Raw genomic sequence first — 72089 nt, 5'->3', positions numbered from 1 at the left:
GAGGAAGGGAAGGGAAGGGAAGGGAAGGAAAGAAAAGGGAAGGGAAGGGAAGGGAAGGGAAGGGAAGGGAAGGGAAGGAAAGGAAAGGAAAGGAAAGGAAAGGAAAGGAAAGGAAAGGAAAGGAAAGGAAAGGAAAGGAAAGGAAGAGAACAACACCCCCCCAATCACTCTTCATGAACCAATGCCACCCTGCCTGCTCTCCAAACCTATGTTGCAGCCCCACAAGCCTTCCCCAATCCATGCCACTTTCCCAATTGCCTTCCCCAACCCAGTCTGCACCTCTTGCAAAGCGCGACAAACACTCCTTAATTTGCGCCATCCATCTGCATACTGTCTCTGACCTCCACAGCACCTCTTGCATACTCCTGTGGAAAGGGAACTTCACAAAGACAGTAGTGTCACAAAAACAGGAAAAGCCCAAGGGGAACATCAGGTCAGCCATAAAACAAACTTACATAGGAAAAGGAATCAAATAAAAAAGGTATTAAAGAATCCCTATAGACAAAAGCCTAAGTAATTAAGAAAACTAGACAAATAAGAAAAGGAAACAAAAAGATAATTTAGAAAATCCTTACAAACACAGGACATACCAAATAAGCAAAACAAACAGACAAAAGACACAAAATATAAATTACAAAAGGGACAGACAGGAGATTGCCACAGAACAAATATGAAAAACTATCTTAAAGCTAAAAGAGATTAGAGAAAACCAATAATACAATCTAGCCACCCTGAGGAGTTTGCCTTCTGCACCCCGCGGAGTTTGCCCTTCGGTGGGAATAAAGACAAACTCAAACAGAATTTGAAACATTAAGCACAAATACAAACATTCACACAAAATCAACTTACAAAGGGAGAAAAGGGTATAAAAAATCAGGGACTTGCCATAAGAAGCTAGCTAGCCCAGGAACGCAGACTTCTCGCTGTCCCCTGCCTTCCTGAAAAATAAAAAGATCCAGCTTTCAAGCAGTTGTCCATATCCTTGAGCCAGAGCTCTCCCAGCAGGAAAATCGAATCCTCGAAAGAAAGGCATTTTGACACCTTTCAACACTCCCATGCACTCTTCTTAACCATGATGGAATGGGGATCTAGAGAAAGAGTTTGGGAGAATCTCGGTAGCACTGTGGTTTCTCAGGGAGGAGGCAGTACATTCCAGAGAGAAAGCTAAATTAAGAGGTGGATGAGGGAGGGAAGAAGAGGTTCAGAATAGCCACATGCTCGAATCTCCTAGGATGTACTTAGTACCTTAGAAGGTTATAGTTTTAGTCTGGCAAGATTCTGTCCCTTGGTGCAAGCAAATAAAGGATTGGACACCCTTCCTGATCTGCACTGACCACCCACCACCCCACATATACACACCAGATGTGAGCTGCCTGATCTGTCTTACCTATTTCCAAGCACACTTCCCAACCCACACCACCACATCCTAAGATAAGATAAATTTTATTGTCATTGTACTCAGAAACCTGAGAACAACGAAATAAGGTGCTCTTTTACAACATACAACTGAACAACACCAAAAGACATATACAAATAACAATATAAAACAAATTAAAACAAATAACAGTTAAAAACTGTACAACCAGGATATATATATGTTAAGACCACCCGATTCATAACTCTGCATTTAACCTGATCACAGCACTTGGGTAAAAGCTATGTTTAAATCTACCTGTCCTGGCTTTCAGCACTCTATATCTTCTTCCTGATGGTAGGATCTCAAACAACGAGTGGCCTGGATGAGAAGGGTCTCTCAAGATCTTTTGTATCTCCCTTCTACATCCCATGTTATACAACTCCTCCAATGAGGGAAGAGGACATCCGCTGATCTTTTGTGCCCTTTTTATCACTCTTTGGAGTGCCCTATGCACCATCACCAGCCAGCACCGTATTGCTCACACACCCCACAACCCCCATGCATTTTTTATCTGAGCCAATACCCGTGTGCCCTACTTGACCAGCACGGCACCTCTTAAACACTGCCCTGTGACTCATGCATATCCTACTTGATTTGGGCCATTCCCATGTGCCCTTCCCAACCACACAGAGCCTCTCATACACCCCCAAATACTCTCCCTGACTCACACAGTGTCCCTGATTCCCCCACCCACATACTCTTCCCAACACATGCAGCATCTCTCACATTTCCCCAAATATCACTCCTGACCCACAACCCCATGCACACTCTCACCCCTCCCCACCTAGCAGCAGTCACTTATCTCCCACTCCCACTGGGGCGTTTTTTTTTTTTTTGCTCACCTGTGGTCAATCTGTTTCCCTATTTAAGTAATGGAGTATCTCTGAAACAGTGATCCAAACAGGGCATGATTTGCCGAGTGACTCGCTATTCTCATCAGTTACAAACTCTGATTACAATTCATGTAAAAATTAAGATGCACAGACATCAGTAGACATTATACCATGAAAGCAACTATTTAATTATAAGCCAATTGTGGTTGATTATTTTTATTTTTATACAGTAAATTAAATTATTCTGTTTCATGAAACGCTTGATTATATATATTTGCCTCAGCATGCAAAAATGTCACTGTCTTTCTGAAATATAAAAATGGTATTTTGAGTGATACCAATGTACCAGGTCCAGAGTGTGTTATTATTCCGAATTGTAAATCTGTACTGCAAGCTTTAAAACTTATTACCAATATAATCAACTGAATATTTTATGCACATTGAACTGAGGAATTATGAATCCATCAATTTTTCGTTATTTCCAGCATAAAGCAACATAAAGCAGTACGGATTTCAGTCATTCCAAAAATAACAACACAAACCTTACAATAGAGATTAAAAATCAGCTTGATTAACATTAGGATATATATACATACAAAATTTCTGATTCAAATTAATTCTACAACAAAAGAGTAAGATACAAATATAGGACACAAAATAAAATCTACAAAAATTAAGCAATAATAATAATACAAGTACACAAAACAGAGGAATAAATGTCAATGATTAGATTTAAGGGCATAGACATAGCGTTTACATGTAATTCAAGCAGTTCACCATGACGAATTCCTTGTGTGTCCCACCAATAAGGAATTCTATTCTATTCTATTCTATTCTATTCTATTCCACCATCATGGAATATCGTAAAATGGTTAAATGTGGATACGCCCTCTGCCTCTTCACAATAAAAAAAAATACAAACTGTCTCTTTTCAACAGCAGTCATTCTGAGCATTACTTTTTTTGTTCATACAATATAACTCAATATAATGAGACACAATTGGCCTAGTGGTTAAGACACCAGGCTAGAAATCAGGAGACTGTGAGTTCTAATTCCGCCTTAGCCACGCAAGCCAGCTGAGTGAATTTGGGCCAGTCATTCTCTCTAAGCCCAACCCATCTCACAGTGTTGTTGTGGAAAAAACAGGAGGGGGAAGGAATATTAGGTATTTATAAAAGTACAATTGAGTTACTTATAAAAAAATAAAGGTGACATAAAAAATAAAGGTGAGACTAAAGGCTAAAACACATGAAGAATGTTTGCTGGAGGTGGCTTTGTCTAGTTTAATGAAAAGAAGGACTAGGGGTGACATGATAGCAGTGTTCCAATATCTCAGGGGCTGCCACAAAGAAGAGGGAGTCAAGCCATTCTCCAAGGCACCTGAGGGTAGGACGACAAGCAATGGATGGAAATTAATCAAGGAGAAAAGCAACCTAGAACTAAGGAAAAAATTCCTGACAGTTAGAATCAGTGGAACAACTTGCCTCCAGAAGTTGTGAATGCTCTGGACAACCATTTGTCTGAAATGGAATAGGGTTTCCTGCCTGAGCAAGAAGTTGGACTAGATGATCACCAAGGTCCCTTCCAACCCTGTTATTCTGAAAATAAGTAAATAAATAAAAATAAAAATTTCTTCACTCCTATTTGCTTTCCAAAGAAGATGGGGCTTTTGATATCAGTGGTCATGTGAACTTAAGGATCAATTTTATTCAAGAACACTATATATATAGGTAATTAAAGTAATTTACTCATTTAAATCATGATTAAATTACTTGTCTGCCCATATTCAGGATCTGAATTCTGAATTTCCCCTGCCCTGTCCAAACACTTGTAGAAGAGTCATTAAAGTTTTCCTCGTCCTAATGTTCCCCAGATGGTTTCAACACCATTCTCAGTGTGGTCCAAGTCCATGAGTACCACATTAATATACAATTGTAATAGACATGAGGGGGGAAGGGGGGGCGGACATTGTGAGGTGAGGCGTCCCTTGACGTGAATGATGTTGAGTTGGCCATGCCCACCCAGTCACATGCCTACCCTGCGGGACATTAAGGCAAAGAACCAGTTGTTAAATTATTTGAATCCCACCACTGGAGGGAGCTGTTGGAACTTCAAATCTGGGTCAAGGTACCTCCCAGGTAGATCCTTGGGAATTTTGCTCTCTAAGCGATTGGCTGTAAGTGAAAACTTACCCATACTAGCTTTCATAAATTGGGTTTCCTAGTCTGATCTACTTACCTTGAATTAGAAAGGCTAAAATTAACAGAAGCTGTTTCAGTGCTGCTGATGCTAAAAGCAGCAGTAATTGTTGTTTTCAATGTGAACTTAAAATGTGTTTTGCTTCTTTTTCTGGGGAGAGAAATGGTCTTATAAATTGAGACTATTATGAATGGGCATTCATTTATCCAATTAGTAAAGCATAATACAAAAATAAATTGTAGACTTGTAGAAATATGATTCTCTAAAAGTCTTGCTTCCCCATTTTGCTTCCACCCTCCAAAAGTGAATCTTAGTATAGATCTGAAATCCTGAAGAAGTGATACACACATGTCAGCTTCAGGGATCTGTTCACTATCATCCTTGAGAGGCAAAAGGAAAATAAGGATATCTTTGTGCTATATGTATGTGATTGTTACAATATCCTGTTTCTGTCAATAAATCTCTTCAGTGTTTCCCCGTTAGTGTGCTCATTGTCTTTGAATCTGACCCAGGTCTATAGCATTGTTATGGACATGCGCTTTCTCTCATCTTTGTTCATTTTAAAACAAAAAAACATTTTTACATTTTTGGAGAAACTCTGCAAAGTTGGCCACTTTCTACTTTTAAAACTGCAAAGCAATAAAATTCCCCCCGCCCCCCCACCTTTCTCTACATTTCTGCTGAATCTCTCCTGAATGAAATTCAGTCTTCTCTGTTAAAAAGAAAAAAGAAAAATCAGTTTATAAGCATCTCTACATTGTGAATTCCTCCAGCGTCCTCTTCCACAAAAATATCTCAGCACAGACAATAGAGCCTAGCTATGAATTCACACCTTCTAACAATGGGCATTTCTTTTTGCTCTGTTACCTTGCATGTTATTTGGCAGCCAATCAAGTTTACTTTCACAAATCTTGTGCTCAAATGTTAATACAATTGTTATGATTGAATGCCAAACCTCAGCTCTCAAAGGTATACGGTTTCTTCTTGATGACTTGGTCTTGCTTTTTGTTCTTTAGGACAAATAATGGAAATGCTTGTCAGCTGGAAAAAAAGATGAAAAACTAAAATAGTTCTAATTAATCATCCTGGTGACCTAATCTGCCTTTTCTGTCCTTGCAGAAAAGCAACATTTCTGCTTGGTTCTAAATTTGGTGCTTGTTATTATGGAGCAGTATCCCTAACCCCCTTCTCTCAAAATGTGTGTGAAGGATTTTTTGGTTATTTGAAATAGGTGCCAGGTAGAAAACTCTTATCAACTTGAACAGTTGATAAGAAGCCAAGCAAGGAAACCAAGCATTAATCCATGGGCAAAAATGGTTAAAAAAATTTTTTTTGGCAAAAATGGAAATAATGTAGAAGAATCAGTTGCAGATAACATTTATCGCGTTGAGTTATCCCTTGTAGATTGTCCCATGGCAAATTGTCTTGCGGTGAATTGGCCACCATGAGTGGAGGTATGTGTGGCAAGATGGCCAGGGCAAGATGGCTACAGCGAGTTGTCCTAGACCTGTATTGGGTGCTCTTCTCACCAAGTGGCTTGGAATTATCATTTGAAGTTCACATTATACCCTTATTGGAATATCACTTTATTTATTTAGTGGGAAAGCTGCATGGCAATCTTTAGCAATATAACGTATTAATATGATATAATTGCCTTCCACTGAAGACCTGTATATTGCACGAAGCAGAAAGAGAGCTGAGAAAGTATCTGCAGACCCTTCACATCTTGGACATAAACTGTTTCAATTCCTCCCCTCAGGACACCGCTATAGGGCATTGCATGCCAAAACAATCAGACATAAAGGTAGTTTTTTTCCGTGCCACCACTCTGCTGAACACTTAATTCCCACAGCACTGTCTCATTTCTCATCATTTCTCATCTTCTCCTTTTTCCTACTATCTTTCCCCATTGGTTTCTTATGATTTATTAATTGTTGTTTGTAACTTATGATTAATTATTGTAATTATGATTTATGACCTATGAGCTTTTTACTCGCAGTTTTCTATTCTGTTCTGTTCTATTCTCTGTTTTAGGATATATATGTTCAAGAGTATAAGAAGATTTCTTGTAAATGTTGAAGCCCTGCTGATAGCCAGTTTCTGATTAAGTCTCTTAATCAGTCTCTTAAGTATTCCTACTGGTGAGCTAAGATATAAATTCTTCGTGCAGGCCCCCAAATCATCATCATCATCATCATCATCATCATCATCATCGTTTCAAATCTTGCAAGCCAATTGCCCCAAATTTCATCAACATTAGACAGTTTGGTGATGGATTTTACCCCCTTAAAATGAAATTTCAGTTTATTTGGGGATAACATCTGAGAGTTGACTGTGTCATGGTGCCTGAAAATATTATGTAGCTGACCTTGGTTAGAATGGTGATTTGCCATTACCTCGGTCATGGCTCACAAAAATACAAAGGCTGGGAACTGCTGTTGTAGGCAATGCAGGGGTTATGTACCTGAAAAAAAAGTACAGTATGCAGAAGAATGACATCCAATGGTGGGATTCATCCAGTTCGCACCACTTCGGGAGAACCGGTTGTTAAAATTCTGAGCAGTTTGGTGAACTGGTTGTTGGAAGAAACCATTAGGGCAGGGAACTGGTTGTTAAATTATTTGAATCCCACCACTGGTGACATCCCGTTCCCTTCCATTTCTCTCTTTTTGCTTCCAGAGCATTAAGAATGCTTTAATTTCAGTGCCGCTCCAGTCAGCATACTTTGCCAATGCGAAAACATCCAACTTTGCTTTCTTAGCTGAATTCCTTTTAGCGTAACTTAAGAATTGAAACTGAAAATAGTCTTTTACTGCAGAAAAAAATTATTGACTGCTATTGATCATTATGGTATTATGGGAAACAAGAAGGCGGGTCATATAAATTTGTTGTGATCAAGAATTGCTGTTTGTAGTTTACAGGATGTCCTTGACTTACAATGACAATAGAGCCCGGAATTGCTGCGGTTGTAAGTTGAATCACTATATGATCAGACTTGATTTTACAACTATTTTTACTATGGTTGCTAAACAAGCCATTGGCATCATTAAGACAAATTGTGTGGTCATAAGCCTGAATCCAGCTTATCTTATGGACATCCAATTTTCACCAGAAAACAGCAAAAAGCATTACAAACCATGATCATATGACTGCAGGACACTGCAACTAGTTGTAAATGTGGGCCAATTGCCAAGGGCCCAAAATGCAATCAGGTGATTGTGAGAGTGGTAGGGCAGTTGTAACCTTGAGGTTGGGTTATCAGTACGTATCACTTGAGATTTTCAAGAAGAGATTGGACTGCCATTTTTCAGAAATGGTGTAGGGCCTCTTGGTTGGGCAGGGGGCTTGGGCCAGATGACCTATAAGGTCCCTTCCAACTGTGATTATCTGTTATCTGACCATGTATTACATTTTTGAGTCTGTTATAACTTTGAAAGGTCCTTAAGCAACCAGTCATAAATTGAAGGTTACCTGTATATTGTACTATGTTGTATGGACCTGAATGATCAAGCAGAGTTTATAATAGTTCTACCCAGAATATGTTGTATTGAACTACTCTCCAATTATAAAATACCTATTCTCTTTTGATTAGGGTTCTCAGATATGGGCTGCAAAATGTGAATGGCAGCAAAGAGACACAGAAAACTCTCACGGCTACCACTTAATGAGTAATAAGATTGTTGAAAGTCAGATCTGCTAGTTCCACAGGTTTGGGACGAACACAGGTAGTCATCAACTTCCAGCAGTTCATTTTATGACCGTTCAAAGTTATACCACCATTGAAAAACAGTGATTTACGATCGTTTTTCACATGTATGAGGGTTGCAGCATCCCCATGGTCACATGATCAAAATTTAGCCACTTGGCAACTGACTCATATTTATGACGGCTGCAGTGATCAGGTATCATTTGATCCCCTTTTGCGATCTTCTGACAAGCAAAGTCAATGGGGAAACCAGATACACTGAATGACCATGTTACTAACTGAACAACGGCAACAATCACTTAACAACTATGGCAGGAAAAGTCATAAAATGGGGCAAAAATCATTTAACAACTGTCTCACTTAGTAACAGAAATTTTGGGCTCAATTGTGGTCCTAAGTTGAGGACTACTTTTATATTTTTATTTTATTTGTCAAGCAATTATAAGATAATATATATAAGTATAAACATAGTTATGAGTACATGAAATGGATACAGATAACAAAAATAAAAAGAAACAATAGGACAGGAATGGTAGGCACATTGGTGCACTTATGCACGCTCCCTACAGACCTCTTAGGAAAGGAGTGAGGTCAATAGTAGACAGTCTAAGGTTAAAGTTTTGGGGGTTTGGGGAAGAAACCACAGAGTCAGGTAGAGTATTCCAGACATTGACCACTCTGTTGCTGAAGTCGTATTTCCTGCACTCAAGTTTGGTGCGATTAATCTTGAGTTCGTATCTATTGTGTGCTCTTGTATTGTTATGATTAAAGCTGAAATATTCATTTGCAGGTAGGACATTGCAGTGTATGATTTAATATACTATACTTACATCGGACCGAAGGTGGCGTAGTTCTAGTGTTTTCTAGGTCTAGAATTTCAGGTCTGGTGGCATAAGGTATTCTGCAATGAGTAGAGGAGTGGAGAACTCTTTTTGTGAAATATTTCTGGACTTTCTCAACTGTGTTAATATCAGATATGTAATGTGGGTTCCAGACTGATGAGCTGTATTCAAATATTGATCTAGCAAATGTTTGGATGCTCTCGTTAGTAGTGTGATATTACCAGAGAAAAAGCTACACAGGATTAGGTTAACAACTCTTAATGCCTTTTTGGCTATGTAGTTACAGTGGGCTGTAGCACTTAGATCATTAGAGATGAGTACTCCAAGGTCCTTGACAGAGTTTAGATCCTCAACAAGGTCTTGACTATTCAGCTTGTATTTTATTTTCTGATTTTTTTTGCCAATATGTAAGACAGAGCATTTATTTGTTGAGATTTGAAGTTACTTACTTGTAACCATGTAAAAAACCCATTTCCACTAAAAGTCACTTCTTTTTTTTCAAGCTAAAGTGACAAACTTTACAATGTCATAATCATTAGCATCTACAGAGCCATGACTTGATAAACAATAGATGTTTAAGAAGCTATGAAAGAGGAAGCAACTAATTATAAGCAACTTTGAAAGCAATTCCTTTGAAATGGGTGGTTATATATGCATAGGGCTTTTATTGCATCTATAACCAGAAACCAGCAATGTTCTCTTGTTGCAAAGCTTTAAATCAATGCATAAATATGTTCTGTATACCAAAGAGGAAGATTAGAAGGCTATCAGATCACCTGTACATTAAACTCTATTATATATCTGCCTAGAAAGAAAAGAAACCATGTGAAATATATAGACTTTTGAAACCCGGTTCAACCATCTCCCTCTATTATATGGAAAGATGAATATTTAAAATATTGGCAGGCAGAAGATAAGTCCCAACATGTAAAAACCAACATTCAAAATCTTATCCATTATGAAAGAGTGCAAATGCATAGATTGAAAAAAATAGGATAGAGATTGTCTTCCAAATAGCTTTCTGAGAGAAGGGACACATCTAGTTTTGTTATTCGAATACTTCTGTGAAATAGTTCTTAAAAAATAAAGTAGTAAGGATAATTCATACTACAAATGTGACAAATGGTTAAACCATCCGGTTAGATGCTTAACTGTATATCCCAAACAGATGCAGCTTTGGTTTGAAGTTAGATACGAAGCTGAGCTGTCAAAGGCTGGATAAAGAAGGCTTGATATTTGCTACCTGTGGTTGAAACAATGCATAGCACTTTTTATTTAAAGGCATTAGAATTTAATTAATTAGTTAAATGCATATGGTCACCCAATTCTGTAATGACTCGGAGCACAGTACAATAAAAACATTACAAAAACACAAGTAAAATACAATTGGAAGCCTCCAAACAGCCAGAAAAGACAACTATTATAACCAAAAGAGTAAAAGGTAACCAGACTGTCAAAGCACAGGGTAGCTCGATACCGTTAATGCTGACACCAGGCCTAGTATAGTAAAACTCAAAGAAGTATTGCAAAATTGGAAGACGTAGAGAGACCTGGCCCACAGAATCACCAAAAGTCAGACTCGACTGAATGGATATCATCATCATCATCATCATCATCAAAAGAATGATAGAGAACCATTATTCATTCAACTCAGAGGAGCTGAGGTTTTTTTAAGGGTCTCTTAAACAGCCAAGGTGGGGCCCAGACAAAACTCAGGGGCATGGTGTGATGTCTCCTTTGGACGATTCCTCTGATGCTTCCTCAGAGGCCAGCTCAAGGGGGAATGAGATCATTCCTGGCACATCAGGAATTACTGACCCTGAACTGCTGGCAGAACTGGCTTCAGCTGGAGACAGCTTGCAGGCCAGTGAAGAGGAGGGGGAGGAGCTGCCTGCCATTATAGATCTCAGGTCACACAGGGCAGAGAAACGGAGTTCTGCCAGATTGCTCGGGAAAATGCCCCCCCCCCTTGATGGGCTGCATAACTGCAACAACTGGGAGCTATTTTGCATAGCAGGTAGAGGGAGGTGTTGCTAGAAGCAACGTGTGCGCATTGTGGCTGTGTGTTTGTTCGTGTATCCTGGGACTCTGAATTTTTATAACCCGTGGCTAATATGGATGTACTTTAAGTTTTGCTTGGTGGCTTTATGTTCATTTATTGGACTTACTGTTTGAGCAGCTTTCTGTTTGTGTTACGGAGCAATTGGCCATTGCCTGGGGAATTAATCTGGACTTGCCCGTGGCTGGCTTCAGTTGGGACAGTTCTAAAGCTGGGCGAAGAAAACTGCTGAGGGGAAGACAAATAAAACCCTCCATAAACCACAGTGACGTGTGAGTGTGAATGGGTGGGCAGTACACATCAGAAAAGAATCTTATTGGAAAGCCTCAGTAATGTAGCTCTGACCCCTGAGCAAATTGTCACCATTTCAGGCTACATCTGCCTGCTGCAGATGTATATATTTAATATATCCCAATTCTCTCCAGTTCCTAGAGGAGTCCCACTTCTCAGGAACTCCAAACTGTGCAACAATTTATCATCAGGAAGTGTTCTCCCTCTTGCTGTGGGAAACCCCATCTGGCTTTGCATTAGGTTAATCCTCTCCGTATGAAGATGTTAACAATTGTCTTGCACGGTTCCCGTGATCCATTTGAGTGCCCCTTCTAAGTCATAATGAAAATGCATTCAACCCTTCACCTTTCCTTCTTGGTCCTGGACAACCCTCTGAATGAACTTCTTCATCACCATCGTTTCCCCAACGTGAGGGGGGGGGGGAGAAGAATTTGAAGTGGAATAGCAATTAGGTTCTCACCACCGGAAGTCTCAGGCTCAAATATCTGGGAACAAGCAAGTAACATTTCCACACCTGTTCTTCGGGATTTGCAGGATTCCCATAACCCCAAGACCAGAGATTATGCCAGCACTCCTGCTTCAGTACTAGCAGGCAGCCTTTACTCAATGGAGGATATGAACTGGTTAAAAGGGAGAAAAATGGTTAGCCTCTGAAAGGGGTCTGTGATAATTCGACTCAGCCAATTTGCCATGGCCAACTTACCACAGCCAACTCATGGGGGGAATAAAAGTTACACTACTATCAGAGAAATGGTGAAACAGAATCATTAAAGAAAGGATGCAAAAGGAGGGACAGAATGAAATGTGAACGACAAAAATTAAAATATTTTTAAATTATTTTAAATAATTACATTAAATTGTTAAATTGTCCCACAGTGAGTTGGCCATGGTAGGTTGACCCATTCCATTTGAAAGTGATTGTGTTGTCCACTGTGGAGAAGGAAAACACTGAAAGAGGAAGAGGAAACTCTGGAGCCAAGGGGAAGGGTTACATTCCTGCCGGTGGAGAATATCCTCCTAACCAAAAAAGAAATGAAAATCCAACATCATCCCTCTCCCATCAGCCTTCTGAAGACATAAATCTCCACTGGGAAACAGAACCTCTATAACTGCAATAGTAAGCATGATAAACTTTCCTTTTTCCTCAAGTTCCCTCCCTTGAATTCCTATGAGAATACTAAGATGCTGGAGTCTGGGGAAAACTTAGAAGACCAAGGTTGAACAGAGTTAGTTCGAAGCATTTATCATTTACATATGAAATTTTTAAAAAGTGAAAAATGGCTCCAAATTATCATTACACTACAAATTTCATGTGTGAACATCAGTGGAGCTCACTAGGAAGAAAAGACAAGAAAGAGAGTGACCAAATAAATAACGTTCTGATGGATTTTATGCTGAGCTGTAAGGGAAGAAAAAGTTACTTCTTGAATGATTCCTGAATAGTTGCTGATTGTAAGAGTGTGTCCTTAAAGCTGCTGATTGCCAATTGTGGATGATTAAGCAGAGGCTGAAGGAATATAAAGCAACCAGTTGTCAGGGAGCAAATCTGAATCTATTAACAGAAAAAAGCAACTAGTTTGACAGTGAGGTTTCAGAAGAAAATTCCTAACAAAGTTTCTCTCGAAGCGATTCATGTGTATTTGGCTAACCTGAGAGCCTGAGGGGAAAGATAAATAAAAGGGGACTAGAGGCTAAATAAAAGGGGACTAGAGGCTAAAAAGAACGGTTACTGGAATTTGGTATGTCTATTTCAATGAAAAGAAGTTACACAATGGCAGCCACAAAGGACAGAAAATCAATCTATTTTCCAAAGCACCTGAAGACAAGACAAGAAGCATGGATGGAAACAATCAAACCTAGAACAAGGAGAAATTTCCTGACAGAACAATTGATCAGTGGAATGACTTACCTCCAAAAACTGTAGATGTTACAACACTGGAAGTTTTTAAGAAGGGATTGTCTGAGATGATATAGGGTTTTATTCCTGAGCAGGGAGCTGGACTAAAAAACTTCCAAGTTCCCTTCCAACTCTTTTCTTAAAGATATTCTACTGATATGTCCTAGGCAGTGGTGGGATTCAAATTTTTTTACAACCAGTTCTATGGTCGTGGCTTGGTGGTCGTGGCAGGGGAAGGATACCGTAAAATCTCCAGTCAGAGGTGGTGTTTGCCGGTTCTCCAAACAACTCAAAATTTCCGCTACTGTTTCTCCAGAACTGGTCAGAACCTGCTGAATATCACAATTGGTCCTGAATAGCAGAGGCAGTATTCAGAAGATTCTGATTAGTTCTGGAGAACCGGTAGCGGAAATTTTGAGTAGTTCGGTAACCTTCCCCCAGAGTGGGGTGGGAATGGAGATTTTACAGTATCCTTCCCCTGCCACGCCCATCAAGCCACATCACGCCCACCAAGTCACACCACATGCACCAAGCTGCACCCACTGATGAATAGACATGCCTTTGCAGTCATATGACCTCCAAATCTTGTGCTATGTTTGTATTCCTGCCCAAGAATAACCCTGCAGAGATCTGCAGCAGATATTTTGTGTCTCAGTGTGAAGAAACAAAGAATTGGAGCATCGAGTGACCAGTTTTAGTCAGTAAGAGAAAACAACAGTTTATCACCTCAAAAACACCACAATGGGAATAAGAGAGGAAGCAATTCTATATAAGGTAGACGGTCAAATAAAGAAGCAAGCCCAGTGGAGCCGAAGAATGATCAGAAACAAGTGATAGAAAATTGAAGCGAAGGAACAGAACCTCACAGGAAAAATGGGTTCTGAGCCTCTAAGGCAGGGGTTCCCAACCTTGGCTACTTTAAGACAGGTGGACTTCAACTCCCAGAATTCCCCAGTCAGTATGGTTGGCTAGGAAATTCTGGGAGTTGAAATCCAGACATCTTAAAGTTGCCAAGATTCGAAACCGCCGCTCTAAGGAAGGAACAAGTCTTTGGTGTAATCAAGAGTGAAAAGACTGGCGTTCTAAGGTCAAGAGGGATGTGGCTATGTTGCTGTGAAGTAACCTACTCTGCTACTATTGGAAAATGAGCAAGAATATCGTTTTGTAAAACTCACGGCCTTTCTTGTTTAGACAGGTAGTCCTCAACTTACAACAGTTCATTTAGTGACCGTTTGAAGTTACAATGGCTTTGAAAAAAGCGACTTATGACCATTTTCCACACTTATGGCCGCTGCACCATCTCCATAGTCATGTGATTTACATTTGGATGCTTTGACAACTGACTTACATTTATGACTATTGCAGTGTCCCAGGGTCTTGTGATCCCCTTTGGTGACCTTCTGACAAACAAAGTCAATGGGAAAGCCAGATTCACTTAACAACCGGATTATTCATTTAACAACTGCAGCAATTCACTTAACAAATGCGGCAAGAAAAATGGAGCAAAAAACTCACGTAACCAATTTCTGACTTAGCAACATACATTTTGGGCTCAATTGTGGTGGTAAGTTGAGAACTACCCATATACTAATGGTCTAAGCATGAGAAATGAAAAATAAGCTTGAATTCTTAGTACCTGAAGATAAGCATGACATAAAAGGGAAACCAAGCCCCCTTGTAATTAGAGAATCCAAAGACCCTGTTGGAGATTTCAGGGGTCTAGATACGTTGCAGCAGGGGTGGGATTCAAATTTTTTAACAACTGTTTCTGTGAGTGTGGCTAGGTGGGCGTGGCTAGGTGGGCGTGGCCATATGACTGGGTGGGCATGGCTTCTTTTTTACAGCAAAACCCCCCCCATTTTTTTGCCTCCTGGGCCTGAGGAAGCTTCCTAGAGGGGCATTTTTGCTTCCAGGAAGCTTCCCTGAGGCCCAGAAAGGCAAAAACTGACGCGCAGGGGGAGCATGCAGCATAGACACCCCGTGCTCCATTTCTGGGCCTCCTGGGCCTCAGGGAAGCATTCCGGGGGGACATTTGTTCCCAGAAGGTTTCTCTGAGACCGAGGAAGGCAAAAAAATAGAGCGTGGGGGGAGGCATGCAGCTGATCATTGAAACAGATGATCATCAGGAGGTGGGGGGAGAAATACTTTAAGGAGTGACTGGATGGGGGAGAACACAGTCAGTTATGTCGGGCATGCACGCGATGTCGCACATGTGTGATAAGGACTGACTGGGCAGGGAGGGGAGGGGTGGGCAGAGAGGGGCAGGGCCAGCCAGGGGCATGATTTGCTGGTTCTCCAAACCAGGGGTCCCCAACCACCGGTCCCCGGACCAGTAGCGGTCCATGGATCATTTTTTACCGGGCCGCAAAGCTTGGGCGCCGCCATCTTGTTTCGATGGCGCTTCTGGGTTTTTGGTTGCTTCCGGGTTTTCGGTTGGAAAGCGGCGTTTGGGTGCTTGCGCCTTAGTTTCGTTGAAGGGGGGCGGCTTCGACGAAGAGTTGTCCTGATGGTGGTGGAGTCTCGCATTACTCAGGTACCGGTCCGTGGAAGAATAAATAATCGTGAAACCGGTCCCTGGTTCAAAAAAGGTTGGGGGGCCACTGCTCCAAACTGCACAGAATCATAACAACCGGTTCTATAGAACCGGTCCAAACCAATAGAATCCCACCCCTGCGTTGCAGACATTTTATAAGTTGGATCTACAAATCATGAATGGCACCACCGTTACTGGTTACCTGACAGAGTTTTCACAATGGGCTGGCCCAAGACCCTCTTTGACTAATTAAAGTGTTGTATCAAGAAATCTATGCTCCTTGATCCTTCAATTCTATAATGACAACCACCATAAGAGTGATCACTGTCCCAATGTTCTGCTTTGAAGCCCTTTAATTTCCCTTTTGGAAAATCATCCTGCTCCATCTAAAGATATCCCAAGGGACAAACACGAACAAAATAGGTCAGATGAAAGTCAAATTAATCCAGAGGCTCTCTACCAAAGAGGTACCTCAACTACATACAGCTATTCTATATGACAGATACCTTGATTGAATTTTGCTGTCTATTTATATTCAATTAATTTACCTTCTTCAGCCAATTCTCTGTATTCGTCCATCTGCTGTTAACAAGAATCAGTGTTCTTTTAACCAACCTTGGTTTGACAGTTGAATGCCATGCAGCCAAGAAATAAGGAACATTAATTTCCTGCTTTAAAAAAGATACTTTTTTTCCCTAATTCATCCCAGAATCTATTGTTCTTCATTTCAGTGGAGGCCATTCAAAACAATTTTGATTGGTGGGTACGCATTTTGGCTTCCCTGTTCACATATTCACCTATATTGATATCCATGCAAAGGTCCCTGATGATTGGGGCCTAATTTTGGTGATTCCAATCTACAAAATAGAAGGTAGAGATTTACCTGCCAAATACCAGCCTATTAGACTTCTCAGTTTGGTTAGTATATTATATACTGGATACTTATACAGCAAGCTACTGAACTGGATTATAACTGAGAACATCTTAACAGATGAGTAGGCAGGCTTTAGAGCCGTGATGGCGAACCTATGGAACGTGTGCCACAGGTGGCACGCAGAGCCATTGTGCGGGCATGCGAGCCCCAGGCACCTGCCCCACCTATCTCACTGCACATGCGCATACCAGAAGTGATGAAACGGGCCTATTTTTCGGTCTGCAAAGGCTCAGAAGCTTCCCTCAAGCCTCTGGCAGGCCGAAAAAGGCCTCAAATGCACCAAAAATCAGCTGGGAGGCGCAATGCAGGAAAGGGCGTGAGGGCAGGGGGGATCGTGCAATGCCTTCTGGGTGCTGCCACGCGAGTGCAAGTGTGCACACAATTTTTGGCACAGGAGCCCAAAAAGGTTAGCCACCACTGCTTTAGAGGAAGCCGTTCAATTATTGACCATGCATTAACTCTTCAACATCTAGTTGAGAAATACTTCTCCAGGGCTTGCTCATCACTCTGTGCAACGCTTATTGATTTTAGATAGGCTTTTAATCTCACCGCTACATCCAAACTTTGGGAGAAATTGAATTGCTCTTCAACTGATACAAGATTAGATGTCCTTATATACAGGCTTCACCTGGATGTAATGCACAAGGTCACTGCACCAAGAAAATTCCTGTCAAGAGGGGAATGAGAAAGGCCATATTCTGCTCCCCTTCCTTTTAATATATACATTAACACTTTTATAGACAAACTGAAAAGTCCATTTCTTCATCCATCAAAATGGACAAACAGACACATTTTTATATGCAGGTGATGCCATGCTGCTTTCTCTGACATAGATTGGTCTAAAACTGGTATTTTATACTATATACGTGCTGAACACTGTCAAGGAGAAACTAATTATTGCAAAACCAAGATCATACCCAAAGGCATATGACTAAGGCATATGAATAATCATTCAGTAGTGCAAGTCAAAGAGTTTTAAACAACTTGAGGATGCTTTTCCATGCTACAGGCAATCAAAAATCTCACACCAATTATGTTACTTTAAACGCACACACACAAAAAAGCATTGGTTTTACAATCACTCTTGTTCTCCAAAGGAGCTCAGCCAATATCTGCAGCAATTAAAGACTTTCCAGCTGAGATCCAACTCCAGCTCCTTTGGGGAGTTCAGAGACGAAAGAGTTCAATCCAAGTTATTGAGATCAATTCTTCAAGCACCTGACTGCATTCTGAACGTGGTGCCTTGCCATAAAGCCAGTCTATTACAATAGAATATAACAATATAGATTTCCTTTACTCTAATTGGTTCAGCTTGTTTGACCCCTTTAATTATGACTGGTAGCTTTCAGACTTCCTGGTGCCAAACTGGACTTTGATGGCATTTCATGACCGGTTATTACCCTGATCCTGATGGCCTATTAAAGTGCACTAGCAGATCTTAAACAGCAGGCCTGATTCAGAATGGCAAGCAGATTGACTGGCTCTACTTAGAAACTTCTGCCTTAAGCCACTCTGCATACCTTCTCCAACCAATCTGATATTTAATCACATAATGATTCCAAAATTTAGAAGGGCCTTATCCCTGACCAGATTCAACAGCCTCCCAACAGCTATTACTAAAGGGAGATACCAAAAGATTTCCTTTAAACAGACACTGTGTCCATATTGTGGAGGAATAATTGAAATAACAAAGCACATTATTTTGTATTATACACAGGCACTCACCAGGAATTATTATTTCCACTTCTTAGGAAAAATCCTGGTCATTCCTACTTGTTTTATCTTAAGTTGATATTATCAGATTTTACTTCTTTGACTACAGCTAAGTACTGTACTATAGTTTGCACAACATGCTATAGTATTTCTTCTTATCCTTTTTAGGTATTTTAGAACAATATTTTTTTCTTTTTGTCCTAAATAATTGTTATTTTTTATTTTATTTGCTGGTGAATTACTAGTCTGACTCCCTTGAAGAGTGTAAGTCTGTACCTTCAAGGAGAACAGAAATGTCAGGAAAGAGGAGTTGTACTGCATATTAAAAGAATCCATACTTGCTCAAAAACACAAGTGCATGTACTCGGAAATACTGTGTAGGAAAATATAAATATAAATATGTTATCGGTACTGAAAAGCAGGTATTTCAAAGAAGTTATTCAGTATGATAAGGAACTTTAATTATTGCAACATTTATTGAAAACTACAATATAAACTGCCAAGTGTGCTCATTACAGGAAATTCTTAAAAGGGTTCTTCAGTTGGTTCAAAATGTGGTGGCCTGCGTAGTCTTGTGCAAATCTAGTTTTGTACAAGTGTCACTTCTCTTGCAGGAACTGCTTTGGTGGCTGATTTGTTTCTGGGCCCAATTCAAGATGGTGGTTATTATTTTTAAAGCCCTATGTGGCTATTGGATTCACATTATTTGAAGGACCATCTCTTCCCAGTTACATTTGTATGGCCCACCAGATCATAGAGACATGATTCCCCCCCACCCCCATTAAATAGGTCCACCTAGTAAGACCAAGGAGAAGGGCCTTTTCGGTGATGGTTTCCATGGTATGGAACATCAATCATTTCTGCAGAGTGTAGTAAGTTAGCACCCACCCTTCTCACGGAAAAACGACATATCCTAGGAAATATTAAAAAGGCAGAATATTTCCCCTAAAAAGAGAAGTTGAAACTCAGAAGCAGGAACTCACCTCAGAAGCAGAAGCTCACCCCCATCTTTGTTAATGGTTAGGCCATTAAGGCCTGGGCCAGAGTATTCTACATAACAAAGGCCATCTCACCATCAGGCCTGGGCAGATTGCATCAGCCAGCACTCAGGTGAAGCCATGTGGTCCACACAAAGCCTACAAAGTTAGGTAAGACACCCACCCCTGGGAGTCTGACAGCCAATGGGATACATTTCTTGCACAAGAACAGGAAACACTAAGGTCGGGCCCAACAGAGGGTAAAAATCTAAGGGTCTCTCAGCATCTTGGCCCTTCTTTTCCTTCACCCAATATCTTGAAGCATGTGATCGTCCTTTTCACTTTGGAGCTCCAAGCCATGTGGTCTTGTCCACCATTAAACCATCTTTCCAAACAGCCTCCATGTTTCCAGTGTTTTTTCCCCCACGTGGAACTGAACCCAGAAGGATATTTCTTCCAACAAGAGATAAGACTGGCCTCCAACTTGAAAGGCCCTGAAGGCATGGTTTTGCCAATCAGGATGGAGCCATCAAACAAGGAGGAGATGGAGCCCATCACCCCAGGGGGGGAGGTGTTTGAGGATATATTGGTTTCTGTATTTGTGGTTTAATCCTGTAAGCCAACCAGAATTACCATGAGTGAATTGGTAAGCCATATAAATTTCCTTTAAAAATAATTCAATACTTGGTTTGTCTTACTACTTTCTCCTTCAGAAGGTGGAGAAAAGAATATGATCAGCCATACTTGACTTTACCCAACATAACATGGAAGATTTAGTCAAAAAAGAAAGTGAGAAGAATACAGGGGGTACATGAATAGTAAATTTCTTGATTTTAAGGGAAACAAAAGGTGAATGCAGTTGCAAATGTATCTAGGACTTCAGTAAAGCAGATTTTAATAAACCCATAGAAGTTATAAGAAATCCACAACAGGAAAAGCCAATGGGATAAAGAACTTAAGTGGAATGGAATTGCTATATAAGAAGGTACTAAAAGTAAAGGGTTTTTTTTTTCTGTTTTGTATTTTACTTTTTATGATAAAACAATATTAAAAAGTAAAAATAAAAAGGAAAGCATATGCAATATGAAGTATATATGGGAGGGAAATGAAGACAGAAGAAGCAGCACAAAAAGACTGGTGAAGGTCTGAAAACAAAAGGAGACAATTTGAAGATTTTTAAAAAGTATAAAGTTTAGACATACGTTTTCAAAATATTAGATATTGCTCGATTCATTAAAATTAGGATAGCTTTGATAAGTAATCATTAATTGTTTATTCTGATTGATAACTCAAACTACACAGGCTATCTTGTTAAGTACTACAAACATTATTGATTTAATTTTAATAATAGTTCTGAAGTGCCAAACTGCATTGTTTAGAGTTGTCTGAGATGTATTTGTAGCTTCTATCATAGCTACTTGGTTTTATTGCTGAATTCTTACCAGCTCAAATAGATGCAACAATAATTGCTAGCGCCTAGAACTTTATGAAACCTGCAAAGCAAAATTGATACAGATTATCCCTAAGGCATTTCAATTTTATAAATTATATGGCTTCACTTTCAATAGCAAAAAAAAACAAAAACAAAAAACCACTGTATTCTTGTTCTCAGTCATATGACTCCCTGTACTACTACCTATTGCAAATTTCTGCTAACTTCTACAGATAAAACACTGGTTGTATTTATTTAAACCACAGTGTGTGTTTCTAGTCCAAATAGATGGATTATAATCAAAGGCATTCCCACACATCACATTGCACATATATCCAGTAAGCCTCTGAAATAAGGTTTATCATTAGTATGAATAAATACATGTTATAATGTTAAGGACATTTTTTTTTTAAAAAAAACAGATCAGATCAATGTTTCAGGCTTCTTCCCTGATAGCTTCTTTTTCCCAGAGGTAAGTAACTGATTAATTAAGTTTGATTAATTATACAAGGATAGTAAGCTGCCTCACTAATCCATCTAACTGGTGCTGATGGCATCAATTCTCCAGATTCTTTGTCTAAGCATAGCTGATTAAACCTGAAACCTACTGCACATTGAGATGGCCTTCTATTATTGTTTCATTCTTCACTATGTGTTGGCATCAATTATATTTTTCCCCACACTTGAGGCATGCCTTGGGTCATTCCTAGCACAACTCCCTCCACTCATAGAATTCAAGACAACTATTCCCAACCATCTGAATTGGAATGCCCACCTCTAGTTCAAATATAACATCAGTTTCTTCTAAGATCAAAAAACTGGTGTACCTTTGCTGGCTTCCAATAGACAAAGTCAATGGGAAGCCAGCAGGAAATTGCAAATCATGGGCACATGATGTCCTCATTTAATGATCTGCACTGTTCTCAATTGACAGCAACCAGGACTGCAAGAAATGTCATCACCAAGTAGCACAGTCATGTGGTTTTCAAATTATAACCACTCATTTAATGATGGAGTTTCTGGTCTTAATTAGTGTTGTTAAGCAAGAACTACCAATTGATTATGAATCAGTTGCCAAAAAAAAAGGGAAATGGAACGTTAAGCTCCATCCAAAGAAGTATAAAAAAAATCACATGTACATACAAAAGGGATGGGATTTCAATCACAATGCCACAAAACCATCCTGCCTCTTTCAACCACCTCAGCAGATGCCACCATGGTGGTCAAAATCTATGGAAAATATTGAGCCCAGCTACACAATTTAGAAAAACTGGTACATATTCAAAGAGGAGGATCATCAGGGCGTAAAATCCTTGTTCCTTTGAAGAGAGAGTGAAAAGATTTTCAAATGTTAGCCTGGAGAGAAAATATAATGGATCTCTTCTTCACTGCATACATTTAAAGGCCAGAGAACCATGTGATTTGCATATCTTAATTGGAGCCTGTTCAGAGCAAAAGGATGAGTATGATATCCCAGAGCAACTTTTAAGATGGGTAGGCCCAACATCTTGGCTGGGGAATTCTGGAGTTGAAGTTCACACATCTTAAAAGTTGCCAAGATTGAGGAACACTGGCCTAGAGAACTCTTTCAACTCTTGAATTACAGAAATCATCTAGCTATGAAGCAATGCGATTTTTTTTTAAAAAGCCAGATGCTTTATTGTGACATATTTCTTTAATATTCATGGCTTATGTCTGATTGTGATGAACTGTGGGACTCCAACCAAAAAGCTTGTTTATTTGGTCTGCTTCTTGTCCCATTTTCTTCACTTGACTGTTCCTTGCATTGCTTCTCTTTGTTGCGACTTGTCATCTAACACACTCTTGCAGCTATATCTTTGGGGAAGGAATGATCTGCTGAATTTCTGGGCAGCTCTTTGACCTAGCAAACGCTCAATGCATGAAGGGTAAGCAGAATAAAATACTGATCCACTGGGGACAGTGATAGTACTATGCATGTAAACTCATTAGCAGCTGGCTGTGAAACTCTGGAAAGGCAGAATTTTTGTGATGCTTTCCAACAATTTCAAATGAGGCCAAGGGGTATTTTGCTCAGCATTTACACCATCTATTACCAAATCCCACGAGTCTAAGAAAATCCAGGAAACTTTCTATATTCAGTCATAGGTTATTGCTAATAATTAGCTACAATCAGCATCAGTTTGTTGGATATTTTAGAGCTTTTAGAGGTCATTGCAACACTCAATGAAGTGATCAAGAGTCTAAAAATACTATTTATGGCACATGGTGGGTTAATTATTAATACTTTTTCCTCATTAAGATGAAGGGAAATGCATAATGAAATCATCAGGGCATGAACCACTGAACATTTTAGTCCTGTACATATATAGACATGAGTGCATGTGAAATTGATATGCAATTGGATTTCTATTAGATTTGGAGGCTTGTCTACACTCATATAAGCCACTATCTGAAACATTTATCTTCATAGTGTATTCCTCGATTAAGGCAAAGTATGGCCTACTTCAAGCATTCAAATAACAACATGTACTGATTTATTTATTTTTAAAGTACACATTTCTTTCCTTAATTATTTTTCTCAGAGATTTGGCATAAGATGAGCCAGAAGCTAAATGAACTGAGTGAAGATTTGAAAGTATTTTTTTTCCTTTTAAATGGGAAAACAGGCTGTCCTGAACACCTGAGTTAAATTAAAGCAATGCAACTTATCAGTTCAAGCAGAAATTGAATATAGCAGAATTCGATACAGCCTCAGGCCAAAGAAGATTAAATTCGTGTCATGATGTTTCAGTAACTTCCTCTGTTATTTTTCAGTTTCATTACAAATTTTGAAGATGACAGAGCCACCATCCTTTTTGAGAATGTGATTTAGTTTTCTGTTAATTTAAAGTGAAACACCCCCCCCCCCAAAAAAAACCTAATTACTGCTATCCTGTTTCAGTACTTCATTTACTATAGTATTTAGAGCAGGGGTGTCAAATACAAGGCCCACAGGCTGCATCCAGCCTGCGATGTGGTTGGATCCAGCCTGCAGGGCCGGCCTGGAAAATGTAAGTGGCCAGCCCATGTCACTTTGGCCCGGTCTACCCAAGGTAGACTGCGAAGAAGAAACATTGGGCCAGTGTGGCTTCAGTCCGGTCTACCCAATGCGGAGAGAAAACATGCTGGCAGTTTGGGGAGTGGCATCAAACTGGCCATACCCACCCAGTTGACCATGACCACAGAATGGCACCAAGCTGACCATGCCCACCCAGTTGGCCACACCTACCCAGTCGGCCACACACCCCGCTCCTCCCTGAGGTCAATCACAGTCCTGATGTGGCTCTCAATGAAATTGAGTTTGACACCCCTGATTTAGAGGAAAATCTCATGTTTCTTCTAGTGTTTTATGTCTCTTATGCTAGGAAACTACCGTCCTTTCTTGGTTCAACCAAGCACCTAATGTTCATTGCAATCCTCAGGAAAAAAAAAAGTTCTTTAAACCCAATGATCACTAAGAGTCAATATGTGGTTTTACAGAGGAAGACTCTTAGCAACAAAAGTGGTACCATCATCTGCCAAAATATCAGGAATGTTGAGAAGACTATCCAGTTGAAACTAGATACTGTATTTCCCCATGTATAAGCCACCCCTTTTTTCCAAAATTTTCAAGCCCAAAAAGTAGGGGGGTGGCATATACAAAGCAGGTACACTTTTTATACGTGAAAAATGCATAAAATAATAAAGTAGGAATAAACTGGTTTTCCAGCAGTATGCTATACTTTTTTTAAAAAATTGTAAGTGATGATACGATTACGAGTGCGAGTACGCGATAGAAATGCATACGCTAGGCATCGGCCTGAATGCTTCGTTCCTACTCTCGTTCCGATGCGTAGATTGCTAGCGTCGCCCGCACCGCTTTCGGCGTCATGACCGAAGTTGTAGATCTAGATGTCGAATTTTGTTTCTTTGTAAATTTTCTTTCTTCATAACTTGTTTCTCTAATAAAATATTTTTTTCAAAACTTCACAGTCCAAAAATTGGGGGGGTGGCTTATACAAAGGGGGTGCTTATACATGGGGAAATACGGTAATTCCTTCCTTTCATGGTAATATTACTGATAATGCTTCTTTGCAAAGTGGTTTGGATTTCCATCAAAACAAAAGGCTGCATTTCTGCTGGCTGAAGGAAAAATCTTTTGCAAACCTTTTTTTTTTTTTTTTTTGGCTATTTGAATCTTTATATTAAGAAGCAAAATGCCGCATGAAATTTGAAGAAAGAGCAGACGTTCTATTTTTTTTCAGTGCATTAAAAAAGTGCATTAAGCAGCTGATAGAATCAATGCATCTTTTTTTTTTTTTTAATAAATACAAATTCCGAGTCCTAAAAACCTGGAGAATAGGGACCAAAAAGTCTGCTCCATCCCCAATCCGTCACTGCCAGACGCTCTCTGACTCTTGCTGGCTTCACGCCCAGCCCCAGAATATTTCCATCCAAGATGTCTACTTTCAACCTGCCAGATTCATAGCTTCTAATCAGTTCTTCTGAGCTTCAATTTTTTTTCCTCCCAAAATGGAGCCATTGCCACTGCACTGGAATTTTAGAAATGGATTAATGTTTCATTTCATATTCGTACATTTTCATTATTTGTCATTTTGATCTCTCATCCTGAGAAGCGAGGTTACTGAATATTTTTTTATTCTGTAGTTTGATGTAGTATAAAATTGTCAGAGTGTAAAAATGCCTCAGTTTGACTGTCCTGACAAACCATTAGCTGCCAAACTATTAAAAGAATCATTTTCTCAAACCCATTCTTTTTAAACAGTGTTAAACGAGAAAGGAATACAAAAAATAAAGCATAGAAAACAGTATAGCATGGCATTTTATCCCTGTCATGACTGCAGAGTTTTGCTGTGGGCATAATATATCTGAAAATTATGTTTCTTGAACTTGGATAGCCTATTGATACCTTATGCATAAACAGTAAAGAATCAAACAAATTGTTTCAGATTTTATTATTCCATATATGTTGTAACCTGTAATAATATTCTGCCTTAAACAAAACTATTACTCATATTAAAAAAGAAATTTAGATGTCATGGATTCTAAGCTTCTCCAAAATGTGAACTTTGTAGGGAGAGTTTAATGTCATTACAGGTATTAATATTAATAGCCTGCTCTTACTCCAAAGATGTGGGGAGAATACAGATGCTCTTTACTTTTTTTACTTTATCCTCAACTAGCCTATTTTGGATTAGATTGGAGCTTCAGGTTTCAGAGGTGAGATTTGAACTTGGAGTTTGGTTGATCCAATCATCACTTCTATTATGAGTCATTTTTCACAGACTGAACAACATCAGATCTATATATTTATTCACATTTATAAACTTCCCAGGTTTTAATAACTCACACAAACTATTTTAACTATTCTAGATTATGCAATGCCACAATTGTAGTTTATTTTTTTTTTAACACAAGTGGTTTGCTATTGCATTTCCTTAGGACTGAAGACTACTTAGCTGGCTTTGTGCCTAAGGTGGGACTAGAACTCACAATCTCCCAATTTTGAATATGGTGACTTAAATAACTAAACCAGAGACTTGTTGAGAGGGCTATCTTTTTATTCTCCCTTTATTTGTGGCTATATTTTTGATTTTTAGGATATTTATTACTGTGACTTTTATATTTGCATTTGCTGTCTTTATTCTTTTCATCTATTGTGCTGCCCCGAATTGCCTTCAGTAAGATGGGTGGTTACATATTTGATTAATAAATAAAATTGGATTTTAAAAATTAACCAATCTGGCACTCTCTCTCTCTCTCTCTTTTTTTTACATAGTAGAGTTTCTTTTCTACAATTTATTTCACCGATTACAGGGAAGAGGAAAGGATATTGAGGCCCATCTCAGTGGACTACTAAGATTTCATTTGTCTTGCAGTTATATGCTGCTCTGGCTTTGCATCCTTAAAAGTTATGACATTGCTTTAAAAAAACATAAATAAAAGTTAAGATTGTCAGGGACTATATTTTGTGATCACATTCTCCTTCACTTGTTTCCAAGAATCAGTATGAACTGTAAAGCCAGGGATTCATTGACTCCTATATTATGATCACTCTGAGACCAGATGAAATATGGTTCTGGGAAGAGAAAAAAATTGGTTTTTATGGAATTGTTTATTTGTTCAGAATGTAAGCAGCGAAAGTTAGACACAAATCCTTTAATAAATTGCAGGACTCTGCTGAAATTGGTAACAATCCAATAGGATGTAACCGAAAACAAAAAAAAGGAGCAATTACATGAGATGCTAGCAGCAGCTGGAACTCAATAAATTACAAGCAGAGACTAATCAGAATTTCAAAATATGTTGTTGACTTATACTCCGGTTAGATTAATGTAGGAACAACAGTATCATTTTATGGTGTCATCTGGGGAGAATGTTTAATTACCATGAAGTTTGGATGGAATCTTATGAATAGATTTTTCCCTCTGCCAGCTGCTCAAAATTCCTGTTTTCCACCATCTTTGGTCAGGCAATGTACAGGTAGTTGTCAACTTACAACATTCTGTTTAATGGCTGTTTGAAGTTACAATGGTGCTGAAAAAGTGACTTATGACTGTTTTTTCCACACTTATGATCATTGCGGCATCCCCATGATCACATGATCAAAATTTAGACGCTTGGCAATTGAATTGTATGATCAATTAAATTGAATTGAATTGACTCTTATTTATGATCATAGAAGTGTCCTGAGGTCATATGATCCCCTTTTGCAACCTTGCGAAGTCAGTGGAGAAGCCAGATTCACTTAACAACTGTGTTACTATCTTAACAACTACAGTGATTCACTTAACAAATGTGGCAAGAAAGGTCATAAAACGGGGTAAAATTCACTTAACAAATGTTTCATTTGGCAGCAGAAATATTGGGCTCAATTATGGGACTAAGCTGAGGACTACCTATATCACCTTTAGTCAATCAGTCATGTGTTAATGTGCTCTGTCTTCTAGATTTGTAGTATTTTGGGAGCATGTAATGAACAAGTCAATACACCTTTAACTTCAAAAGGTCTGTCTGATTAGAACTGCAGGAAGTTGGAAAACCACTGAAGGGCAAGTCTATCCATCCAAAGCTCAACAGATATAAAAACAAAACACTTAAATTGACCCTAGAAAGAAAGCAGTTCACTTGGTTTTAAAGTCAATTTAATCCATTTAACAACCAAACATTTTTCTAAAGTGAAAAATCAGACCACCAACATTCATTCCTTTGCTGATGAATTTTGACAGTTCAATTGCGGTCCAGACAAAAGATGTGGAAAATGGATTGCCCATTCCTCGAAGAACATCTAAAGGGACCAATGAATTCAGTTCTGCAATTGGCAAAACTCACTGTATATATTCACAATAGAAGCTTAATCAAATTCAGGAAAAAATGCCCCCCTTTCATATATTACATAATGCACGGCAAGCTTAGATATTTAGAATATAGTTTCTAAGGAAAAAAATAGGAAAAAAAACCCTAACTAGAAATCAGGAATAATTCCTAATATAGGTAGTCCTTGATTTATGGCAATTGAGCAAAAATTCTGTTGGTAAAATTTGTTAAGCGAGTTTTGCACCATTTTACGACCTTTCTTGCCACAGTTTTTAAGTGAATCACTGCAGTTGTTAAGTTAGTAGACCCATTGTTAAGTGAATCTGGCTTTCCCTTTGACTTTGCTTGTCAGGTCAAAAAGTTGTTCACATGACCCTGGACATAGCAACCCTCATAAATATTAGGCAGTTGGCCAGCATCTGGATTTTGATCACATGACCATGGGGATGCTACAATGATTGTAAAGTGTGAAAAACAGTCATTTTTTCAGTGTCATCGTAACTTTGAACGGTCACTAAATGAACTGTTGTAAGTTGAAGACTACTTGTACTTACAAATATATGCACTTGAAATAATAGTCAGGATACAATAAGAGGAAAGAGTATAATTTGAAAATAGATAGTTTCTTAATAATGTTTTGTTGATTTTACAATTGTATTAAATCTACAAAAAAAGCTTCAATGCCAGGAAAAAACCATAAAGAACCAGCATATCAGCCAGCCCATTTGTCAAGCTACTACAGCCAAAAATGTAGTACAGCTATCTTGTTACATAAACATGCTTTTCTTCACATGAAAGTGTTAGATTAAAGCTGGAGAGATTCCCCAATATTCAAGTTCACTCAAATTCACTTTCAGCCACAGAAGTTTACTGATTGAGGCTGAGTCAATCATTCTTGTACAGTCCAAGCTACCTTATTAAGATTATGGGTGGGAAAAAACTGGAGGAATATAATGCCTGTCACCTTGAACTTCTGGAGGAATAGCAGGATATAAACCCAAGAAATAAATTTAAAAATACAATAAAATACAAATAAGCTATTATAAATACAATTATTTATTTAGGAAAGACAGAGAGTCAATTTGGTCTAGTGTAATAATTAAGGCCCCAGGCTAGAAACCCAGAATCTGTGAGTTCTTGTCCCACCTGAGGCCGGAAAGCTGGCTGATCATGGGCCATTCATTATCTCTCAGCCCACGACGTCAGGCTTGGGTAATAAGCTGGTCAATCAATTCTTGTTTCAACCAATGACTCAATATTCAGGTGGTTTGAAAAAAGCAGACCCTGCACTTGCAGGGAAACAATTAATGGTAAAATAACTGTAGAGGAATTTAGATGCTTGTGCAAAAGTGACAATGTTGAAAACTAAAGTCACTTTAGTTTTCTATTCTCAGGATTGAGAATTCAAAGCTACAAATGAGTCTTTCTCTAACTTCAAAAGCTCTCCCTGTTAATAAATCTGACTGATCAAAAGCCCTGGAGAAACAAAATGATGCTATCTAGCTTTGTAAGCTTTAATAGTTTAACAGTTTTAGATATTGGATAATCAATATACCCTGTAGCAATGAAATGGCATGGCCTACAGATCTTAAACACCTATTTGGATCATTCAAAAGACTGTTTAAGAAAAAAAAATAGGTGGACTCCATAATGAATTTAAAGAATGGAAAAGACTTATCATAGTATGTCTTTGGATTTCTGAAGCCACATTATCTTTCGTGCTTGTTCTCCCAACCCTGCCTAATGGACAATTTTCATTGAGCCCATGATTATTTTTAGATGAAATGATTTAATGATGTTGCAGGACATTAGCTGTTAATGAGTTTTTGCTCTGGGCTTAATGGAAACATTAGCCGATATACTTGGCGAAAGGTAGACAGAAGATTTTTTAAACATTTTTAACATTCAACATTATGGTTCTCCATAAAATAAGCAAAGTATGTGTTTATATCTCTGCAGTTGCTTTAAAACAGCATTTATTGGGTTTCCTCAGCCTCAAAAAACTGTAAAGCTAGTCATTTTTCTATCAGAGGGGATTAAGAATGAGCTCTTGCAAAGAATACAATATGTGTCAGCTTCATTTAAATATTGGAAGATAAGTGACTCTTAAAACTGATATAGCTCAATAGAGTCATAAGTACGTACATGCATAGTTATTTCTCTTCAATTTTGTTGAATTTTGTTGGATATTTTTTCAAACAAAGCTTTAAGCCCTTCTAAAGCAATTAAAGCATTGAACACATAACCATAAATTAGTCACCCACATTTTAGTTTAATGCAAGGAGAAACAATTTCTGCCCCACAAACCTTCGCCTGTGGCCCCAAGGCACCCTGACATGGCACTGCCAAAATTCAACTGGGCAGTTACAAGAAAATCCCATTTAATCAGTTGCAGAAATCAATGTTCATTTTTCCCACATTGTATTTTTATAAAATCTGTACATGAAATATATCCCTATTAATAGTTAAAATTCCAGGGCATTTGGAATCATTCTATCTTCAGAAGTTACTGTCAGTTAAGGATAATGTAATTTCATTAAATATTTGTAAATACTGATATTTAGTATCTAAGTACATTCTTTATATGCTAAATATATATTTACTCTGTAATTCTATAGCATATTGCAATGACTGCTTATTTAGTATTAATGAATCAATGAGGACAAGCTAAGAGTTCTGAGAGATTAATCAAATACTAAGGGAGTTTGCAAACTGATGGCAAGAATTTAATATAAATCTGCAGTTTGAATACACCAGACAGATTTTTCCTCCTTGCCTTACTTATCTCCACCCTTCCTTCTCTTAAATTAGGACGCTTAACTTTGTAAAACTTTTTTAAAAAGAAGTTAAAAATCCAGTTTGGTATAGTGATTAAGACATCAAGCTTGAAAATGAGAGACCATGACTTCTAATCCTGACTTAGGCATCAAGCAAGCTGAGTGACCTTGGGCCAGTCATTCTCTCTCAGCCCTAGGAAGAAGGCAATAGCAAGCTGCTTTAAAATCTTGAAAAGAGAACTGCAGAAATCCTTAGTGCTCTTTGAGCTTGGTTGTTTTCTTGCTGATATATCATTATCCAAAGCAGGTAACATCATCAATGATAGAAGGCAGTGGAATTCATTCTCGTTTTATATTCAAGTGGTTGTCCCTGTCAGTATTAGCGGGAATGGTTTTGGAGGTTCTTTGGTTGGGTTATTTACTTCTTCGACAGTTCCTTGATTGAAGTATTGTTTGTTTCTTGACTGTTAGGGTTAGGTGACTCCTGTTTCTTTTCTGGGGCTATGTGTGATTATGTGTGTAATTGAGGAAGAGATATTCTTAAAGTGTCTTGGGAACCAATTTAATGGAATTATTGTGATATCTTGGGGGTCAGATTTGGTAAATGGTATTTTAGGATTAATCTTTGGGCCAAATTTGGTAAACACCCCTGGAGGATAGAGCTGACTAATGGGTTCACACACTGCTAATATGAAAAGTCTGAAAGGACTGTTCCAAGGTATTGACTAACTGAATCCTACTGTAGACTCAGTGCAGAGAGGATCATTCAAGATATTGGGTGAGCTCATTAGATCCCAATGCAGTGTTCTTGTTGTCAGCCATTCAGTCATGTCTGAGCCTTGGACACTCCATGGGTCAGCATTCTCTGTGCCCTTCTGTCTCATACCATTTCCTTCAGGTCTGCCATGATCATCCGAGTGTCATCCTTAGTAGTGTCATCCTTAGTTTCCAACCAACAGGTACCAGGGAGGCCTAAACTCTTTTTTCCACCAATCACTTCCAGCATGATTGGCTTTTTGAGTGAGTCAACTCGCATGTCATGACCAAAGCATGACAGCCTATGTTCAGTAATCTTGACTTCAAATGATTTTTTGACATTTGGTTTAGGATTTGTAGCCCATGAGATGTGTAATAGTCACCTCCAGCACCACAATTTAAAGGCATCTACCCTTCTCCTATCTACCTTTTTGGAGTCCACATTCACAGATATAAGAAGCAATTGGAAGCATTTCAATAACTAATCTGCATTGGTTTGTGAAGCTGATGTCTTTACTCGTCCAGATGTTATTCATGCCAGACATTGCAGTTCTTCCAAGTGCTATACACCTTCTGATCTCAGGACTGCACTAATATAGTGCGGTTATGACCATTATTCCCAGAGTCACATGATTTACATTCAGATGCTTGACAACTGACTCACATTTATGATGGATGCCGTGCCCCACGATCTCCTTTTACGACCTTCGTACAATCAAAGTCGGGGGGGACCAGATTCACTTAACAACCGGGTTCCTAATTTAACGACTGCCATGATTCGCTGGACGACTGTGGCAAAAAAGGCCGTGAAAAAGGGGCAAAAGTCACTTCAGGGATGTTTCACTTAGCAGCAGAAATTCAGGGGCCAATTGTGGCCGTGAGTTGAGGACTACCCGTGTTTGAGATTGGTGAGGTTCAGCAGCCCAGGGAGCTGTCTTTTTGATGGCCTGTTATATTACTTTCCTTTATTTATATATATTTTTAAATTAAGTTTGTTTAATTGTGGCAAGCATTTCTTTTAGGGATTGTTGGTTTTATTGTGATCGCTTTATTTAAGATTGTTTTGATTGTTGTCTTGGAAATTGCTCAGGGCCTCTTAGAGAGAAATAGAGGAAAGAAAGAATGTGACTGCATTTTTCCCCCTATAAGGTGATTATTTCCTTCCCAGTTTCTCTGAGGGAAATGCAGAGATAACTGTAACCTTCCGCTCTACCTCCTCCTGAAACAGGTGTTCACCTTTATCATCCATCCATCTGTCTATTATCTATTTATCCATCTATCTGTCTGTCTTTCTATCCATCTATCCACCTATCTGTCTATCGATGTCTATCTATCTGTCTATCTATATCTATCTATGTCTGTCTCTCTTTCTATCATCTGTCTGTCTGTCTCTCTGTTTATCTATCCATCTATTTATCTGTCTATCCATCTATTTGTCTCTATCTGTCTGTCTGTCTGTCTGTCTATCTATCTATCTATCTATCTATCTATCTATCTATCTATCTATCTATTTACCTACCTACCTATCTATCTATCTATCTATCCACCTATCTATATCTATCTATGTCTGTCTCTCTATCATCTGTCTGTCTGTCTGTCTCGTTGCTCTCTATCTATCCATCTATCTGTCTATCTGTCTCTCTATCTATCCATCTGTCTGTCTATCTGTTTATCTATCCATCTATCTAACTATGTCTATCTGTCTATTTATATCTATGTCTGTCTTTCTATCATCTGTCTGTCTGTCTGTCTCTCTCTCTATCCATCTATCTGTCTGTCTATCCATTTGTCTATCTCTGTTTATCTATCCATCTTTCTGTCTATCTATGTCTATCTGTCTATCGATATATATGTCTGCCTCTCTATCTATCATCTATCTGTCTGTCCGTCTATCTATCTATCTATCTATCTATCTATCTATCTATCTATCTATCTATCCATCCATCCATCCATCTATATCTATCCATCTATCTGTCTCTCTATCTGTCCATCTCTATCCATTCATCTATCTGTATATCTATATCTATATGTGTCTCTGTCTATCATCTATATCTATCTATCCAACTATCTATCCATCTCCATCTATCTGTCTATCTAACTGTCTATCTATATTTATCATCCATTTATCTATCAACTATCTATCTGTCTCTCCATCTATCTATCTAAGTCCAGTTGCCTCCAGAAAAAGGGATAAGTGGATCTCAAGATTTTGTTTTCAACGTCTACAGAAATTCTCAGTCATCCAGGCCATGGTTGTCCCAAAGATGCTTTTTCAAATGGCAGTTGGACTTTCTTTGTTCTCCCTTGAAGACATTTCATTTCTCATCCAAGAAGCTTTTCAGTTATATTCTGATATAGTATGAAGCCAAAAAAGAAGTCAGTGAGTAGAAATTTGTGAGAATATTCTGGGTCTCTGAATTAGGTATCCACATAAAATAACTTGACAGACCAAGCAGCCCTTGTATGCTATAACTCAATGTAAGGGGAGGAAAATGTGCAGCATTTGGTTTCAATAATAATGTACGACTGAATATATAATACCAAGTTTCTTTGAATGACTCTGAATAAATGTCACACTATGGTTTAATTAAGATCTTCTGTGTAAAATTATGTATTAAATTTACCTTCTCCACATGATTTTCCTATGAAATCTCCTTTATTTCCTGACTGTTTAAAATAAATCATACTTTACTTTGATGTCTGAATTAGCAATTTATTTATTTGTATTTCATATTTCTAAACAGGCCATTTCCCTCAAAGAGGGACTCTTTATGGTTGTTGTTGATCTGGTTGTTTTTGACTGATGAGATTTTGACTTGTGATGTTTAATACTATTCTTTTTTTTCCCAGTGATATATAATTAATAATTTTTAAATATTTTTTTAAAAATCCTTATTGCATTAGCCAAAGAATATTAGTAAAGCAATTGATTGCAATATTGGCTTAAAATAAATGGGCCTCTATAGGCTTTGCCTTTGTCCTTTTTTTCCTTTCCTTCAAGCATCTCCAATTCTTGGAGACTGCCTGGACAAATCCTTGCAGTTTTCTTGGCAAAGATTTTTATAAATGGATTGGCATTGCCTAATTCCCAGGGCTGAGAAAGTGACTGCCCAAGGTCAACCAGCTCATATGTGCCTAAGGCACAACTAGAGCTCCTAGTTTCCAGTTTCTAGCCTGATGCCTCAAGCACACCAAACTGGCTGGATGTTCTAATTAATTATAGCGCTATCCATTTATCCTTAAGTCAGCAGAAAACTATGGAGGCATGAAATTTGCTTTTCATTGCCAATCCATATTCTGCCTCACACTACTTCCCAGCTACTGCAATCATTTGACTTTCCTCCGAGATAATTAGTGATAATGATCATTTTTACAGTGTCTGACCTCAGACAGTGTTGGAATAAAGGGAAATACAGCTAAGACAAATTAAGGAGATCTCACTCATGAGCCGAGAATAAGTTAAAAGCAAAATGATGCTGAGCATGTTCATGCTTTAATTAGGTACAACTGGTGGATAAACCTATATTTCTTGGTAAGGCAATAAACACAATTTTCTGCATATTTGATAATTGCAAGCATTCAAAAATTAAATGATTTATTATAAAGCAAAATGTCTGATGCTTCTATATTAGGCATTTTAAGAGTCACATTGACATCAATGGGTTTGTTATTTTATATTAATTAAAACTGCTTATAAATAACTGAACTTCAGTCACAAATTGTTTATCATCTAGATCTTAAACAAAACTAAACATATGAGAATTAGCCAAGATTCAATTCAATTTTGAGATGTGAAGGGTTCAAATGGGCTTCAATTGAAAACATTCTTTATAAAAGTGTGTGTGTGTGTGTGTGTGTGTGTGTGTGTTATTCCATTAAGCTGGAAAAAATAAAAGTGAGTGGGGAAACAAAAAGATTCAGAATTCCAGATTTTTAGCTCAGAAAATTCCATTTTGGCTTTTATAGCTGAATAGAACCAGGGATGTTTGGATGCAAAATTGCATCCCCCCTCAAAAAAATTAAAACTCTTTAACATGCAAACTGAGCAACAGCCAGATTCAATCTGTCTTTCTCTTAAAAAGCCTTTTCTTGCTAACTTCCTTAGTCCTTGACATTATTAGGTTTCCCTAATAATCAACACTGAAAATGACCAAGTGTCTTTGAATTCATTAGTAAGATGTATTGGGGGGGGGGTTATAGGCATGGAAAATCTTTCAAATGAGAAAGCTGCTGGAAATACCCCATTTTTAAAATATTCCTAAAAAGACCGGCAGTTCCATCACTGTGGAGATGGTGATCAACAGAGCAAGGTCCAATACCAACCAAGTGAAATCAAGAAAGCAAAGCGTGACTTCTGAGATTCTGCTGAAACTGTGCAGAGGAAAAACACATTCCAGTGATTACTTGTCGATTCTTTTTCCCCAATTCCTGGAAACATGATCAATATTGGTTGATTCTGCTTTTTCAATAGTCAGTGTAACCCCGGAGTTCCCTCTGGATCTCCAAACCAGGGATAACCTTTTCAAGATCAACTGGGGCTAAGGAAAAACAAAGGTGGGGGTGGGGGTGGGAGAGCTCAGAACAGACTTGGGGCAATGATGAATATGGGCTAATTAATATTAGCCCCCCCAACACACACACACACTTTTCTTGTTGTTGGCTCAAACCAACAACATAACACTTTTCCTAATCAAGGCTCTGTTCCTCCAAATTTGGAATGGAGGGCAAAGAAGGAGCGTTAGGGACAAAAATGTATGCACTATCAAATTTCTTCCTCAGCCGTTTTTAAAAGATGCTCAGAGCTTGAAATAATAATAATAATAATAATAATAATAATAATAATAATAATAATAATGAGTCCAAAAACACAATTAGACTGGGAAAACTGCAACCGGATTCTCAGGGAGTTGGGCTATTATATTAACATTATAAATGGTAAGATTTATTCATCCTGCCCAAATCGCAGGAAACAAAGACTTTTCCAAGGATCCGGATCTTTTTATTTCGGCGCTTCTCTTTTCGTGATAGTTCTGAAGCGTAGGATAAAGGATAAAAGACACCGAAAACCCTCGCTCTTTCCCTTCTCCCGGTAGAGAACAACCCATTAGAATAGCGGCTGAAAAGGCCGCTAAACGTTCAAGCGTCCATTTCCCTTAACTCGGAAGCGCTGCGATTCGCCTCGCCAGATATATATTGTGCTTCCGGTTTAGGGTCGGTTGCCACGGCGGCCGCACTCCGGCGGCCGTTGTTGTCATGGAGACAGCGGCTCCGGCCAGTTGAAGCGCCTATCCCGCTGGCGCGGAGGACCAGGCGGGCAGGATGTTTGTCTACTTGAGCAAGAAGGTGAGATGGGTGCTTTTTCTGGGGTTTCTTCGTCCTTTCGGCGCCCCCCCTCCCATCCCCGCCTCTTTTTGCAGGAAAAGTTAGCCGTCTAATCCGAAAGGCCAATGGGACGCGGTCAGAATTTCTCCCTTAAATAACTTTTCTTACGATTTCTTTCCAGTTTTGACTCGGTTTGCTGCTCTTATTTAATCTCTAAATGGCCCGAAATGTATTAAGAGTTATGCACTAATCCCAGTGCAGATTAAAAGGCAGTGAAGAGAAGGGAGTTGCAAGAGTTTGTGCTCCCAGTCTGATGCTGTATACAGGTGGTCCTCGATTTACAATAGTTCATTTAGTGACCATTCAAAGTTGCAACAGCACTGAAAAGAAGTGTCATAGGATCGTTTTTCACAGTTAGGACCATTGCAGTGTCCCCGTAATCATGTGATCAAAATTCATCAAGATTTATGACTATTGTTGCCTCCCAAGGTTCAGTGATCACCTTTTGTGACCTCCTGACATGCAAAGTCAATGGGGAAACCAGATTAATTTAACAACCAGGTTATTAACTTATCAATTGAAGCGATTCATTTAACAGCGGTGGCAAGAAAGGAAATGGGGCAAAACTCACCTAAATGTCTCACTTAACAACAGGAATTTGAGGGTCCATTTTGCTCATAAGAGGAGGCCCACCTATAGAAATATTAATACTTCTAAACTGTATATAGTCATATTTTTGTAGCTGGGTATTTGGATCCATATCCTTGGCAATAAATGAAACCTTCATAGTACTTATAGATGTAAATGTATTCTTTTTACATCTCCTATGTTTTTCCCAAAGAGTTCACTGTGGCTTCTCTACCCCTATTTTATTTTCACAACGATGTGTAACGTAACCTATGCTGACACATGTGTATGCCTATGGAGAGAATATACACTGCTTAAAAAAAATAAAGGGAATACAAAAATGACATCCTAGATCTGAATGAATGAAATATTCCTATTAAATACTTTGTTCATTACATAGTTGAATGTGCTGACAGCAAAATCACACAAAAATTATCAATGGAAATCAAATTTAGCAACCCATGGAGGTCTGGATTTGGAGTTACACTCAAAATTAAACTGGAAAAAACACTACAGGCTGATCCAACTTTGATGTAATGTCCTTAAAAGAAGTCAAAATGAGGCTCACTAGTGTGTGTGGTCTCCATGTGCCTGTATGACCTCCCTACAATGCCTGGGCATGCTCCTGATGAGGTGGCGGATGGTCTCCTGAGCGATCTCCTCCCACACCTGGACTAAAGCATCCCCCAACTCCTGGACAGTGTGTAGTGCAACGTGGCATTGGTGGATGGAGTGAGGCATGATGTCCCAGATGTGCTCAATTGGATTCAAGTCTGGGGAACGGGCGGGCCAGTCCATAGCATCAATGCCTTCATCTTGCAGGAACTGTTGACACACTCCAGCCACATGAGGTCTAGCATTGTCTTGCATTAGGAGGAACCCAGGGCCAACCGCACCAGCATATGATCTCACAAGGGGTCTGAGGATCTCATCTCGGTACCTAATGGCAGTCAGGCTACCTCTGGCGAGTTAATGGAGGGCTGTGCGGCCCCCTAAAGAAATGCCACCCCATACCATTACTGACCCACTGCCAAAATGGTCATGCTGGAGGATGTTGCAGGCAGCAGAACGTTCTCCATGGCGTCTCCAGACCCTGTCACATCTGTCACATGTGCTCAGTGTGAACCTGCTTTCATCTGTGAAGAGCACAGGGCGCCAGTGGCGAATTTGCCAATCTTGGGGGTTCTCTGGCAAATGCCAAACGTCCTGCATGGTGTTGGGCTGTAAGCACAATCCCCACCTCTGCCCTCATACCACCCTCGTGGAGTCTTTTTCTGACCTTTTGAGCAGCCACATGCACATTTGTGGCCCACTGGAGGTCATTTTGCAGGGCTCAGGCAGTGCTCCTCCTGTCCCTTCTTGCACAAAGGCGGAGGTAGCAGTCCTGATGCTGGGTTATTGCCCTTCTACGGCCTCCTCCACGTCTCCTGATGTTCTGGCCTGTCTCCTGGTAGCACCTCCATGCTCTGGACACTGCTGACAGACACAGCAAACCTCCTTGCCACAGCTCGCATTGATGTGCCATTCTGGATGAGCTGCACTACCTGAGCCACTTGTGTGGGTTGTAGACTCCGTCTCATGCTACCACTAGAGTGAAAGCACCACCAGCATTCAAAATGACCAAACCATCAAGCAGAAAGCATAGGAACTGAGAAGTGGTCTGTGGTCACCACCTGCAGAACCACTCCTTTATTGGGAATCTTGCTAACTGCCTATGCTTTCCACCTGTTGTCTATTCCATTTGCACAACAGCATGTGAAATTGATTGTCAATCAGTGTTGCTACTTAAGTGGACAGTTTGATTTCACAGAAGTGTGATTGACTTGGAGTTACATTGTGTTGTTTAAGTGTTCTCTTTATTTTTTTGAGCAGTGTGTGTGTGTGTACACACACACACACACACACACACAAATCTAATCATTGTATGATTGGCTGAAACACTATTTAAACTAACAAACATTTAACTGAGCTTACTCACAAGTGAAGAAACCTGAACCATATAACAATACAATCAGCTTAATACTAACATATAAATCACAATTTTTTAAAAAAGTGAATTAAATAACTTTATGTGTGTATTTATACACACACATACACACACACATACATATATATATACACGTTTTCGTAGATTTTCACGGGTACAGGTATGCAGGTCTTGGCGTGTTCGGGCCTTTTCCTATGTAAGAGTGAGAGCATCTTGGCAACGTTTCAACGAGGTCCCACTCACCATCTTCAGGCTGGTGCTTTCGGCTTCACTAGCCTGAAGATGGCAAGTGGGACCTCGTTGAAATGTTGCCAAGATGCTCTCAATCTTACACAGGAAAAGACCCGAACACACCAAGACCTGCATATACACTGCTCAAAAATGACCTCCAGTAGGCCACAAATGTGCATGTGGCTGCTCAAATGGTCAGAAACAGACTCCATGAGGGTGGTATGAGGGCCCGACGTCCACAGGTGGGGGTTGTGCTTACAGCCCAACACCGTGCAGGATATTTGGCATTTGCCAGAGAACACCAAGATTGGCAAATTCGCCACTGGTGCCCTGTGCTCTTCACAGATGAAAGCAGGTTCACACTGAGCACATGTGACAGACGTGACAGGGTCTGGAGACGCAGTGGAGAATGTTCTGCTGCCTGCAACATCCTCTAGCATGACCGGTTTGCCAGTGGGTCAGTAATGGTGTGGAGTGGCATTTCTTTAGGGGGACGCACAGCCCTCCATTAACTCGCCAGAGGTAGCCTGACTGTCATTAGGTACCGAGATGAGATCCTCAGACCCCTTGTGAGACGATACGTTGGTGCGGTTGGCCCTGGGTTCCTCCTAATGCACAACAATGCTAGACCTCATGTGGCTGGAGTGTGTCAGCAGTTCCTGCAAGACGAAAGCATTGATGCTATGGACTGGTCCACCCGTTTCCCAGACCTGAATCCAATTGAGCACATCTAGCACATCATGCCTCGCTCCATCCACCAATGCCACATTACACCACAGACTGTCCAGGAGTTGTGGGATGCTTTAGTCAAGGTGTGGGAGGAGATCCCTCAGGAGACCATCCACCACTTCATCAGGAGCATGCCCAGGTGTTGTAGGGAAGTCATACAGGCACGTGGAGACCACACACACTACTGAGCCTCATTTTGACTTCTTTTAAGGACATTACATTAAAGTTGGATCAGCCTGTAATGTTTTTTTCCACTTTAATTTTGAGTGTAACTCCAAATCCAGAGCTCCATGGGTTGCTAAATTTGATTTCCATTGATAATTTTTGTGTGATTTTGTTGTCAGCACATTCAACTATGTAATGAACAAAGTATTTAATAAGAAAATATTTCATTCATTCAGATCTAGGATGTCTTATTGTTCTGTTCCCTTTATTTTTTTTTGCACAGTGTATAATATTTTCTAGTATTTCAATTTCATGATTCTTGCATGGGAAACAATTCTACAATTTTTCCTTCAAATATTTCTTGTTTGTCTTTGTTGATGTCAATTTATGGCATGACAATTTATAGCATTTTGAATTCATTGTACTACTGTTTATGAGCATTATAAGATCAGTTATAACTAGAATTCGAAGAGACTTAGCAAATCCCATGGGAGCAGAGGAAATAGTCCTGCCCATAAAACTCGGGCACCTGAGTTGGCATAGAACTGGAAAGAACGTAGTTCCTGTATTTAAGCATTCCCAGTACTTTTGAAGTGGCTTTTTCACACATATACACCCAACAGTATGAACCACAAGTACTTCAGGCAAAGCAAAAAGCATGTATTAAATAGGGCTCAAGTCTTTATATAAGGTACAGAAACAAATTTGATATGTGTGATGCATCAGAAAGCAACAAATCAAACAACAAATAGCATAAAGTCTTTGTCTTGTTAGATTTGTGAAAAGACCCTCTTAAACTATGTTGCATCTCCTCCTTTCCCATCGGGTTTTTTTCTGTAACACCTGTATATACACACATATACACATACATATGCACATATATAGGGACTTCAGAATATAACCTTATCCTTTCCTCAAAGGAAATGGCTTTAACTTATAGAAAAACTTGAAAGCAGTCATGAATGCCTTCTAAAATGCTAATACCTTTATTAAAACAAAGCCTAAAATTCTATTCAGTAATTTCTACTTACAGTGATCCAAATCAATTTGGAATGACATTGAACTGATGATGTTGACACTCCAGTTAAATAGAATAATATAGTTGGAAGGAATCTTGGAGGTCTTCTAGTCCAATCCCCTGCTCAAGCAGGAGATTAGTTAGATAAGGGAATAGAAGGGGAATTCATCAAATTTTCAGATGACCCTAAGCTGACAAGAATAGCCAACACCCTAGAAGACAAGCTCCGGATCCCAAAAGATCTTGACAGATTTGAACAATGGGCCCTATCCTACAAAATGAAATTTAACGTGGAGAAAAGCAAGGTTTTACACTTCGACAGGAAAAACCAAAGGTACAAGTACAGATTAGGTGAAACATGACTCAAAAACAGTAACTATGAGAGGGACCTTGGAGTCACTTAAATATGAGCCAGAAAAGCTAATACAATCCTTGGTTATATAAATAGTTGGCATAGAATCAAAATCAGATGAAGAATTAGTACTGCTTTATAAATCCTTAGTAAGACTACACCTGGAATACTGCATCCAATTTTGGCCACATTAAAAAAATACGTTGAGACTTCAAAGAAGAGCAACAAAGATTATTAAAGACTTGGAGACAAATATATATGAAGAACTGTTGCAGGAATTGGATATGGGTAGTCTAGAGAAAAGAAGGACTAGGTGTGACATGATAGCAGTATTCCAGTATTTGAGGGACTGCCACAAAAAGAAGAGGGGATCTAATTATTTTCCAAAGCACCAAAGGGCAGAACAAGAAACAATGGATGGAAACTAATCAAGGAGAGAAGCAACCTGGACTAAGGAGAAACTTCCTAATAGGGAGAAACAACTTGCCTTCCGAAGTTGCAGGTGTTTCATCACTGGAGGTGTTTAAGAAGAAATTGGAAGCTACCTATCTGAAATAGTACAGGGTCTCCTGCTTGAGCAGGGGGTTGCCTTAGAAAACCTCCAAGGTCTCTTCCAGCTTTATTCTGATTGGTTGATTGATATAATATTATTATATAATATTATATGGCATAATAATACGGAATGTTATTAATGGTTATTTTACTATTATATATGGAAGTTATTCCATGTAGCAACAGTTCTCAAACAATTTGGTCTCATTCTTAAAAATGATTTCATACAGAAAATGTTTTGGTTTATGTGGGTTAAATCTATCAATATTTTTCTGTATTAGAAATTAAAACTGAGAAATGTTAAAATATTTATTTGTTTTTTCAGACATTTTCAGAATTGCCATACCTTACTTCCGTGTCAGTCAAGAAACCTTTTTAATGTTGAAGTAAAATTATCTACTGTGTCAAATATTTCTACTTTTAGAATGAAAGAGTTGCATAATTTAAAAGGGTAGCACCTCTGGAAATTGTTAATAATTTTTGCAGGCTTGTTCTCTCTCTCTCTCTCTCTCTCTCTCTCTCTGTGTGTGTGTGTGTGTAATATACAAAATATATAAAATGTACAAAATGTTTTATACACACACACACACGCACACACACATATTATGTAAAACATTTTGTACATAAAATATTGTATATGCCAGCTCTGATTTGAGTTAACTTAGTTGCTGGAATTATTCACAATTAGAGTCTAGTTTTAGTGTTATTATTGCTTTCATTTTGTAAACAAATGTATTTATTTCAGATTACAATTCCTGGTAATGTTAGACTTAGATCTATTTGTTGGAGCAAAGACCAAGGTTATATAGCCTGTGGAGGTGAAGATGGTCTACTGAAAGTTTTAAAGTTAGAAACAAAAACAGGTAAATGACATTTGCATCAATACAACTTTGTTGGCAAGTAGAGTATACAGTGACTTTTTTTCTTTTTTGCTGTGTTGTAACTTGTTCATCTTGTTCTCTCCATGCATTACTCACATTATTTGTTCTAGGACAATCCCACAATCTCTGTTATAGTCTAATCTTCCAATATTTTGGAACATTACTATAACTAACCTGAACAGTACGAAATGTATCTGAGACACATTTTGTTGAGACAGATTTTATTAAAATTCCATGTATATTTACATAACAGAGTTAGGTAACTTGCATTTTTCTATTCATATAGAGTACAGATAGTCCCCACTTCAGGTCTGTTCTGTAACTATTTAACATTATGAATGTGGTGGTGGGGAAATGGAATTGTGACAGGTCATTATGACCATCATAGTGCCCCTACAGTCACATGATAAAAAGATTGAGCCAAACCAAATTTATGATCACACATACCCGCCACTCCTGCCACCTCCCCCAACAGATGATCATATTCACCTGCCTCCTTCTGCTGGGCTCCCCATCCTGGCCGTGCATTGGGGGGCGCTACCATAGCTCTGAGGCTAATTGCACCCTCACACAGCTTCTTTTACCCAGCAACAGGCATCCCCAAACCTACTATGCCTAGCCAATCACCTGCTCACCCTCACAGACCATCTTCCACCTAGCAGTAGCCATTTACTTGCCTCTTTGCAAATCACGTGGGACTTGCAACTTCCTGTTGGCTTCCCCACTGATTTTGGTCATGGAAAGACCAAAACTATGACACATTACTTCATAGCAGAAATTCTAGTCCCTATTGCGTTGTTGCTGAGATCTACCTGTATGCAAAATTGGCATGATTATGAGAGGCCTGAATATGACATACTCAATATCAAAGGTATGAATAAAGGATATATTTTTTCTAGGTTATAGAGTTGTTGAGGATTTTTCATTAAAGCTTAATAAGATCTTAATATAATTGATAACAAGGAATATGTTATATAGATCTCATTGTTGTGACCATTGTTTTTATCCTTTGATCAAAATACTGTTTAAAAAAAATACAAAGAGAATTTGGATTTGGGATTTCAATTTCTTTTTAATGAGCAAAAGAGTAATTTCAGTTCCTTTGGAGTTCCTGCTCAGTTTCTGCAGGACATACAAAAGTTAAATATTATGATTAATTGAAAGGGGGCACCATTTAGGAAAAAAGTAAGCTAGTAAAAATGATAAATGCTAGTTTATTTAGGATTTATGTCTTACGATTTTTGTTTTTAGATGAAGCCAAATTAAAAGGACTTGCTGCACCTAGCAATCTCTCAATGAATCAGACACTTGAGGGCCACACAGGTAAGAGTTGCTACTGTTCAGTAAAATCAAATTGCTTTTTCACTAATTTGTTCAGAAAATGATACAGTTTCAGTGATGAACTTTCAATTTCTGCTAGATAAATTGCAGTGAATTTCTTGGGATATAATTTTGAATTGACATGCTTAGAAATAAAACTGGCAACCAGAGCAGCTCACAAAGCAATGGGGTAACATGGCATTCTAGGGGCTTCAAAGACTGCTGGTGCTGCCACACTTTGTATTAATTGAAACTCTGAATACATTTGAGGGGTAGCCCGATGTAAAGCATGTTGCAGTAAGCCAGACAAGATGAACTAGGTCTTGAATGACCAAGCATAGGGAGTTTTGATCCGGGAAAGGCTAAGACTGGTGCACAAACCAAACCTTTGCAAAGGCTCCCCTAGCTACAACTGCCACCTGTTCATCAAGCAGGAGTCGCGAGTCCAGGAGAATCCCTAAGTTGCAAAGTGGGTCTGAATGGGTCTTTATGTATAATGTTTATTTTTAATAGAAAACACATTACCTTTTTCCCCAAATAAACTTCTTGTTACTAGTGTAACAACAACAGTTGTCAACAGTTTCGCTATACCATTTTATAGGTGCTGTGCAAGTAGTGACTTGGAATGAACAGTATCAAAAGCTAACTAGTAGTGACGAGCACGGACTTATTATAGTGTGGATGCTGTATAAAGGTAGGTGACTTGCTAGGGAACAGCTATTACATATTTCTGGAATTTCAATCCGTAGTTGGCTCAGAGATTTCTACAGAATAGCTTTGGCTCTTTAGTTGTAGGCTAAAAGATTCTAAAAAGAATTATTTGTTCCCCCCAAAATTAATATGGCAATTTATTCTAAGAGATTTATTTTTATATTAATATCATGTTGACCTTCTTACCAACTAAATATATTGCTCTGGCCCCATGGTTTGTTGATACTAGAATATTAGGGAAGCTTCTTCAGTTTCCCAGCCTCTGTATATTAGGAGCAAAGTATGAAAAACCACAGACACCCAGATGAAATCTAGAGCTGCATGAGCTTTTTAAGAAAACCTGAAACACATAAACAAAAATACATTATTACATATACATCAAAACTTCCTTTTGCTAGGGAAGAGGAATAGAAGAACAGTTTTTAAAACCTGCTTCCTTGCCACCTCCAGTTCTCGGTGTTGGAATATTCCTCAGAGCAGCTTCATGGCAGTGACACAATAACCATGAATCAATGTCCAGCTCAATAGAAATTACTGAGTTTGCAAATAATTCCTTTTGGATTACTTTCAATAAGAACAGTTCAGATGAAAAATAAAGTGTGGTAGATATGGATGATTTATTTTCCTCTTTGGTTTTAGGTGCTTGGTATGAAGAGATGATCAACAATAGAAATAAATCAGTGGTTAGAAGCATGAGATGGAATGCTGATGGGCAGAAAATTTGCATCATATATGAAGATGGTGCTGTAATTGTTGGTTCTGTAGATGGTAAAGTACTACTTATGCTAATAGAATATACAGTTTTTAAAAAGTTTAATAACTCGTATAGTGTAGTTCTCTTCAGAAATCATTCCCTTGCATAATTGCCCTGTTAGCTCCAGAGCTGAAGAAACTTCATAGATGAGAAGTGAAATGTCTTTTTTTAAAAAAACCAGCAAGTCCTTTTACCTCTTCAAAAAGCACCTTTGGGACAACCATGACCTGGATGACTGAGAATCACCATAGACATTCAGCTGAATGCATTTAATATCTTCCCAATAGCTGGAATTTTCAGATTATGTAGGATTTGAAAACTTATTTCAGCAACTCTGCAGTTTTTTATCAGGTCTTTCTGTTTAATATACAAAGTTGAGGGAGGGAGTCCCCCAAAGTGTAGGGGACATGAATGTTCATACGTCCTTGAGCAGAAGAGGTTAAACCATGTATTCCCACATACCCCTTCAAACATTTCCATTCCAGGAAACGTTACCATTTTGGAGAGTGATTGCTCTCCAAAAAGAATATGCCACTATTATTCAATAACTTAGACTCACTGGGCAATATCTGACCATAGAGAAGGATTTTCCATATATTTTATTTTATCATTTGTTTCCATATTAAAGGAAACATTTGAAATTAAATCACATTTAAGTTTTGCTTTCCCAATACATGAATATCATTTCTAAATAACCCAATTAGCTTTATTAAAATATAGACAGGCGTATATTTATGTTAATGTATAATTATGAGGACGTACCATATCAGGAGAAAAATAAAGCCAAAATAATATGATTTTATTACAATTCCATTTCAGTTGTTGACACACATTCTTAAAGCAGTTAGTGTCCTAATTCAATTAATCTCCAATTTAGTCACTGAAAGGAACAGAGTTGTGTTCTAAGAATGGAACCTTCCTGTCTTCCATGATCCCTTATGTTTTTTTTTTTTACACAACACTGAGCGAGATGATCTTCTGGTATGCAACAACACAGCACAAAAAAGAAAGCTGAAGAATAGTTTTATCAACAGCAAGAATCACATATTTGGATCCAAGTTTATATATTCAAGAATGTATATCAGTAATTTTGAAATGGTAGAGCTTAGAGTGAGGCATTGAGAAAAGAGAAATAAAGCTTTCATTCCTGTTTAAGAGATAAAATTCTTTGTAAATTTTGATTTTTAATATTTTCAGTTTTGAACATTTTGTTCTAGTTGTGAGATGCATTGAACTTATTTTCCTTTAAAAGGGAATCGTATCTGGGGAAAGGATTTAAAAGTACAGCTTCACCATGTTGCATGGTCTCCAGATGGTAGAACTCTGCTCTTTGGAATGGCCAATGGGGAAATACACATTTATGACAAAAATGGGACTTTTATGGTAAGTTTAGAGATATATTCTACTAAGTAGTCACCTTTTGGAAACATTAGTATCCAGTTGTCAGAAAGGTTTTTCTAAGCATTCCAGCCCAACCTACAGTGGAAGAATATAAAATCATGTTTTTTAATTCTGCAATTGCACAGTTTAAAAAGAGTTTTTCAAACATCACAGGGATTTAAAGTAGTATATTATACTATTTAATATAGCACAATACAGGGCTGATAATTAGCCTATTTGTGAAGTTGATTTAAGGGATATCAACTTGATTTGTGAACTGTAGCTATTTCTTATAATACATATTTTTGTGTGTATGTGTGTGTGTGTGTGTGCGTGTGTATGTATATATACACTGCTCAAAAAAATAAAGGAAACACAAAAATAAGACATCCTAGATCTGAATGAATGAAGTATTCTTATTAAATACTTTGTTCATTACATAGTTGAATGTGCTGACAACAAAATCACACAAAAATTATCAATGGAAATCAAATTTAGCAACCCATGGAGGTCTGGATTTGGAGTTACACTCAAAATTAAACTGGAAAAAACACTACAGGCTGATCCAACTTTGATGTAATGTCCTTAAAACAAGTCAAAATGAGGCTCAGTCGTGTGTGTGGTCTCCACGTGTCTATATGACCTCCCTACAACACCTGGCCATGCTCCTGATGAGGTGGCGGATGGTCTCCTAAGGGATCTCCTCCCACACCTCGACTAAAGCATCCCCCAACTCCTGGACAGTGTGTAGTGCAACGTGGCGTTGGTGGATGGAGTGAGGCATGTGTGCCAGATGTGCTCGATTGGATTCAGGTCTGGGGAACGGGCGGGCCAGTCCATAGCATCAATGCCTTCGTCTTGCAGGAACTGCTGACATACTCCAGCCACATGAGGTCTAGCATTGTCGTGCATTAGAGGAACCCAGGGCCAACCGTACCAGCATATGGTCTCACAAGGGGTCTGAGGATCTCATCTCGGTACCTAATGACAGTCGGGCTACCTCTGGCGAGCACATGGAGGGCTATGTGGCCTTCCTCCCCAGGACCTTCCTCTCTGGCAATGCCTACCTCCCTGATAATGCCTCAGGTTTCATCAGACAACCGAGAGGAACAGCCTGAGATTAATCAGGAGGACGGCATATCAGAGCAGTCCCTGACAGGGAGTAAAGAGGAAGAGTGTTGGCTTGATCCTAAGCAGCGTCATAGGGAGAAACGTGAGCAGCAACATAGGAGGCGTGGGAGGGTCAGAGAGTGAGCTGAGTCATTGAGCCACACCCCACAGGGGATAAAAGTGGGTGTGTTTTCGACTGGAACTTTGTATGGGACAAAGTTTAATCTTACTTCAGATTTTCTTCGTGAATGATTTTTGTGGACTGCCTTGTAATTTTCTGTGAGTAGATTTTTATTTGTTATCAGTTCGGACTTGGCAGGCAGAGCATGTTGGAATGCCAAGGATATTATCAGTTCCAAAGAATTAACTCTGTGAAGTCCGAGCGAGCTTGCCTGCCTGTGTTTGTGTGAGTTTGTATTCTTTCATCTTTTGGGAAAGAAGAAAAGTGAGACAGAACATATATGTATATATATATTTATGTGTGTATATTGAATTATTATTATAGATGAAAATGAAAATGAACTGTTTGGTGAACGTAACTGGAGCATTCAGCATTGCAGGAATCCATTGGTACCCAGGAACAGAAGGCTATGTAGAACCCGATTGTCCTTGCCTTGCCATTTGTTTTGATAATGGAAGATGCCAAATAATGAGACATGAGAATGATCAAAGTAAGCATACCTTGTGGTAACAGTTCAGAAGAAGTACCATAAATTCAGTTGCCTAAAGAGGGCTGAGAAAATATCTAAAGACCCTTCCCATTCTCGACATAAACTGTTTTTAACTTCTCCCCTCAGGACGCTGCTATAGGCCATTGCATTCCAAAACAACTTGGCACAAAAATATTTTCCCCCCATGCCATCATTCTGCTAAACACCTAACTCCTAGAGCACTGTCTTATGCCTAAAGAAATGTACCCATGTAGTAAGGTTGCATTGCTATTATCCTGTATTGCTGTTAAAAAGCCATGGTAGCACAGTGATTAGAATGCAGTATTGCAGACTAATTCTGCTGTCTGCTGTCTTCTAGCAGTTTGGCAATTCGATTCCCACCGGCACAAGGTTAACTCAGTCTTCCATCCTTTCGAGGTCAGTGAAATGAGGACTCAGATTGTTGGGGGTGACTTTGTAAACCATTTAGGGTTGTAAAGCACTGTGAAGCAGTATATAAGTCTAAATGCTACTGCTATTGCTATCCACATTTTCTCATCTTTCTCATTTTCTCATTTTTCCTACTATCTTTTCCTATTGGTATTTTATGATTTATCCCTTGCTTGTGTCTTATATTTTATGATTATGGCTTATAATTTATGATCTATGACTTATCATTTTGTTGTTTGTATATGCACTGAAAGATTGTGCCCTGGAGACAAATTCCTTGTATGTCCAATCACACTTGGTTATAAAGAATATTCCATTACATTTCCATATTCCATTCGGGGGTAAATATTGTAGTAAGAATTATCTTTCCATTAATATATCGTGTTTCTCCCAAAATAAGACCATGTCTTACAAATTTTTTGCCATCCAAAAAGGCACCAGGTCTTATTTTCTGGGGATGTCATCCACTGACTAATCTCACTTGGGCGCATTGCCCCCAGCCTCCTTTTCGCTGTCAGAGGACTTCAGGAACTTCTTCTGCGGCCAGCAAGGCTTTCCTGAAGCTGATAACAGATCTCCAGATCGATCTGGAGCTTTGTTATCAGCTACAGAGGCCTTCAGGAAAACCTTGCCAGCTTTGCTGGCTGCAGAATAAATGGGCCGGTAAGGCAGGTGTTGGGGTGTGCGAGGCCTGGCTACAACTGTCAAAAGGTAAGTAGTAGGGCAGCTCCACCCCGCATCCCCACCCTAGCTTAATTTTTACCCGTGCACTCTGGAGTGGGTGGGATCTTAATTAGGACTTATTTGTGGGGTAGGACTTATATTGGGCTCACGTGTAAAAATCAAGCTAGGACTTACTTCCAGGGTAGATTGTATTTTGGGGGAAGCAGGATACTTGTATATGCACTTTATATCAGTAATTGTTTATTTAAAACAACAACCAGATCCTGTCTTAATTGATGCGGCTCTGAATGTTGTGAGCATCCAGTGGAACCACTGTGGCAACGTGCTGGCTCTTGCAGGCGTCCAGAAGATACCTGTGCAAGATAAAGATATAAATGTTGTGCAGTTCTATTCTCCATTTGGTGAGGTAAAAATTATGGATTTAATGGATTTTCCTATTTCTATATTTAGTGTAAAATAAAAGAAACAAATATTGATAGTGAAAAATCAAAATGTTCAAACTGAGAAGTGATGAAAACAGTAAAGGCAGAGAAACATTCCTGAAACTGAACTTGCCACATTACTAGTTTTCCTCTGTAACATATGGGGGCTGGGGAATAACCAGTCCAGAAGTTTTGCAGACTGCCTTTTGTAACCTGTATACACATAAATATGGATGGGGAAAAATCCTTTTAATATGCAAGTGATAACTGATGTTCAACAAGTTTGGCAGAAAAACAAGCAGTATTGTAAGGTGGAGCTAGAGGCTATTCTGAATCTTTGTGCCAGTTTATGTAACATACATGTTCTTATAGGTGGAATGAATGAATGCGCAGAAAGAATTTGATTTATAAGTCAGCTATAGTGATTGTGAAGATAATTGTGAATAACTTGTATCTTCTAACATTAGCATTTCTAATGTTTTGTTTAAAATAGTTACTGTTGTTTTTACTATGGTGTGCTTATCTAATTCCAATGTATATGTGATTTGCTCAATCATTTTTACATGATTGAGGTGATATTTTTGTCATAGGTTTCTTTGCATCCTTTCAAACTTGTTAAGATCTGGGTTTTTTACAGCCAAAGGTTCTATAATTAGTATTCAAAAAAGTAAGATCACATAGTCAACCTTCTGGTAATTTATTTACATAAATATGTAACATTATCAGAAGATATATTTTTTTAAAAATTTAAGGATCAAGAAAAATAGAATATAAAAAAATTCTCAAGATTTTTCTTAGCTCATATAACCTCTTTCAGTAACATTCAAGAAATTATTCAATATGCTACTTATTTATTTCTATTTCAAAATACTTCTAATAGTATGCAGCTAATTTATTTTGATGTCATTTCAGCATTTGCGTACATTAAAGATTCCAGGGAAACAAGTATCAACTTTATCTTGGGAAGGAGGCGGTTTAAAAATAGCATTAGCTGTTGATCAGTGTATTTATTTTGCAAATATTCGGCCAGACTATAAGGTAAGGAACATATTAAAATATTATCAGGTCCTGAACAGGTTTTATTTGAGCATCTGCTTACTAGTATATTGCTTAATATGTTTTTGGATGGGTTTTTAGTATATATTATAATTCACCATTTATATTATGTTTATTGTTATAAACTCTATTCCAATTATTGGGATTGTGATCCAAAACATCAAGGTGTTTTTTTTTTGGGGGGTGTTTCCTTAAAGACCTCATGCCATTCTCATAAATAATAATTATCTGAAGATTCAACATTTTAAATGGGATTAATTATCTGTGTCAGACTGGCCACAGACTACTCCCTAGGAAAGAATGACCCTTGATTCCATAGGTGTTAGAGAAAAGGTACTTTTACTAGAGATGCTGAGTGCAGCATGAGCGAGGCAAGCACTGAAGAAGAACCGCACAAAAATCATATATTGAAAGCAATCCCCAAAGTCTAAAACCCTCCCCCCGGGAAAATAGTCCAAGTACTGTTCTGATGTTTTGGGAACCTGGTGCCTCAGGCACTGATGTAAATTCCTTTCCCGTGGCTGGCGTCCTTAAAGGCAGGAAGATGGCTCAGTTTAGCACCTCTGGTTCCTGCCAGTGTACACTCCCAAATTTCCCATAGCATTCTTCCAGCGCTCTTCCCCTCCCAAATGGCCCCTCCACCCAGGTTATAGAAGTTGCTAATGAGCTTCAAAGAAAGCAAAGATAGGCAGCTGATATTCGATATGAGAAAGATATTAATCAATGTTGACTTTATAAATACATTTCTACATGCTGTAGTACAATGTTATTCAGAAATATTCGTATTATTGTTTTTATTAACAGTGGGGTTATTGCACTAACACAGTAGTATATGCATATACCCGACCTGACCGTCCGGAATATTGTGTTGTCTTCTGGGATATAAAAAACAATGAAAAGTATTTGAAATTTGTCAAGAGTTTAATCTCCATAACAACCTGTGGAGACTTCTGCATTCTGGCAACTAAAGCTGATGAAAATCAACTACAGGTATTATTGCTTATTTTATAAACTTACCTGTTAGTCAAATTGTTATTCTTTCTTGATTTATAATTGAGTACTTATCGTGAAATTCTAAATTGTTTCTAGTACTATGGAACATATGAATTGGAAAGGATATTATGGGTTACCTCTGCTCAGTATAGAAATCCCCTAAACCATCTGTTAAGTGCCCACCCTGGCCCAATTTCTCCAGCAAAGAGTGTACCACACTTCTAGGCAAACCGTTATAACAGCACTTATCCTTGTGAAATTCCTACTAGTATTCAGCCTGTACTATCTTTGATTTCAACAAAGTACAACAAAGTATGTGACAGCATTTTAGAAATTTGTAACTTTTTACCAAATACAGCAGGATTTACTTCAGAAATCCAAATGATTCAGGCAAGAATGTTCTGCTGTACTTATCTGTAACTGCTACTACTTTATCTTCTGGAAAAAAACAATTATTTCTGTTATTATTTATATCTTTTGTATAATGCTTACAAAGGAGGAGGATGAAACAGAATGCGCTGGTGGAATGGTAAAGCAATTGTTTTAAATGTTGCCTTAACTGATAGAGTGGTTGTTATATGATAATATATCTATCAAAATAACAGTTTCTTAGGATGCAATTAGTACAGATTATATCTCAGTTGGTTATAATTTCTGGAATTGCTTTTTTTTATTTATAGAAGTTGCTAGATAAGAAAAATGACTGTCTACTACATAGGATGAAATGGGTTGAAATGATGCCTAGTTCTCTTCATGTATATATTCACATAACTGTCTATAGTTCTCTATAAAAAATGACTTATTTTATGTTTATTTTATTGTAATTCTTCAGAAGTGGTATTCTAGACTGGTTCATGATAGACATTCTAAATAAAATATAGTAAAATAAACAAACAAAATACAAAGTAATATAAAAATCAGAAAGACATGGTTTTTAGACCATGAATTCTACTCTCACCTTAGCTGTGAAAGCCAGCTGGGTGACCGTGAGCCAATCACTCTCTTTCAGTGCAACCATGCTCACAGTATTGTTGTGGGGTAAATAGGAGAAGGACAGTGTGTTGGATAGGTTCTCTGCGTTGAGTTATTTATAAAAATAATGAAGGCGGGATACAAATAAATAAGAATGGAATCATTTTGCCTAGTGGCAAAAAGATACAGAATAGAAAATAGATGTGCTCAATTTGTTTATTACCCTCCTTATTTCTGGTAAACACAATAAAGGTTGAAGGAAAAGGTTGAAGTACCTCCACTTAAGATATTCATAACTATCTCACATGACTCTTGGGATAAAAAGGGAGAGGTAACTGAGGAGAGGTTTATGTGAAGAGAGAATGGGGAACGATGAAGAAGAGTTGACATTGGTAAGACCTGAGCAACATTACCAACAGCTGTTGCAAAACTTACAAGGACCTCAACAGGAAGCTGCTGGATCAAGAGCCACATTAAGTAGCAGCCATGCTTGAAGCTCACCTTGGGAGTTCATGCTGATGCTTAGAGCTTAGCTTGGAGGTCAGCAGTTAATACTCTCTTGTAGCTGGAAAGGAAGAGACTGATAGCTCTCTTTACATAATACTGGTGCTTCTATTTATGAAAAGGAGTTGAAAAGCCTTTAACATAATACCAATAAAGAATAGTGTTGCTTTCTTTTTTTTTCTCCAATGAATTAAAAATATGATTATAATTTTAAATAATAAATCGTTCACTTTGTTCTTTATGTAATCCATGCAGAATCTTGGCGTGTGTTGGATTTCTCTTGTGATAATTGCATGTGTTTTTATTTTTGTCTAGTATGTACTTGTGCTTTGTAATTCCATTGGCACACCTTTGGATCCAAAATATATAGATATTGGTAAGCAAATATTTAAAGTATATCTAAAGTATATGTTTGTATGAACATTATTCTCAGTCTGCTGTCCTCATTAACACTAGTTATTTGGTAGACATTTTGTTGCAAGTTACAAGTCGTTTTACTTAGGCTTTTCTGATTTCTCCATTGTTTTAAAATATATTTTCCTAGACCCAGTTTCAAAATGGAAATAGCATATGATATTCAGTATAGAATAAGCTAGATCCAATTATAATAATAAAGATGGACAATATTACATTCTTTCTGTCAATGTAGGTCTATGGCTGAGAGACAGCCTCTTATAGAACTGATGTAACTTACATCACTAATCTTGTGAATTGCTGGATAAGATGAAATGACAAATTATTCTTCCAAACTGCAACTTTAACTCAGTCTTTAGACTACAAAATATTTACGTTTTTAAAAAGAATTTGTGCTGCTTAATATGTTTAATTAAGTACAATTTTGCAAAAAGCTATTCAGTGTTCACATCTGATACTAGATGAATTTGCATTAAAGTATTGATGGGCCTGTTCTAATTATTATTTATTTTATTTATTATTATATATTTATGCTGCCCATCTCCTTTGTAGGGTGATTCTTTAACTTGTATTTTTTGTTTGAATTTTATAATAGCCCCACAGTTTGTTACAATGACCAAAACCCAGGTCATAGCAGCTTCAAAAGAAGCATTTTATATCTGGCAATACCGCGTAGACAAGAAGCTCACAGCAATGGAAATTAATCAGGTAGCACGGACCAGAAAAGAAGGCAAGGAAAGGTTTGTCCATTGTTTTTTTTTTAAATCCTCTTTTCCCTGTGCTGCATATTTTGCCACTTATGGTGATTTTATGACATTTGATTAATAATCTTAGCAGGAGAAAAAATACTTTCTAGGAGAAGGATGTAGAAAATCATACCACATTGATGCCAAGAACTTACATGTAGTCACCAAAAGATCAAAAACAATTTATCTAAAAAGAATTAAAATGGCTGTTTTATGAATAATTGTAAATACAATTGAAATAATTTGTTACTTGTAAATAGATCTGATTTGTAAAATGAAAGTATGCTGATGTCAGGAGTCACAATTGAAATTTAGAACTCTTATTTGAATAAGTTATCCCAAATTGTTGTATACTTTCTCAGTGTAAACTTCAGTGCAATATTTGCTTGGTTTCTTTCAGGATTTACCATGTGGATGATAGTCCTTCTGGAGCAGGTGATGGAGCTCTTGACTATGCTAAGGTCCTACAAGTAAGTTCCCCTTTTAAAAAGTAGCTGAATTTCAGGTGCCAAGTTTGTTGATGGGTTACTATTTCTGTCTTAAATATGAAGTCACCTTTTTTATTTAAAGAGACCTGTTTTGTAGCTCAACAACATTTCTTAATGTTATTTCACCTATCCTGGTGGTTTTCTTTGCATCTTGTTCTAGAGAAATAAGTTAAATAACACTTATTATTTTCAGGGAACAAGGGATACTATTTGTGCAATAACTGCCTCGGATAAGACACTGATTATTGTAAGTAATAGAGAAGTAATTTTGCTTTATTTTACAATATTTGTTCTTTGCTTTTCAAATATAACTGTTCTTAAAGCAGCTGAGAAGAGTAAAATTAGTTTAAAAGTAAATAGTGTATCTGGTCATGATGGATTTAAATTTATATATTCACTATTAGCAAACAGAATTGTATTAGGAATAGAGAAAAATTATAAAAGGTAATCTGCAACAACACACACAGAGTATAATGCATCCGGCCCACAAGCTGGCAGTTTGACACCACTGTTCTAATTTATTTATTTGAAAATTGAAGGCCAAGTGTTTCAGCCTAACCCCAGCAAAGATTACAACATCTTACATAAAAGCACAATGCAACCACATACATGAAGAATTTTACACATTAAATATTTTTCTGGATGATAATTACAATAACAGTTAAAAAAATGCAGAATTAGAGTTATGCATCATTTGTGTATAGATAAATTGACAGACAAAACTTAGGAGTGAAACACAGTGACCCATTACAGGGAGAAAATCTGCACAAGTATTTTGCATTTTGTCATTTAAGAATCTGGCTTATACCAAATGTAATAACAATATTTTCTTAATTATGACTAAAAAAAGGCTCTATAATCATGTGTTTTGAAGAGAGGAATGGTAGATGCGCAGGCAAAAGATCTCCCATGTCAGTTTATTAGACTAACATATACATGTGGGAATGCACCAATTATTCATTTAGTCAATTATTAATTTAATCAGAATATTAATACAGAAGCATTTCCAAAGTGCAGCAAAGGTTTATTAAATGACATGATACACTACTTGCCTTACTAAGTGCCTCTAATGAGGAACCATTTTGCTTCATAGTGCCTCACAATTTATTTTTGCCTAGGGAAGAGAATCTGGCACCATTCAGAGTTACAGGCTGCCCAATGTTGGTTTAATTCGAAAATATAACCTAAACTGTCGGCCCTACCAAATGTCTTTGAATTGCAAGTCTAGGTAAGAAAAGAAAGGTTTATTTATTAAGGTGATTCTCAATTTTTTAGTTAAAGTGCATATAAATTAGTTAAATGGGTCTTGAAGAATTATAGTTAATGTACTATATTGAAAACAAGATTTTAAAATGGGTAAAGAACAATTATGATGGGAATGTTAAATTGTGTTTAAACAAATATTCCTATTCTCTAAATTTGTATTACAGAGCAAACTTCAATTTAAAATTCTTTTTGTTTTTGGTGAAGAGACATCCAGAGAAAATGTTTGTTTTTAATTTAATGCTGAAATATTAATCAAAGTATTTTTCCCCTCTGCCTTTGTTATGTTTGTAGTCGTCTAGCTATCATAGACATGTTAGGTTTGCTGACTTTCTTTGACTTGGATGCACGAGTAACAGATGGTTCAGGATGCCAAGGATTCGGTGAACAACTCAAATTGGAACGCAGAGATGTCTGGGATATGAAATGGGCCAAAGATAATCCAGATTTGTTTGCCATGATGGAGAAAACAAGGATGTATGTGTTTAGAAACCTGGATCCTGAGGTAGAATAACTAATAATAATGAAAAAATATTAATTTCATTATGATCATTATCATCACCACCTTTCAAAAAGAAAACAAGTGAAAGTTATTTAAGTAGGCTAAAAGTTCCATGAATAATCCAGGAGTTGTTCCTCCTTTGATTTTTGCCACTATCACCATTTGCCCCTTCATCTGACCATTTATAAAGTGATAAATGAATTAAATATTCATTTCTTACCATGTGGTAAGAAATAATTAACTTGTCTTCACATCTTTTGGCTATCTCAGTTGAATATCTTCCGATTTTCTGAATTATATTTTGAAGTCATCTTTGATTACCCTTCGAAACAGTTACAGTCATATCTGTTTTAATTGATACTTTTTATTCTGATAGTTTTCCCTTATTCACTGATTTAAAAGTTTCAAATATTTGTGCAGGGGGATATGGTGTTCAACCCCTTGAGCATTCTAATTGCAGGTGTAGAAACTATAATAGCATGGGTAAAATTCTTTTAAGCAGGATTCACTTTGTGTGGCACTTCCAAAATGCATTTAAGTTTTCCTTTTACCATTAATTATCTTTATATATTCCAAGGAACCAATTCAAACTTCTGGATATATTTGCAACTTTGAAGATTTAGAAATCAAATCTGTCTTATTGGATGAAATATTAAAGGTAAGTAAAAAAATTATGTTAATTGAAGAAAGTGCCACATGCAAAAAAATATAGCTTGATTGGAAATGAGTGAGATATTTTTTTCTATTTAAATAGAATCCTGAACACCCTAATAAGGACTGCATAATACATTTTGATATTAGATCATTACGAGATGCTCAGGCAATTGTTAAAGAAGCAGGGATTGCAGAATCTTCCCAGTTCATTGAAGAAAATTCACATCCAAGACTTTGGTAAAAATCTATTTCCATTTATATGTATTGTCAGTATAATGATTCAAAATGGTAGTTTGTAGTAGTTCCTAGAATAAACATTACTGACAGAAAATATTGTACGTAAATTATGGAAATTAAGAGAAATTATGGAAAAAATTTCAGGGTTATTTATTCCTCCTCAACCATGGATCGTTATTCTATTATGAATATCCATTATTATGGTCAGGCAGAGTTTTACCCCCAGTAATTTAAATTATCCTACTTAAAAAGAAACAGAATAAACAAAAGAAAGGGTACAATGTGCAGAGGTGAAAATTGGGACTAGAAAATTTTTGAGATTTCTTACAATTTTGATTTTGAAGGATAAATTCAATAGGACTATAGATGCTTCAAAAATAAGTTTGGAAGAATTATACACACAACACTTTTAGCTACTTATTACGGCATGCCACTCTCTTTTCAAATTTGACCGTTAGCTCTCACATCACAAGAGGCAGACTTCAACCAAAAAGTTTGAAATCGTGAAGCTTCTTGTGGAATACTGTGATAGCCATCGCTAAGCAAGATGGTAGAAAAGTGCAATCACTTTGCCTATCAACAATACACCAGGCTATCCCAGTTACTGAATCATTAAGGGAAGTACTTTCCTGCCAGCTTCCCATAATCAAGTCAGTGGGAAAGCTGGCAGCAAGTTGCAAACCCCACACGTTGCTGGGTGAGGAAGGGAGCAAGGGGATATATGAGAAGGTCTGGTCATGGGGGTATGATGCAGGGGTGTGAGGGTACAGCACAGCTTGGGGAGGGTCAGGGTGTTTGTGCAAAGGCCTCAGTACCACTTCAATTTTCAGCCCAAGAGTCAAAAGGCTTCTGAAGCCTCTCCATAACAAAAAACCTCCCTTTTTACAATTAATTCAGGGTATAGTCAAGGTGACTGGAGGGAGCTGAGCGTTTACTAGCCAGATGCCCTTCCTGATGCCTATGTGGAGTTTGTAACAGATATTTTTTTTTCTTGTGCCCTAGAAGAAAAACATCCTCCACTACCTAGGATTGAATTCAGTCTTCTGATTGGGAGGCTCGGAATCATCATCAGTAGGCCACCATGCCAGTCGCTTCTGAAGCCTCTCCATCTGGCTGTAATGTAATGCCTGATGCCAAAGTCCACTTGGATTTCAGCACAGAGCTTTTTCAGCTTGTGCTTAAAGAGAGGAGGGATCCTTTTAGAAAGTGACGATCATTTGTGATCTTCCCTGTCAGCTTTCCTATTGACTTCCTGGGGAAGCCAGCAGAGAAGATGATCACTTGAACACAGGGCATTTACCAACTGGTTGTAAGTGTGAATGCATTGCCAAGTGCTCAGATCTTGATCACATGATGGTGGGGCATTGTAATGGCCATAAGTTGAGGACTGGTTCATAAATCTTTTTGTTCAGCACCACCATAACTTTGAACAGCCGCTGAACAAAAGTTCATAAATCGAAGACTACCTGTATTCCAAATAAAGATGATGTCTTATGTGGATATAAAATATGTGTACTTTATACAGGCGTCTATTGGCTGAAACAGCTCTCCAGAAACTTGATCTTCACACTGCTGAGCAAGCTTTTGTACGCTATAAAAATTACCAGGGTATTAAGTTTGTAAAACGCCTTCACAATCTCCAGAGTGAAGCACTTCGGCAAGCTGAAGTGGCAGTTTATTTTGGAAAATTTGAAGAAGCCGAAAGAATGTATTTGGACATGGATAGAAGGTAATTGCTGTAGATAAATTTAATTATCCGAAGCATATAATAGCATTTGATGGAGGGAAGACATGTTTTTAAACTGATTAATTTTAAAGTGTGAATGCATACATAAATTACATTTCCCAAACTGAACTCCTTAGAAGGACTAACAAGAACATGAAACATGAAGAAGGATTACAGAAAGGTCAAAATAGCCAATTTAAATTTGCATCATTCAAATGTTTTGCTTGATATAAAGAATAAAGAATAACAAAAGCAGCTTCGTGTTGTTTCTCCCTTCAGGCTCTGCTCCTTTTGTACATGTGTGTGACATTTTGACTGATGTACAGAACAAGTGGAGTTGTGGTACAACAACACAAACACCGCTTTTGTCATTTGCCCACCCAATTGATTATCATCTTTGTTACTTAAAGCTGAATATTTTGTACAGCTGTGACATAGTTTTACAAAATACAGAGCATTTCTAACCATAATCCAATAATTTCTAAAGCTGGTCTTTGTAAAACAGGCCATTGTTATTGCAAATGATGCCAAAGCCAAGAAGATGAGATCTTGAGTGTCCACTGAGATGAGACTTGAAACAATACTCTCTTCATTTGCTACCCCTTTTCCCCCATTCAGTCATGTCTGATTCTGGGAAACTACCTAGACAAGTTGTGAAGTTTTCTTGTCAAGTTTTCTTTCTTCAGAGGTTTGCCCTTGCCTCCTTTCTAGAGCTGAGAGAAAGTGAATGGCCCAAGGTCACCCAGCAAGCTTTGTACCTAAGATGGAACTAGAATTCACGATCTCCCAGTTTCTAGTCTGATATGTAACCGCTACGACTAAGCGTAAATAGCATTGTTTTCCTTTTGATAAGGTTGCCTATTTGTCACATTTACAGAGACCTTGCAGTTGACCTGCGAATGAAACTAGGCAATGGGTTTCGAGTAGTGCAGCTGTTGCAAACAGGCTCAGGCCATGGAGACGACAGCCTCCTTGAACAGGCGCACAATGAAATTGGAGAGTACTTCGCAGATAGACAGAAATGGTATGCTGGTAACTTCCAGTTGTAACCAATTGTGATTGTGACTGACTCAGATGGAGCATTTTTGCATTTTGCGGTGCAAAGGATAAAAATGGAATAGAACCGTGTATTTCCCTGATTGTAATTTAAATTAAAGAAATTGTTTTCAAGGAAAATAAGGAATTATTCTTTTGATAAACCGAAGTACAAAGTGACTCTAATGCAAAATCTGTTAACATTCTGTTACAGAATTATAAATAACTGGACATTTTTTTCAGAAATCATGCCTTTGCTTGATTACACCCTGAATATTCATTATACGTTTAACAATATTCACAAATCATCAGCCATTTATACCCCCCTCTTTTTTTTTTTAACCATTTTAGGGCGAATGCAGTTCCCTACTTTGTACAAGGCAGAAACCATGAGCGTTTAGCTGAATGTTATTATATGCTGGAAGACTATCAAGCATTAGAAAATTTGGCTAACTCGCTTCCAGAAAATAACAAGTTGCTTCCAGTGAGTATAAAAATCAGCTTCTTGGGGTTAGTTACTGTAAGTTGCTTATCTTGAATATAATCGATTAAGAGCCATATAATGGCTCAGTGGTTAAAATGAAGTCTTGCAGGCTAAGAGCAGGCTAATCTACCTATAGCTAGGAATTCAATCTTGAACGGCTCAAGGTTAGCTCAGCCTTCCATCCTTCCACGTTTGGTAAAATGAGGACCCAGATTGATGGGAGCAATATGCTGACTCTGTAAACCACTTAGAGGGCGCTGTAAAGCACTGTGAAGTGGTATTTAAATGCTATTGCTAAGTTCTGGGAGAATTGTTTCTGGTTATATATGCTTATGACTGTATTCTGTGTTTTATTGATTTAAGCAAGTTTTTTATCTGAAAAAATAAATGCTTGTGGTCTGATTCTACTGAGGGTAACAAGACTGAAAACATAAACAGAAATTTTAAAAACTGTTTTAAAATTTTAAAGGTTGTTTAAATGTGTTGTTTCTCATGTTGAAATGGAAATCTAATAAAAAATATAATGCCATCCAATAAACATTAAAAATGATATTTTTAATCATACATGACCTTTAAGATAAAAATAACCTCAGCCATATTCTTAACACATTTTTAAGATTGAATACCCAGAGGGGCTGTGATTGTGAAATGGCTATAATAAAAAAAGCAGCACAGCATGGGTTATACTTTAAATTTATAAAACTTGATATGATGTTAATTGGGTATACTTCTATAAGTATATAAAAAATATAAAGAATTAAACACTGCAAAAGATGGTAATACGGTAATAATTCCCCTGATTAATCTTGGTTATCAGTATATTACATTTTGTATTTGTCACGTGCCAAATGAAGTTCTTTGCTGTCACCTGCCACAGTCAATTTGTTAGAAATTAAAGAGTTTTGATATTGTATGCTGCTACTCTTCTATAATGTAATAATACCTTTCTATATCTTTTAGGATATAAGCCATAAGTTTGTTACTGTGGGGATGAGTGAACAAGCTGTAGCTGCCTTTCTGAAATGTAACAGACCAAAGGATGCAGTAGATGTCTGTGTTAATCTCAACCAGGTAAAAAGCATAATATAGGAGACAGTGTTTAGGGGAGCTTGTTCATATTAATTTAATGGTTGCTTTCAATATAGCTTCCCTTGCAGCTTCAACTGGCAGCTAAGAGATTGAAAATACAATAAAATATAACAACCTAGGAATTTATGTATCCTCATATTCTGTGTCTCTAATGGCCGATTCAGAAATGACATGAGAAATATATAATCCGTTATCTTAATATCTAAAAGTAGGTAGCATGTTTGGAAACATAGTTTTCATCAGGGACCAGTCTGAGAAGCTTAAAAGATTTTTTTCATGGGCCAATCCCCAAATATCAAAGATACATTTCAGCTATTTTTGAGGGGAGTACACTGATTCTCAGACAATTAACGCTGAGAGAACATTTAATGTTTTCTTCCATGGTTCCATTCAAAAGCTCTTGCACAACTAATTTTAGAAACGTAAAGGAGGTCCAATCTAAGTATCTCCTGTCTCACATAGTTTGGCTACTTGTTTAAAATATGTTGTTCGAGAGTGGGGAGAAAAGATACTACAGCTAAACTATGGGAGAGTAATCCATGGATATGCATCCTCCTGCCTCCATCCCATTTGTAGTCTCAAAAGCACCCTCTGTATCAGTGGGGATAAAATATTTAATCAAACCATTTTGGGGGAGTTGGAAGAATATAAAGGAAAAAAGGACCCATCTTGCTGTCTTAAATAACCCAAAACTTGGGTTCCTCCCCCCATTTGGTGGGGAATGCTAAGGGACAAAATGTGTAAAAAACCAATTTCACCTCTTAAAAACTCTCATCTCCCTAAACGATAAAACAGCTGAAATTTACTGATTGTATCAACCATATCCCTGCTTCCCTATGTGACAAAAAATATTACATTCAAAAGTAGGTACTACAGCAAGTACTGTAATGATACAGCAAGTACTGTAATAGACAAATATTAAAAAATGGAGATTCGAGCTGGAATTACATTGTTAGTTAGGAAAGAGATTAATGCAGTAGCAACACAAATATATATTGATTCTCATGGGCATTTTATTATTATTAAACTTCTTTTCTTCAAGCAGCTCGTTTCTCTCCTTTTGAGAATCTCAATTACTTTATCCAAACTTAGTCTTGTTGGTTTTTCATTTCCTTTCAACACATTCTCTCCTCTGTATATTTATTTTGCAATTCAATCTTCATTCCTTCTCGCTATATGCCTATACCATCTTAATGTATTTCTTTTGTACCAGTCACTCACACATACACACACACACACAAAATACGCACTCTCTTTCACTCTGGTCCTGTTTTCCTTAAGTTTATTACAGCCACTATTCTCTTTGTGATGCACCCCAGTCTCTGCTTTCATCTTACTTGATGTTTTTCCTCGCTTACCAAATTCTGATTTTCACATAAAACAATGGACAGAAGCAGGCTGTTATACACAACCTTTCCCCCTCCTTCTGATAAACATTCTTTCTACCGGCACTTAGTTAACATTCTGCTAAGGTACACAAATTAATGCATGTACAGGTGATCCTTGGGTTATGTCCATTTGCTCAGCGACTGTTCAAAATTACGATGGTGCTGAACTAGGGATTTACTAGTCCTCAAATTTCTAGTTGTCACAGCATCCCTGCGACATGAATGTTGCTGAGTATCAGTTTCCATCATTCCCTGCCAACTTCCCACAAGCAAATTCAGTGGTGAAGCCAGCAGGAAGTCAGAAGTCATGGCCATGTGTAGTCCTTACCTAATGACTGGAAATTCAAGAACAGCCATCACTAGACAACATTTATGTGTTTATGACATTGTGCTTTATGACCAGTTTACTTAGAAATTCCAGTCCCAACTGCTGTTGTAAGCCATGGACTACTTATGCTCTATTTTTGCCATTGATATATTTTATAATCATTTGTTCCATTTTTCTGTTAGACTAAAAGTTAATTTTCAGATCCATATCTTTGTTGTATCTAACATTTGTCTAGCAACATGTCATCATTTGCATTCAATATGTACAATCATGTCCTGACAAATATATCTTTAATATTACCATAATTATTTCTTAAACATTTATACATAAATGCATTTAACTACTGAAGAAATATCACACATAGTTGTATTATTTTATGTTCCAGGTTGAACCATTCCTTAGGCTTTCCACATGTATAAGAGTAGTACAGTAGTATACTGTAATACCCTTAACCAATCAGTAAGCAACTACAAGGGTATATTCTCACAAAATATTATGTAATAAAAGCCTGTTCTGTTTATCATGATTTCTCTAATCCAACAAATGTACAATAAACTTTTTTTCAATAGAAAAGAATATCTGTAGCTCACAGTTTAGTGATAGAGCCCATATAACAACCAAACTCAGATAACTCCAAGGCCTGTAAGCTTTCATTCACACCATCATCCATCTTCCTGTGATTTCAATTGCTATTTTGGGTTTTTTAAATTAAAAACCCAATTCCAGCTCTAGTGATGCAAATAGTGAATTACAGGTAGTCCTCAAATTATGACTGCAGCTAAGACCAAAATTTCAGTCATAAGTCATGATAGTCATAAGTGGAAGCACCCACATCATTGGGCCCAATCTTACAGCTGTTTTTATGATGGTTGTTAAGCAAATCATGCATTAAGTCTGAATCCATTCTCTCAGATGAGTACTTTTTTGTCAGAAACCAGCAAAAAAATTTTTTTACAAATGATGGTCATGTGACTATGGGACTGCAGTCATAAATGTTAGCCAGCTGCCAAGTACCCAAAATGTGAGGTTGTGACTGTATGTGTGACATTTTATGATGGTGGGAAGTGCTTTACAATCCACAAGGCACCTTTTCCAAGGCTGTCATAATGCCAAATGGTTGTTAAATCGAAGCCTCCCTATATGCTATTTAAGCTGTCACCTTATCACAAAAGACAATTCTTCCATTTAAAATACCGTTTAGAAAATCTCTTGTAACTCCATGACATTTAGTTATCTTAAGAAGCCATGTAAAAGGACATAATAACTTTAAATCTTACAGGTTTACTCAGCCTTCTATCCTTCTGAAGTCAGTGAAATAATAAGATTATTGGGGACAGTAGCCTGACTCTGTAACTGCTTAAAGAGAGAGATACAGTACTGTGAATATAACTCTAAGTGCTATTGCTATAGAACATGTTTGTTTGTTTATTTATTTACTTTCCCACAACTCTGTTCCAGAAGATTACAGCCCCAATATTTCCCAACAAAATGAAATGTTCCCATGACCTAGTAATCTTAAATTCTCCTAGATTAATTTCTTTGATAAGAGACTACATTTATTTAAGACTTGGTCCTAAATTTAGATTCGCATTTATTAATGGTTGTTGCTTTTTCTTCTAGTGGAGTAAAGCTGTTGAACTAGCTAAGGAACATAACATGAAAGAGATTGGTTCTCTTCTAGCCAGATATGCGTCTCAGTTATTGGAAAAGAATAAACCTCTTGATGCTGTTGAACTATATCGTAAAGCCAATTATTTCTTTGATGCTGCAAAACTTATGTTCAAGGTACTGTTGTTAAGGGATATCTGGACAAAAAAGGGAGAGATAGAGTAAACAATGAAGTTTTAAAAATATCTGGTGGAATAGATTCTTCTTTTTCTGCTGCAGAAGATTTAGGGCATGTTTTGGCAGATACAAATGTCTACTGGTGTATTATGGAGCATACAGTAGCTTGATGTTAACTATTTAAGAAATGGACAGTTTTTATTCATGGTAGATTTTTCACTTTGCCACTGATGCTTCTATTATTAGGAATACAGTAAATATACACATTTCTCTTGTCTTACTATATATTTTATCTATTAAGGCCTTTATAGGCGTAAAGAACATTTGGTGCACATCATTAGCATTTATCAGTTTGTTCAGCAATAGTTGTATTGTATTGAAATAGAAACTGCTTTTCAGCTTGTTTTTTCCTATATTTTTCTGAGACTCCAGGCCATGAGCATGAATGTGGTATTTTCAACATACAGTTTTTTGGATGAAGTCTTATGAAGATACCTTTAACGTTGTATGCCTGTGATATTAAACTTGATTAAACTTACTTTTCATATACAAATTAACATTTGGTTCCTAACTAAAAAAAAAAAGCTGCAGATGTTTTTTACTCCCTCCAAAGAGATCCATATTATTCCTGTTTTTCTATTCTGCAACAGTGTTTGTTATGGGTCATATTCAACTTAAAAAGAATACAAAAAAGGCTTTGCTTCCAGGCAAGAGAGAAAATTGTTAAGGGAAAAACAGTTTGGAGTATTGTCAGTTTTTCACAAATGTCTGAGTAGGATATAAATCTATTTACTGTGCAAAATACTTTTATAGCCTTAGTTTTCTATATGGCATTGTAATTAGAAAATAAATCTAATTTGTAATGTTTGTCTTTTTAAAGATTGCAGATGAAGAGGCTAAAAAGAGAACCAAACCTTTACGGGTTAAAAAGCTATATGTCATGTCGGCTTTACTTGTTGAACAATACCATGAACAAATAAAAAATTTGCAGAGAGAAAAAGTCAAAGGAAAGACTTCAGAGGTAAAATTTCAGAAGGCTTCATTGACTCTATTGGGACTGCAAGGAAGACCTATCAGTATAGAGTTTTGAAGTAATTTCTGTAATGTGACAACTCATATTTCCTATCAATATTATCCAAAAATATTTAGAACACCCTTTGGAAAATGGTCTTACAAATGCATCCAGTCAAAATTATATGTCAAAATAGCATAGATTCCTCACCATAAGCATTTTGGAGTGAGAAATTAGTATCTGCAAGATGGTGGACACAACATTACGGACCATGCCCTCCCCCTTTTTGCATGTTTGTAATAATTGATGCACAATCAAAACACTCCATGCTCATCATCTTGCAGAAGCCACTGCTGCTCCTTACACAGTTTTCCTATGTTTACATCTTCCATAGAAAAAAGGAAAAATCACAGAATTTCCAATGATACTTCTCCCTTAAGAAAAATTCTAATTAGTAGGAGGGAAACCTTAGATGAAACAGCTTCTTGGTCCCTTTTATTGACATTCAGTTGTATATAGTGTGGCCTCGCCCTTGTGAAATGAATTGGTTCTGTGCATTGGACCATTATCCAAGTAAAAAGCCATGGGGACACACTGGTTAGAATGCAGTATTGCAGCTCTAATTCAGCTCACTGCCAGCAGTTCAATTCTCACCGGCCCAGGATTGACTCAGCCTCCCATTCTTCTGAGGTCAGTAAAATTAGGACCCAGATTGCGGGGTCAATATGCTGATTCTGTAAACTGCTTAGAGAGGGCTGTAAAGCATGGTGAAGTGGTATATAAGTCTAAGTGCTATTGCTGTTGCTAAATATGTTTGGTTTTTATGATGAATGTGTAATTTTAAAAGTAAACATGGGCTTACATCCCTTTAAAAGCTTTTCCTGTTTATCTTCGCCGCTGTACAACTTAATATTGTTCATGAACTACATTATTACAATGCATGAAATGCACACTAACTTAATGTAAATAATAGGCTTGCTATCACTTGTTTACTTTCTTTTATTACATCACTTACGCCAGGCTACTTCAGCCCTAGCTGGCTTGTTAGAAGAAGATGTTCTTTCCACAGACAGTCGCCTGATCGATAATGCTTGGCGAGGAGCTGAGGCTTACCATTTTTTCATACTTGCCCAAAGGCAGCTGTATGAAGGTTATGTCGATACAGCAATGAAAACAGGTACAATGCTGGCCTTTTTTCACTTTGGATTCAGGGGGCAATTTTTGCATTACGTATCCAGTCTTTAAGCAAATGTTTTCAATTTCCTATTCTGTATATCTAGCAAAATTCTTTCCTCAAAAGATACCCTACTGAAATCATTAAAGATCTAAAACTCTTAGCCTGAATCATTTATGGCTATTGACTACTTAAGTAGTCAACTATTGTATTCCGGATGTTGAACATTTTTCTTCCAGTTTTGGGATTTAGTATAGATCTTAAGAGTTCTCTTCTAGGCAGATCTTTCCTGTTGCTTGTATTAAACCACTTCATACTGTGGATCACAACAGTTGGGTGCCAGCCAATGGTTTCAATACATTAACATAGGAGTACTTATATAACAAAAACTGCTTATTTAATTTAATAGATGGATATGTTCTGAATCTATTGCTTTCTACATTAACAGCTCTTCATTTGAGGGATTATGAAGACATTATTCCTGCAGTAGAAATCTATTCCCTATTGGCTCTTTGTGCGTGTGCGAACAGGGCATTTGGTACCTGTTCAAAAGCCTTTGTTAAACTGGAATCTTTAGAAAATCTTAGTCCAGACCAGAAGCTACAATATGAAGAACTTGCCCTGCAAATATTCACAAAACACTATCCTAAAGATAGCAAAAAATCAGACTTGGATGGTCTACTTGAAGAGTAAGCATGGTGTTTTTTTCTTGTAATTACAATACAATATCCTGAGTTTGCTGGAAATAAGTAGTGCAGCAGTAAAACTGCTTTTTCCCCAGCAGTTCTGTCTGTTCCCAAAGTCTATTTGGATTAAGGGAGAAAAACGTGGGAGAAGGGAGAGAAGCGAATTCTCACTTTGCACTAATAGTTGACTACCATTATTTAATGCTTGATAATAAGTGAGCATATTTGGAAAACCAAATATTGTTGGATTTGGAAAACCAAATCCTCCCTCATTAATTGGTATTTGCATTTTCTGTAAAGATAGTCTCAGAATCAGAGAATCCCATAGCAATTTTCCAAACAATTTTCCTGGAAATATTTATCACATATATAAATTGGAATTCCTTGCAGAATATAAATTAATCTAGGAATAATACTCATTTTGAGGGCATTCGTCTTACTTGCACGCTGCATTTTTCATTTTAAAAATAATTGTATTGCAATTCAAATTTCTTCATTTTTTTAATCAGTCATATCTGTTGCATGCTGACAAAACATTTGTAATCCATGCTTGTAATCTTAAATTTGACTGGATGGCTAATATAGTTCTATAACATTCACATCTTGTGATGCTGTTTTTCTTCCTTGTGTTTTATAGGGGTGAAGGAAAGCTTCCAACGTGTGTTGCTACAGGAAGGCCCATCACAGAGTATCAGTTTTGGATGTGCAATATATGCAAGCACTGTGTTCAAGCTCAAGAAATCAGCAACTATAACTTCTGCCCACTCTGCCACAGTTCGGTGGCCTATTAAATTATGCAGGTGAAAACAACCATCTGTGGCTGTTAATGTAAGCATTTGCTCCTGGTGGGACTGGAATGGGGAAAATTCCTCTCAGAATAGCTTTGTTACATCCTCAAAAGTTGTCCCAGTTGAGCCTAAAATTTGGGAAGCAAGGGACAACTACAGGGGAAAGCAAGGGGCATTAAGAAATAGATCCTGGTCTGTCTTTATGCATTAATTACAAATATACATGGTCTGAAATATTGAAGGGAGTTATGAAGAAGCATAAGCACCCACACAAGAGCAATTAAGTCTGTATACTTTTATAAAAAAAACTAATTTGAATCCAGCTTTAAAATAGGCAACTAGGGAAGGTTTTTTTTAAGTGAAAATAAGGATTTGATATAAACAAATATTTGCTTTCTTGAGTCAGGATCACTTTTGCACTGAAGTTCAAAATAATATATGTATAAAATAAATACAGATAAGGCACTTCTTCAGCTCTTCACTGAAAAGATATCACAGTTTAGTCTACAATTTTTAAATATGGGTATGTAACCCAAATAAAAGGCATGGGTTGGTTCTTGCTACACTTACAGTCTCTGATCAGCTGTTTAAGCATTGATGGCAGAAGTCCAAGCCTTCTGAAATAGCTTACATTTTACATACAAGGTTCTCGGTCAAATTCAAGGCATGGCCTCTTCTGGGGAAAGGCTGGGAGAGATCTGTAACAAGAGGAAATACTTGATTCAGAATATTTAAAGCCTATTACCCCTTTTGCTCACTTTTTCCTGCTCTGACCTTCCTTCAACACTTTGCTTTTATTCATAACATTATCTCCAAAAACAGCAAAGAATTTAGCAACATTAACTACTGAAGCAAAACAGCATAGCGAACAGAAGTTTTGTATAAAAACTGACTTAAATTTTTGATTACCTGAATGTTTAATAGAAACGTATTTCTTACATGGAAAAGATTATATATTTGTACATAACTTGCTCCATAATTTTGTTTAGGTTCATTGTGTTATATGAGAAAATAACTGTTTCTTTTTAAATCAATATTTATATAACCTACCTTTCTTTTCTGTAATAATATTGAAATACACTGTTCAAAGAAATCAATATTATATTTTTCCATGAAGAAAAAACAACTGTAACTGTAGAAAACTAAATGATAAAATGCATAAATAAAAATATAAAATGGTATGGACAAATACATGGTTTATTACATAAAATATCATTACATATATTATCCTGAATTTATTTAATAATTAAAATAAATTCCAGATGTATTCTCAGTTTCCTGTTCTGTTTGTATATTCATTTCATGGTTCGTGTTCATTTCAAGTTCCTTTTTTTAATAAATTAAACATAAAAACTTGTGTGTTTCTGTTTTACACAATCAGTGAATATATTGATGTGTATGTCTTCCACTATGTAAATTACACCAGATTACACCTCATTGAGCAATATATAACCACTGAAAATTAATTACAGTTCAAACCCAACTCTCAAACAGTCCACAGCAGTCCTAGCACAATTTCTACAATTAATAACATTAATGTTTGGGGTATAAACTTTGTGGAAATACATAGTACATATACTACAGATATAGTAGGAATAAACTCCTGATAATGAGGACAGAAATTACTCAAAGATTGAGGAATTTCTTTTAATGAAAACGGAAAAGAAACCAGTTTAGCTACTGTTCATTAGTGGTGAACTTTTAAGATGAGCAAGG

The 72089-nt window shown here is 37.6% G+C and overlaps 1 protein-coding gene across 2 annotated transcripts; it reads left to right on the top strand.

Annotated features, from left to right (window-relative positions):
- Window positions 1-36915: 36915 nt before the first annotated feature.
- On the top strand, window positions 36916-71646 carry WDR35 (WD repeat domain 35). Of its 2 annotated transcripts, XM_087917572.1 has the most exons (28): window positions 36916-37047; window positions 43433-43550; window positions 44820-44891; window positions 45490-45582; window positions 46239-46367; window positions 47606-47736; window positions 49349-49514; window positions 50888-51033; window positions 51962-52087; window positions 52910-53095; window positions 53595-53627; window positions 54890-54950; window positions 55584-55728; window positions 56135-56204; window positions 56416-56469; window positions 57341-57450; window positions 57780-57990; window positions 58565-58645; window positions 58742-58878; window positions 60404-60607; window positions 61482-61628; window positions 61991-62123; window positions 63084-63194; window positions 66549-66713; window positions 67594-67734; window positions 68746-68902; window positions 69348-69588; window positions 70223-71646. In XM_087917572.1, the coding sequence occupies exons 1-28, from the start codon at window positions 37024-37026 to the stop codon at window positions 70374-70376; spliced, it is 3546 nt and encodes a 1181-aa protein (XP_087773698.1). In that variant the 5' UTR covers window positions 36916-37023; the 3' UTR covers window positions 70377-71646. The 2 variants fall into 2 exon arrangements, with proteins under 2 accessions (XP_087773698.1, XP_026551107.1); XM_026695322.2 differs by lacking the exon at window positions 53595-53627.
- Window positions 71647-72089: the final 443 nt, after the last annotated feature.

The sequence above is a fragment of the Pseudonaja textilis genome, chromosome 1 (assembly GCF_049901715.1).
Source record: "Pseudonaja textilis isolate UNSWEBS1 chromosome 1, rPseTex1.2, whole genome shotgun sequence".
Classification (NCBI taxonomy): domain Eukaryota; kingdom Metazoa; phylum Chordata; class Lepidosauria; order Squamata; family Elapidae; genus Pseudonaja; species Pseudonaja textilis.
The sequence above is the reverse complement of the archived record's forward strand: the minus strand, read 5'-3'. Positions and strand labels throughout refer to the sequence as shown.

What these genes read in the sequence shown, in the direction of transcription:
- WDR35 (XM_087917572.1), top strand. Translation starts at nt 37,024, where the DNA reads ATGTTTGTCTACTTGAGCAAGAAG. An exon ending in TATTGGATGAAATATTAAAG is followed by an intron (nt 58,646 to 58,741) that starts GTAAGTAAAAAA and finishes CTATTTAAATAG; the next exon opens with AATCCTGAACACCCTAATAA. An exon ending in CTGCAAAACTTATGTTCAAG is followed by an intron (nt 66,714 to 67,593) that starts GTACTGTTGTTA and finishes GTCTTTTTAAAG; the next exon opens with ATTGCAGATGAAGAGGCTAA.